At 44.7% G+C, this 72,089-nt stretch overlaps 1 pseudogene; it reads right to left on the bottom strand.

Moving 5' to 3' along the window:
* Positions 1-32,439: 32,439 nt before the first annotated feature.
* Positions 32,440-46,523, bottom strand: LOC139369523 (homeodomain-interacting protein kinase 1-like; annotated as a pseudogene).
* Between the last annotated feature and the right edge of the window lie 25,566 nt (positions 46,524-72,089).

The following is a 72,089-nucleotide window of genomic DNA, read 5'->3' on the forward strand; positions in this document are numbered from 1 at the left end:
TGGTACTGACTCAGTGACGTAACATTAACACATCTGCTGGTACTGACTCAGTGACGTAACATTAACCCATCTGCCGGTACTGACTCAGTGACGTAACATTAACCCATCTGCTGGTACTGACTCAGTGACGTAACATTAACCCATCTGCCGGTACTGACTCAGTGACGTAACATTAACCCATCTGCTGGTACTGACTCAGTGACGTAACATTAACCCATCTGCTGGTACTGACTCAGTGACGTAACATTAACACATCTGCTGGTACTGACTCAGTGACGTAACATTAACCCATCTGCTGGTACTGACTCAGTGACGTAACATTAACACATCTGCTGGTACTGACTCAGTGACGTAACATTAACACATCTGCTGGTACTGACTCAGTGACGTAACATTAACCCATCTGCTGGTACTGACTCAGTGACGTAACATTAACACATCTGCTGGTACTGACTCAGTGACGTAACATTAACCCATCTGCCGGTACTGACTCAGTGACGTAACATTAACCCATCTGCTGGTACTGACTCAGTGACGTAACATTAACCCATCTGCTGGTACTGACTCAGTGACGTAACATTAACCCATCTGCTGGTACTGACTCAGTGACGTAACATTAACCCATCTGCCGGTACTGACTCAGTGACGTAACATTAACCCATCTGCTGGTACTGACTCAGTGACGTAACATTAACCCATCTGCTGGTACTGACTCAGTGACGTAACATTAACACATCTGCTGGTACTGACTCAGTGACGTAACATTAACCCATCTGCTGGTACTGACTCAGTGACGTAACATTAACACATCTGCCGGTACTGACTCAGTTACATTAACACATCTGCCGGTACTGACTCAGTTACATTAACCCATCTGCTGGTACTGACTCAGTGACGTAACATTAACCCATCTGCCGGTACTGACTCAGTTACATAACATTAACCCATCTGCCGGTACTGACTCAGTGACGTAACATTAACACATCTGCTGGTACTGACTCAGTGACGTAACATTAACACATCTGCTGGTACTGACTCAGTGACATAACATTAACCCATCTGCCGGTACTGACTCAGTTACATTAACCCATCTGCTGGTACTGACTCAGTGACGTAACATTAACCCATCTGCCGGTACTGACTCAGTGACGTAACATTAACCCATCTGCTGGTACTGACTCAGTGACGTAACATTAACCCATCTGCCGGTACTGACTCAGTGACGTAACATTAACCCATCTGCCGGTACTGACTCAGTGACGTAACATTAACCCATCTGCCGGTACTGACTCAGTGACGTAACATTAACCCATCTGCTGGTACTGACTCAGTGACATAACATTAACCCATCTGCTGGTACTGACTCAGTGACGTAACATTAACACATCTGCCGGTACTGACTCAGTGACGTAACATTAACCCATCTGCTGGTACTGACTCAGTGACGTAACATTAACCCATCTGCCGGTACTGACTCAGTGACGTAACATTAACCCATCTGCTGGTACTGACTCAGTGACGTAACATTAACACATCTGCTGGTACTGACTCAGTGACGTAACATTAACCCATCTGCCGGTACTGACTCAGTGACGTAACATTAACACATCTGCCGGTACTGACTCAGTGACGTAACATTAACCCATCTGCCGGTACTGACTCAGTGACGTAACATTAACCCATCTGCCGGTACTGACTCAGTGACGTAACATTAACCCATCTGCTGGTACTGACTCAGTGACGTAACATTAACCCATCTGCTGGTACTGACTCAGTGACGTAACATTAACCCATCTGCCGGTACTGACTCAGTGACGTAACATTAACCCATCTGCTGGTACTGACTCAGTGACGTAACATTAACCCATCTGCCGGTACTGACTCAGTGACATTAACACATCTGCCGGTACTGACTCAGTGACGTAACATTAACCCATCTGCTGGTACTGACTCAGTGACGTAACATTAACCCATCTGCCGGTACTGACTCAGTGACATTAACACATCTGCCGGTACTGACTCAGTGACGTAACATTAACCCATCTGCTGGTACTGACTCAGTGACGTAACATTAACCCATCTGCCGGTACTGACTCAGTGACGTAACATTAACACATCTGCCGGTACTGACTCAGTGACGTAACATTAACCCATCTGCTGGTACTGACTCAGTGACGTAACATTAACACATCTGCTGGTACTGACTCAGTGACGTAACATTAACCCATCTGCTGGTACTGACTCAGTGACGTAACATTAACCCATCTGCTGGTACTGACTCAGTGACGTAACATTAACCCATCTGCTGGTACTGACTCAGTGACGTAACATTAACCCATCTGCTGGTACTGACTCAGTGACGTAACATTAACCCATCTGCCGGTACTGACTCAGTGACGTAACATTAACCCATCTGCCGGTACTGACTCAGTGACGTAACATTAACCCATCTGCTGGTACTGACTCAGTGACGTAACATTAACCCATCTGCCGGTACTGACTCAGTGACGTAACATTAACACATCTGCTGGTACTGACTCAGTGACGTAACATTAACCCATCTGCCGGTACTGACTCAGTGACGTAACATTAACCCATCTGCCGGTACTGACTCAGTGACGTAACATTAACACATCTGCTGGTACTGACTCAGTGACGTAACATTAACCCATCTGCCGGTACTGACTCAGTGACGTAACATTAACCCATCTGCCGGTACTGACTCAGTGACGTAACATTAACACATCTGCCGGTACTGACTCAGTGACGTAACATTAACACATCTGCTGGTACTGACTCAGTTACATTAACCCATCTGCTGGTACTGACTCAGTGACGTAACATTAACACATCTGCTGGTACTGACTCAGTTACATTAACCCATCTGCCGGTACTGACTCAGTGACGTAACATTAACATTTTTCATCAAATAATGTTTTTATATTTTTTCGATACTTCAAGGGGTCGTATTCTAAATCAAATATCAAAAGGATCTTTGGTACGACCTTCTTAAAACAATTCCATATAGTTTAGTAGAAACCCCTCCCTACCCAAGCTTAGACAGGGATTAGACTCTTATGTGTTCATATTAACAGATCTGATGTGTGTCAATTTAAGTCAAGAGGGGTTTGTAATGCATTGCTACAGCCAAACCAACACCTACAACAACATGACAAGGAATGGGAGACCGAAGGCTTCATTCGTTCACACAAACAGCAGTAATCTCTGCTTGCTGTGCATTTTAAGATTTTCCATCCGTTGCGGTTGGATTCCAGGATGTGGGTTGTGGCTGCTACGCATTCGCAAATGAGATTTGTGGAGCTCTAACTAAGCACTTACATCATCAACGGGACAGGAAGGCTGAGGATCCACGACATTAGACTGGAACATAGATATGGAAAGATGACAACTCCAATCCTTACCATGGGGCTTTCTTTGAAAGAGCCATTAAACTATGTTAAAAGTAGTACATTTCTTATTTGTTGGTTCTTCTTCTGAGTATATTGGCAGTTTGTAAATAATCCCACCGAGCTGACGACTTCAAAATGGTGAAAGACTTCAAAAATGGCACTGCTCATTCTAAAACTGGCTTTGTTCCAGGTGCGCTCTCTATCCAACTCTATGTACTGCAGTAACATCCTGGTCCAGATTAGCAGCTATTTCTATCAGCCTACTAGAGAGAGCAGAGCAGGCCAGGCCAGGATGTCCACACCAGGCCGCGCCAAGGACCACAGTTGATCCGTAGAACAACCAATGACTTCCAGGAACAGAACGCGAGTCTCCAAATTAAAGTTGTACCATTCAGAAACTTGCCAGGTTTCTGGGATTTCTGGGATTTTACTCCAAACGCTTCAGTATTCTAACCATAGACACATGTAGACAGACATCATCTAATATATGCCATTTTCCGGACACTTTTATTCATAGCAATTTACAGTCATGAATGCATACATTTAACGTACAGGTATTTCTGAGAATCACACCCACTGTCCAAGTGTTGCAAGCACCATTCTACCAACCGAGCTACAAACGATCATAAAGGATATAGTGCAGCCTACGACACAGTGACTGATTCTGCCTCAAAAGTTCACAGCCTTTCCACGTGCTGCCCACTGGCCATTGGCCACCACGGCTGACATCTAGGCAGCTATAGGCTAAAATCACATTCTCCCTGAGAGAGATATTGACTAACAAGTCAATATGAGATGCAGTGTGCAAATAGGCATGGGTGGAAATGAATGGCAATCTCAAATATAGCTCAATGCTTTGAGTAGCTGTTAGATGTATCTAGATGGGAAAAGGCTACAGGCACATTCGTTGGTGATCAACAGATGGCTGCGTTGGGCGGAAAGCATTAACGTCTCTCTATGGCAGCGTGCTCCGACAGTTCAGAGTTGAAAGAGTTTAAAACCTACTTTGCCAAGCTGGCTAATAACTAGTGGTACCAAAGGTATTATATCAGGGAGTGTGTCATAAGCATACATCTAGCTTTAAGTAAAACAAAAATTGCCAGGATAAATGTTGAAAACGACCATCTCCTTGGATGCAGCGGGTGCAGAATGTCTCTACTTGACGTTCAAACGGCAAACTATTCCCTGGTGTCCAAAATAGTGCACTAAAGTACTGGGAAAAGTTACACACCCATTGCCAATTGACTCAACTGATCTTCTGTCAATCACCAAGACTCAAGTCACCCATACACAGTTGTCGAGGGCAAATCCACGGGGACTTAAAATGTATCCCAAACAACAACAAAAACACATTTATTTCTCGACGAACAAAGACTAAACAATTTACACTAAACATTTTACAAAAACACATGGAAGAACTTTGCAGATACAAAGTTTGGTAACAAAACATTATTTTGTGACATTTTTCCAAACACTCAGTTAAATATCTGCTCTAAATTAAGATTTTTTTATAAAAAAAAAAAAAAGGGATGTCAACTATGACATGACACCTTGAATAAAAAAAATCTCTCTCTCTCTCTTTTGATTATTTAACTACAGTAAATTAAGTGGATTAACACCCGGTAACAAATCAGAATGACATCATTGCTTCCGTGATCTGTACTACACAGAAATACATAATGATGGATATGAATGTCATTCTCTTCATGGTGATGTGTCCTAAATAGGTACAAGAAAGGTAGAAATATTTAATATGCTCCTATTGCATATTTGGGTATTATTCTACAGACTATTATTCTACCATACCTGAACCAATCATAGACGACGGGACCATACCTGAACCAATCACAGACGACGGGACCATACCTGAACCAATCACAGACGACGGGACCATACCTGAACCAATCACAGACGACGGGACCATACCTGAACCAATCATAGACGACGGGACCATACCTGAACCAATCATAGACGACGGGACCATACCTGAACCAATCACAGACGACGGGACCATACCTGAACCAATCATAGACGACGGGACCATACCTGAACCAATCATAGGCGTTATTCGGTTTCATTAGAGGAACAAATCGATGAGATTCGGTTCAATGCACAATTATATTTATTTTTTTCCCTTTTCCCTTCTAAATTCAAATCTGCTGCAGTTTAAAAAAATGAAAAACCCTTGAATGAGTAGGTGTGTCCAAACTTTTGACTGGCAAAACAAAGACACTGGACAGAGGAACTCTGCCTAGAAGGCCAGCATCCCGGAGTCACCTTTTCACTGTTGACGTTGAGACTGGTACTATTTAATTAAGCAGTTGAGGACTTGTGAGGCGTCTTGTTTCTCAAACTAGACACTAATGTACTTGTCCTCTTGCTCAGTTGTGCACCGGGGCCTCCCACTCCTCTTTCTATTCTGGTTAGAGCCTGTTTGCGCTGTTCTGTGAAGGGAGTAGTACACAGTGTTGTACCAGATCTTCAGTATCTTGGCAATTTCTCGCATGGAATAAATAGCCTTCATTTCTCAGAACAAGAATACGAGTTTCAGAAGAAAGTTCTTTATTTCTGTCCATTTTGAACCTGTAAATCAGCAAATGCTGATGCTCCAGATACTCAACAAGTCTAAAGAAGGCCAGTTTTATTGCTTCTTTAATCTTTAATCAGAAAAACAGTTTTCAGCTGTGCTAACATAATTGCAAAAGGGTTTTCTAATGATCAGTTGGCCTTTTAAAATTATAAACTTGGATTAGCTAACACAACGTGCCATTGGAACACAGGAGTGATGGTTTCTGATAATGGCCTCTGTACGCCTATGAACAGTGCCTTGCGAAAGTATTCGGCACCCTTGAACTTTGTGACCTTTTGCCACATTTCAGGCTTCAAACATAAAGATATAAAACTGTATTTTTTGTGAAGAATCAACAACAAGTGGGACACAATCATGAAGTGGAACGACATTTATTGGATATTTCAAACTTTTTTAACAAATCAAAAACTGAAAAATTGGGCGTGCAAAATTATTCAGCCCCCTTAAGTTAATACCTCAATACTTAAGTTAATACCTATGATATGTACATGTAGGTAGAGTTATTATGCATAGATGATAACAACAGAGAGTAGCAGGGGGGGGCGGGGCAATGCAAATAGTCTGAGTAGCCATTTGATTAGAAGTTCAGGAGTCTTATGGCTTGGAAGTAGAAGCTGTTTAAAAGATTCTGGACCTAGGAAATTTCAAGACATTCTAAAATAGTTTGACAAGCCTGTTTGTAAGCTTTTAAAGACATTCTCTGGAACTTTGGTGACTAGTATTTCTTTTTTACCTCACGCTTTGGGCTGGATTTGTCATTGGATAGTTTATACATGCATAATCTATGAGCAGAAATACAGTTTTACCTCAATTAGCCACGAAATCCCTAGTTTAAAAGCTACATTTTCCTCCCACTTGGGCCAACCCCTTATCAATCCAAGTTCCAGCCAATGCGCTTCATCCCCTCGCCCTGAGTGACAGCTAGCAAGAGGCAAACACAACAGAGTGCTGCACATACGGTCTCTGCACACATGACAGAGTACCCACTTTTCAGGGACCCCTTTTGGCTCGTGAGCGTTGCTTTCAGAACTACTGGCTAAAAAGTATACAAAAAGAACCGGAGAATCTCTTTAAATGATATCAAACTCAACCGTTTATATTTTCCAGTGATGAAGACATGGATGTCTCATGGTATGGTGGGGTATGCAAAATGGGTCAACTTTGAGCACCTCTTATCTCCTGAATATTTTGGCATTCAGGTCCAAAATGTCACTTTGACCACCTGGAAAGTTTTGTTCAAATCAAAAATGGGTGTGGTCAAAAAGGGATTGAAATGAAATGGAATGACCCCATATAGAAATAGCAGGTTACTGAAAGAACATCTGCCCAGAACACATTCACTTCATTGTTTCTTCATAGACTGGCAATGACTCTAATATCGCACAATAATAATGTCCATAATAACCATGTCGATCTGACACTGCTTTGCCCGACTATATTAGAATAAATAACTGCCTTCCACAACAGTCGGTGTCAGCGCAGTGGATATGAAATATACCCTAGCCTACAATTAAGAGTAGCCAAGTCAATCTACGACCTCAGAGTCCATCCCAAACATCCATCCCAAACATCCATCCCAAACATCCATCCCAAACATCACAAAGCTACAAAGTTATTTTTAGAGAAGCAAAAATTCACACCACTCCCGCTGTTCAATTAAGCATTAACACTATCTAGACCAGAAACGAAAAGACATGACTGAAGTAGCTACAGATGTAGGATCTTCATTTGATCAGCCTAGCTGTTAAGAGCATTGGCGCCAGTAACCGAAAGGTCACTGGTTTGAGAATCCCTGAGCCGACTATCGATGTGCCTTTGAGCAAGGTACTTACACCGAATTGCTCCTGTAAGATGATCTGGATAAAAGCGGCTGCTAAATGACTCAAATTAACATAAAACGTTTTGTTGACAATTTTCCCACGCCGCAGGAAATGCAAATGAGCTGTGTGATTTACATACATTCACTGAAAACACACTAACACACACAGGACTGCACTTTTCACAAAGTCCATTTTTAGCCAGCTAATAGCCTAACCATTGATCAAGCAACTTCATGGACTAAACATAAAAAAATGTTGCTTTGACAATATAGGTCCAATTAAGATCCTACATCTGTACATATCAAATAAAACAGTCTCGTAACCTGATCATTGTGGCATCCTCGTCTGACAAGTCCCCGCTCTTATGACCAGAGAAGCACAGTCACATCCAGCAGTTAAGAACACCCTTTGTTCACCACTCTTCTGTCAGTACAGAGCTAGCCGTGCCGTGCTGTGGTAGTCCATACTCTTAGCCCTATAGAACATTAAGTGGCACTCAGTTCAACAGACCATCCAATGCTCAGCGTTCAAAAAGGGGGAGGGATTAAAGCCTTGTATTTCTGTGACATAACAAACTGCATTCCTTCCTGTACAGCCAGTTTCAGTCTACCTCCAGTAAATTCCCCAATCCAACACTCCAACCCACATTAAAAAAAAGATATGTATAGTATACTATGGTATAAATACTTTAGTATTCACCCGTGTTTTTGCAGACTAAAGTGAGCAAAAACACCACAGTCAATACTGTAGAACTTACAGTTAACATACTGTAGTATTTACAGTTAACTAGAGTATAAATAATGCAGTATTCACCGTAGTATTTACAATGAACTATAGTATAAATAATGTAGTAAAATAAAACTACTGTACATACTACTACAGTAATTGATGGAGGGCTTTTGCAGATTGTAGTAATGTTTTTGTTTATTATCTTTGACATAGAAGAAGTCGAGTCTTTCTCTGAGAAACCCTGCTGGAGAAATAGTCAAATGAGCACATTCAATAACCTGTCAATAACCTGTAGTTAGGAAGGACTGGGGTCTGAACGTGTTCTTGCAGATATTATTGTCCTAATTACTATAGTATTCGAGAGAGATTTCAAGAGACGTGAACCCTCTAAGCCTCTTTAGTGTGGCGACAGTCCTGTTTGCAGCCAGGCCAGGGCCATGGACGGGGCCAGGGACAGACCCAGGGACAGACCCAGGGACAGACCCAGGGACAGACCCAGGGAGAGACCCAGGGAGAGACCCAGGGAGAGACCCAGGGACAGACCCAGGGACAGACCCAGACCCGTGGACAGACCCAGACCCGTGGACAGACCCGTGGACAGACCCGTGGACAGACCCAGGGACAGACACAGGGACAGACCCAGACCTGTGGACAGACCCAGGGACAGACCCAGACCCGTGGACAGACCCAGGGACAGACCCAGGGACAGACCCGTGGACAGACCCGTGGACAGACCCGTGGACAGGCCCAGGGACAGACGCAGGGGGAAATTAGACTTCTGTGTCAATACCATACTCCACAATTATCACCTGACTGATCTGCTGCCACGCCGACTGGACGCATTGAGCTAATCATAACTGACGGCCATCTAGGAATTAGGGGACAAAGTGTGAATCCAGGCTAACGCCATTCACACTGACTAGGGATGGGCACAATTGTTTGACGATTCAAACAGGCGGCTGGTAGCCTAGTGGTTAGAGCGTTGGGCCAGTAACCGAAAGGTTGCTAGATCAAATCCCCGAGCTGACGAGGTAAAAAAATTGTCGTGCTGCCCTTGAAAACTGAACACAACTTCACACTGGTCGCTGATATTCACACCATTACTGAATACAACTTCACACTGGTCACTGATATTCACACCATTACTGAACACAACTTCACACTGGTCACTGATATTCACACCATTACTGAACACAACTTCACACTGGTCGCTGATATTCACACCATTACTGAACACAACTTCACACTGGTCACTGATATTCACACCATTACTGAACACAACTTCACACTGGTCAACACATTTTGAATTAACTTCACACTGTATATTATAATAGTCCACAGAATGTCTGATTTGCTCATATTTGTGATTTAGATGGAGGAATGGGAGGACAGGAATGTACTGTACAAGCATGATGATCTGCAAGTCATTGTGGCAGTAAGGTGAAAACACGGTGTAAACCTTAGTAAACAGAGCCACACACTCTCCCTCCCTCAAAACACACACATCACTCTCTCCCACAAGCACACACTGCTCCCAACTTTAAAAAACGATAGGTACAAAACTGAATTGAAGGAGCACCAGAAATATATTTTTGAATAGTATATATATAAAATCTAATGCAACATTGTTTCTTGAGCTGAAATAAAACATCCCATAAATGTTCCTTACGCACAAACACTTCAAATGTGCAAATGCACAAATTTGTTAACATACCTGTTCGTCAGCCTTTCTCAGTTCTAAAGACACTCCATCCATCTGACGGGTGTGGCATATCAAGAAGCTGATTAAACAGCATGATCATTACACAGGTGCACCTTGTGCTGGGGGACAATAAAAAGGGCACTAAAATGTGCCGTTGTCACACAACAATGCAACAGATGTCTCAAGTTGAGAGAGTGTGCAAATGGCATGCTGACTGCAGTGATGTCCACCAGAGCTGTTGCCAGAGAATGTAATGTTCATTTCTCTACCATAAGCCGCCTCCAATGGTGTTTTAGAGAATTTGGCAATGTCCAACTGGCCTCACAACCACTGACCACATGTAACCATGCCAACCCAGGACCTCCACATCTGGCATCTTCACCTGCGGAATCGTCTGAGACCAACCACCCAGAGAGCTGATGAAACTGAGGAGAATTCTGACTGACTGGGCCCGGCTCCCCAGAGGGTGGGCCCACGCCCGCCTCCCCAGAGGGTGGGCCCACGCCCTCCAAGGCTCACCCATGTCTGAGCCCCTGCACAATCATGTGAAATCCATAGATTAGGGCCTAATTAATTTATTTAAATTGTCTGATTTTCTTTGTAACTTTGTAAAATCATTGAAATTGTTGCAAGCTGCATTTATATTTTTGTTCAGTATAATTTAGTCTTCCATTAAGGCCTATATGAATCACACCTATATGAATCACACCTATATGAATCCTACCATTGATATAGTTTAATCTTCCATTATGGCCTATATGAATCACACCCATATGAATCACACCTATATGAATCCTACCTTTGATATAGTTAAATCTTCCATTAAGGCCTAAATGAATCACACCTATATGAATCCTACCTTTGAAACACATCTAATGAGAAGCAGACTATTTTCCTTTCTTCCTGGGCCAATCAAATTAGCCTAGACCGATTGTCAAGTTAGCAGGTTGTCAGCTAGGTAACGTGACTGAACAACGTTGTTTCTCAAACCAATAATTAGCGACCCTGGATTAGTTTAAAACAGCCCGCAAGTTTGTGAAATGATATCAAATCTGTGCAAATGAATAAATAAATGAATAAATCACACAAGGAAAAAAAGTAGTGCTGGTAAAATTTGTATTTGCTGTAAATCTGCAAGCATGACAGTCACGAAGCTGTGCTGTATGTGTCGTCTCTGGCACTCAGAGGCTGCGTGACAGTAAACTTGTAAAAGCCTACCCAGACTGGTCCCCTGTTTCATGAAATTATACAAATGCACCAACTTTGCTCGCTCGGCATGCTGCTCCAATGTAACATCTAATCTAACAACAGAAGACATCAGGGACTGCATACCCACTCTCCCTCACAGCTAATTTAGATATTATTATTTTTTAATGATGAATCGACGTGCAAGAAGAGAGTATTGAGAGAAGCAGGCGAGTTATGGCTAGAAGGGGACGTGGCTGCCAACTACAGCTCCCACACGTGATGTGTGCATGATTTTTATTCATCATTTTTGCACAAAATGTCAAAGTGAAAGTAAGATTCTAAAATTATTTTTGTGTAAATCGTTGACAAAAAAAGACATTGTGGAAAAAGTCAAGGGATGTGATTAATTTCTGAAGGCACCGTACATCAAAATAGAATTACAATTACGGGAATTAAGTTAGTTACAATGAGAAGGAGACGGCTACAATGAGCAGCCATCTGGTAGGCTGTTGTTTAATGGAGTTGTTGTAGACATGGACAGGGAGTGTAGAAAAACAGCCTAAATTAGCGAGCTATCTTGGCTAGCTTCTTTACATGGATTTGCCGCAGTGAAGACAGGCAGAGTTCCCTAAGTGGCAATGCTTTTATACCCCGGTCCCTGCCCATCCCCTGCTGCAAGCAAGCTGAGCAGCACCTCTCCTAAATCACGCAGGCTGCATAGGAAGCCAGACCCCAAGTTGCAACAATGCATTTCGACTATACCCCCAATTCCTCAGTAAAAAGGCACATGACAACCCACTTGGAGTTTGCCAAAAGGCACCTAGGACTCTCAGACAATGAGAAACAAGATTCTCTGGTCTGAGGAAACCATGATTAAAATCTTTGGCCTGAATGCCAAGCGTCACGTCGGGAGGAAACCTGATTAGTCAGGATTAAGAGAAAGATGAACGGAGCAAAATACAGAGAGATCCTTGATGAATACCTGCTCCAGAGCGCTCAGGACCACAGACTGGGGCAAAGGTTGATCTTCCAAACAGGACAGCGCAGAAGTGGCTTCGGGACAAGTCTCTCAATGTCCATGAGCGGCCCAGCCAGAGTCCGGACTGGAACCTGATTGAATATTTATGGAGAGACGTGAAACTCTCTTTGCAGCAATGCACCCCATCCAACCTGACAGAGCTGACAAAGTACTGAGTAAAGGGTCTGAATGCTTATGTAAATGTGATGTGTTTTTTATTTTGAATAAATTAGCAAACATTTCTAAAAACCTGTTTTTAATTATGTTTTTAATTATGGGGTGTGTAGATTGGTGAGGAAAAAAATAAATAAAAATGTATCGATTTTAAAATAAGGCTGTAACATAACACAATTTGATAAAAATTCAAGGGGTCTGAAGAGGTCCAAATTCAAGGGGTCTGAAGGGGTCCGAATTCAAGGGGTCTGAAGAGGTCCGAATTCAAGGGGTCTGAAGGGGTCCGAAGGCACTGTATATAGTCAGTTTACTCACACAAAAAAGAGTTGTTCAATGCTTAAACTCCCATGAATGCATTCGGCAAAACCAGTCCCACCGTCACCGACTGAAGGTGCAGCTCCAGCACCCAATGTGCCATTTCCAAATAGCCTATATGTTCATATTGAATTACTTGTAAACGTCATCCTTTATTAGTTCCAATAAGCCTCCAGTGTTTTTGGATGGTTGTTTGGACAGTCGGTTGTATTTGTCTGTTACCATTTGGGCCCTCGAGTGGCGCAGCGGTCTAAGGTACTGCATCTCAGTGCTAGAGGCATTTACCACAGACACTGATTTGATTCCAGGCAGTATCACAACCAGCAGTGATTTAACAGATACAGCATGTATAGCTACTTAGTTAGCTAGATTTGCTAACGTTAGCGCCAAAGATACAGCATGTATAGCTACTTAGTTAGCTAGATTTGCTAACGTTAGCGCCAAAGATACAGTGTGAGAAACTAAGATTCAGTAATGATTTGTCTGTAGATTTCATAATAAATGTGTTCTTCTAACAGGCCTACATTTTGTTTGGACTAAGTCGCTAAGATTAAACTGCTATTATTGCTACAAACACTATTTGGGGCATAGCATGCTAACTAGATACAGTAACTCTGTATTAGTTAGAATAGCTAGTTAGCATCTACATTTGAATGACATATTAGTGTATCGCAGTTGATTCGTGACAATGACATGAACATAACAGTCCAAACAACATGTCATAAGTTGTTAAAGACAGTCCCTAAGATGAAACTCAGCTGTTATTGTTGCAAACACATTTTGGATGTAACGATAGCGGTCAGGCTAGTTAGCATGCTAATTAGATACAGTAACTTATGGTTAGCATTGTTTATATGGCAGATGATTGGTGACACCACCCCGTTCACAATAGTGGATCGCACCTACAGACAGCGAGTCACGTGGCCATGGCTTGCTATAGACAGGCATCGAGACATTCAGTTACTGTTCCAACGAGTGACCTAAGTGACTGAGCGTGGTATGATCGTCGGTTACCGTATCTCAGAAACGTCCGGCTTCCTGGGCTTTTTACAAACAACAGTGTCTAGGGTTTACCAAGAATGGTGCGACAAACAAAAAAAACATCTAGTCAGACTCTCAATCTCACAGACACAAACATGACTTGAGTTGCATTACCATTTATTTAACCTTTATTTAACTAGACAAGTCAGTTAAGAACAAAATTCTTATTTTCAATGACGGCCTAGGAACAGTGGGTTAACTGCCTGTTCAGGGGCAGAACGACAGATTTGTACCTTGTCAGCTCGGGAATTTGAACTTGCAACCTTTCGGTTAATAGTCTAACGCTCTAACCACTAGGCAACCCTGCCGCACCATGGTAACCTCCTGCCCTTCAAAATGGTCTTATCTGTGATATTTTTGTTAAAAAACTCAGGTCACAAAATAATTTCATTAAACAATACAGCACATTACTTCTTAATAGTTATACACCTAAAATACTACAAAGCATGCTCGTCCATTTTTTGTTGGTGTAATGTTAGCGGGGGGGGGGGGGGGGGGGGGAATGTTATTTTAGCTGGTAAAAAAAATCTGAGTGGCTGGTGTCCCATAAAGTTAATTTAGGCCCTGCGGCCAGCCCTGATAAACAGCCACAGAAACAGCCAACCAGAACTGATAAATCAGATAACTGACAGGCCCTGACCTTAACCACCATAGCAAACAGAGCTCTGTGTGTGCGTGCGTGTGTGAGATTGATTGAAAGGCACCAACAGCATCTCTTCAGCTATCAGGGTGGTTTTCCAGCCCATATAAAAACACCATGGCTTAGACACTGCTTCTGCTTAACCAGTCAGTCTGTCTTCACCCTGCTTCTGCTTGACCAGTCAGTCGGTCTTCAACGACTCCGTCCCAAATGGAGCTCTGGTCAAAAGAAGTGCACTACATAGGACATAGGGTGCCATTTGGGAAGTGTCCATGATGTTACTGTGCACTGACAAAACAACAGCACTCATGTGGGAAGACAAGAAGGAAGTTACAGTTATTAGAGGCACCCTCTTCCTTATGGGCCCTGGTCGAAAATAGTGCACTACATTGGGAATAGGGTGCAATATGGGACGCATGCATGATGGGCTTTGGGCCCTGGTCGAAAGTAGTGCACTATATAGGGAATAGGGTTCCATTAGGGAGGGATCCATGATGTGCCTACATCGGTCGTGTGTGTTGACTCGTGGTAAACCATTCCAGGATATGCAGAGTCGGGAGACCGGACGAAAGAAAGCAGCTTCTGATTTGTGCATCGAGTCCTAAGCAATTACCCACAATCCTGTAATCTTCCCCACAACCTGCTTGTGACTTTATATCCAAGCCTCTGTGTGTGTCTTCCCATCGACAGTTAGAGCAACTACAATAGAGTTTCATCACACACTTTCTGACTAATTCATATTTATGCCTAGCAGTTAGAGAGGAGAGACAGCAACTGAAGGGTTGACAGTTTGAATCCCGGGTCCGAAGGGAAAAAAATATTGTGGGAAATGAGCTGGAACCAGAGGGTTGCTGGTATCAAATCCTAGGCACTAAACCGCCCACAAGAACAGCAGCCCCCCCCCCCCCCCCAAACTCTCCACAACCTATGTGTGTATGTGTCTTTCAGAGGGGTTGGGTTAAAGGAGGAAGTCAAAATTCAGGTTGGGCCTTGTGTGCAAATGTCCAATAAAGTGGCTAATTAATCTTAATCTCACTAGTACAGCAGGCATGTGTTCACAACTACCACAGATATCCTAATAAATGAAGGGAATCATTGCATGTTTCAACTGATATGGTTTAAAATGGATACAGTATTGTTCCATCGTTTCTCTATCAGGCTGATACAGAGAGAGACTCATCCATGCTTTTATTACAAACAGGCTTTTATTACAAACAGGCTTGACTACTGTAATGCTCTCACGCCTGGTCTACCCAATAAAGCCATTGGTCAACTGCAAAACACACATGGGTACCTACAAAGACCAGACGGAGAGCACACATTAAACCCTGTTTAAAGGTTTCTACACTGGGTGCTTGTGTCATTTGGAATTCATTTTAGGATTATTCTATTGGTTTTTAAATCAATCCATGATTTTTCACCCCAATACATGTCAGACATGCTTTTAAGTTATGTACCCAGTAGGTCCCTCAGGCCTTTTAACTATCCCAAAGCCTAGGTCCAGAAGGCATGGAGAGACTAACTATCCCAAAGCCTAGGACCAAGAGGCATGGAGAGACAGCCTTTTAACTCTCCCAAAGCCCAGGACCAAGAGGCATGGAGAGGCAGCCTTTTAACTATCCCAAAGCCTAGGACCAAGAGGCATGGAGAGGCAGCCTAGGACCAAGAGACATGGAGAGACAGCCTTTTAAATATCCCAAAGCCCAGGACCAAGAGGCATGGAGAGGAAGCCTTTTAACTATCCCAAAGCCTAGGTCCAGAAGGCATGGAGAGACTAACTATCCCAAAGCCTAGGACCAAGAGGCATGGAGAGGCAGCCTTTTAACTATCCCAAAGCCCAGGACCAAGAGGCATGGAGAGGCAGCCTTTTAACTATCCCAAAGCCTAGGACCAAGAGGCATGGAGAGACAGCCTTTTAAATATCCCAAAGCCCAGGACCAAGAGGCATGGAGAGGCAGCCTTTTAACTATCCCAAAGCCCAGGACCAAGAGGCATGGAGAGGCAGCCTTTTAAATATCCCAAAGCCTAGGACCAAGAGGCATGGAGAGGCAGCCTTTTAACTCTCCCAAAGCCCAGGACCAAGAGGCATGGAGAGGCAGCCTTTTAACTATCCCAAAGCCCAGGACCAAGAGGCATGGAGAGGCAGCCTTTTAACTATCCCAAAGCCTAGGACCAAGAGACATGGAGAGAGACAGCCTTTTAACTATCCCAAAGCCCAGGACCAAGAGACATGGAGAGACAGCCTTTTAACTATCCCAAAGCCCAGGACCAAGAGGCATGGAGAGGCAGCCTTTTAACTATCCCAAAGCCTAGGACCAAACGGCATGGAGAGGCAGCCTTTTAACTACCCCAAAGCCTAGGACCAAGAGGCATGGAGAGGCAGCCTTTTAACTATCCCAAAGCCTAGGACCAAACGGCATGGAGAGGTAGCCTTTTAACTATCCCAAAGCCTAGTACCAAACGGCATGTTACTATTTACCTTATATTTCACTAGGCAAGTCAGTTAGGAACAAATTCTTACTTACAATGACGGCCTCCTGGGGAACAGTGAGTTAACTGCCTTGTTCAGGGGCAGAACGACAGATTTTTACCTTGTCAGCTCTGGGATTCGATCCAGCAACCTTTTGCTGTTACTGGCCCAACTAGGTTACCTGCCGCCCCTAACCACTAGGCTACACCACCATTTCTATACCACTGTCAGCTTCAGTACACAAGGGAGGTCACCCAGAAGGGGGGTACTGCTGCACAGTCGGAACTAGAAGCATTTCGCTACACTCGCAATAACATCTGACCAATACCATTTTTATTTTTTTGTATTTGGAAAGTGGTTCGGCATGGAAAAAGACACATTCGACAGGTGACACGAATGCTAATTGATGAGGCACGGCCCAGCGGGGAGGCAGGCAACAACCCTAGGTCTGTGGTGATGTTGAGAGAGGGCTGGGGGGGCTAGAGGATTGAAGCCTGGAGGTGTTGACATGGGCAGAGAGGGGATGGGAATTCTCTGGATGTCTGTCTGTCAGCCTGGCCTGCCAGTTTACAAGAGTTCCTAATGACACTGATGCTGCTATTGTCTTTCTCTCTCATTAAAAATATAAGAGGAGCAAGTAAGGTAACAACGGAACATATGAATCCATGTTCAGGCAGAGGTCCACCTGACTTGCCAGTCATTTCAAGGGCAGAGTATGACGGGCCACTGTATAACACTGATGATACTAGAAAACAGATACTGGACATGACAAGAGCAGCTATTTAACGTTACTGCCGTCTATAGTTAGCTAACGTTATATAACAATCACGGTCCATGTTTATAATTAAGCTAACATTAGCTAGCTATCACAGACATTGCAGTAACAACAACCCAGCATTGCAAAGATCTTTATATTGTAAAGTAGTTAGCTGATACCATTGTTCGTGGATCATCTGACGTTAGCTAGATAGATAAACAACGTTAGTCACATAGCTAGCTAGCCTTGTTACCAAAATATGTATGTTAATAAACCAATATATTTCAGATTATCTCAGCCAGATAGCTAGCAAACAAACGTTTGACAATGCAAGCTTCACAGCTAAGTTAGTTACACATTAAACCAACGTTAGCAAACGTTGTTTACTTACCAGGTTTTTTGAATCCTCAGTTTAACAGATGGAAGCAAATCGGTGAAATCCCAGATAGAAAGGCAAACAATGACAGACCCCCTGAATGAACTTGTCGTTCCCGAAAATATATATTTTTTAATGTACCTAGCAGCTAACGTGTAGCCTGTGTGACTGCAGTTTAACTAGACTAGCAAACTAACTATAACTAACGTTACCTAGATCTGGGTAACTCACGTTAATGTAGCTCAATAGAAATGTACTTGCAACCTGAGACCAAGTATCCAGCTAACTGTTAGCTAGCTAACATTAGTTATCTAACGGTACTCTGGTTAACCCTTAGCTAGCTAACAGTTAGCGAAGCTAAATATCGGAGTACATTAACTAGGTAATTTACTGTACGTTCGCTTGGCTAGCTAGTTGGTAGCCAATTCGCATCTGGCATTGTTACGTTAGCCCCTGGGTTAGCACAATAGCTACCTAATTTGGGTCCTTCAATTTAGACAACAATGTAAATATATATATGTGTGTGTGTCCCTCTCGTCTGAAACCACGACTCAACCCAATAATAATGTCAGGCCGTAACATCGACCATTCACCCTCATAACATTACTAAGCTACGACTAGCTATCTACACAATGTTTTATGTAGCTTGAATAAAAATTGGCAACCAGTAGCTAATTCTATAGAATTGTGAATCAGTTTGTAACCCAAGAAATTATGTTTAAAAATAATAAAATAAAATGTTTGGACACTGCGAGTCGTATAATTTCCTGATGTAGCGCTGTTGTCACCTAGCGACAGCGCTGGGTGGTGAAGTTCGCAACTTCCGGTTGCCTTTTTATGAATCATTAGTTTCTAAATAAACGTCTAAATAAATCCGCTCCATAAAAAAATAACTTTTACTTATTCAGTAAATTGTATTTTATTTTTTATTCTAAAGAATACACACACGCACACGATTTAAAATTAAATTAAAGTGACTGGTCAGGTTCATGTCAGGATGAGCCTACAGGAAGGGTACCACATGAGGGAGGAGGAGGTCTTCCCTGTAACACACAGCGTTGAGATTGCCTGCAATGACAATAAAATCAGTCCAATGATGCTGTTGTCTTGCTTTGCACACTTTGTAAAAAATAATAAAATGCAGTACTACAGGATATTTCTTAACGTGGCTCTTTATTAGCTAGCTTTAACTGTCATGTTCATTATCGCCAACCAGGATCAAACTGCCCATGACCTAACCATTTGGGTGGTCTTAACCAATCATAGCACAGTGTGATATGGCGGTAAAATGCATCCAATTACAATTCAGTATGTTTACACATATGAATAGTACATCCCCCTTCTTTTAAAACAAAATAAAAATGTTTACATATTCTAAGGGTTTATTTTGAATACATGCTCTGTAGTTTGAACTCATGGTAAGGAACCTTTTATATTGCATACTACACCAACTGAATCAACATAGACTCTGAAACAATAATCCAACATACTGTTACTTTTCAGACAAGGGATTCTCAGCAACTCAGCTTTCAATGTAGAAATAACATCTTAACATTTCAAACAAATACAATACCAAAGCATTTCAAGTGAACTTTCAATAACAAGTTTACAGTCAAACTCTTTTAGGGCAGCGACCCGCCTACACCCTTTGACATTTCACAGGTCTAGGGAACGCTCTGGGCTTGACCTCTCTTCCTGACCTTGTGCGATACGATGCTGAGCATGCTTCTGTGTCAGTCAACAGTTCTTGTGGTGTTGCAGGTAAGTATGGTGTATGTTGTGCTGTGTGTGTGTTTAGTCCATCGCGTTCTCTTTCAGGGGAACAGTTCATCTCATCAGTGTGTTATTTTGTGTTCAGTAGGTGACGGACGATTGCAGCGGTACACCGCTCCTTCTGCGGTGCCGACGTGATATGAACGTTCAGTGTCAGCTGGCTGGATGACGACTACTGGCTTCCAGAGACCATGCTCCTGGATTCTAACTGACTCTCTGTCGTTCAGTGTCAGCTGGCTTCCAGAGGCCATGCTCCTGGGTTCTAACTGACTCTCTGTCGATCAGTGGTGGCAGTGGTCTAGCTGACCTGTTGTAGTATCGCTTTTGTTGTTGTTGTGCATGTTTTCCATGCATTTCCTTGTAGCTGACAACCTCAGATTGCAGCTGCTGGTGAATGCTGGGAAGGATTCATCAACAGCTGGGCTGGTGATTTGAAGTTGTCAACTGGAGTGTTGCGGTATTCAAGGAGACTGAAGTGGGGGTCTCTCGTCTGCTTTTGTTTTGTCCATGAGTTTTTTTTGTTTTGTTTTTTTTACCTTCATTTAACCAGGCAAGTCAGTTAAGAACAAATTCTTATTTTCAATGACGGCCTAGGTTAACTGCCTGATCAGGGGCAGAACGACAGATGTGTACCTTGTCAGCTCGGCGATTTGAAATTGCGACCTTTCAGTTACTAGTCCAACACTCTAACCACTAGGCTACCCTGCCACCCCAGGGTAGCCTAGTGATTTAGCAATCTGCACAGATTTTTCAGCAAGGCCATTACTTTGAGGGTAATGTGGGTTTGTGGTGACATATGTAAACTCCCATGCATTTTGTGAAGGATTCAAACTCATTTGATTTGTAACAGGGCCCATTGTCAGATATTAAAGTCTCTACAATGCCATGCCTGGCAAAGGCTGCTTTCGGCTTGTGTATCACAACTGCAGATGTGGTGCTTTGGAGTTCGAAGTATCCACTGTTACGATGTAGTCCTCCGTTGTTCCAGGTGAACACATCCGTTGCCACGACCTGCCAAGGTCGGTCTGGGATACAGTGAGGTAACATTGGCTCTTTGGTGTTTGAGGGGCGTCGTTCAAGACATATGGCGCATTTACCAACAATGTCCTCTATTTGTTTGCACATTACGGGCCAAAACAAAATGTCCCGTGCTCTCTGTTTGCACTTTTCCATGCCCATGTGTCCAGCATGGATCTTTGTCAAAATCTCTTCTCTGAGACTGGAAAGAATAATGATTTTCTCTCCTTTTAAAATTATTCCGTTGATCTATGATAGTTCATCACGATGGTTCCAGAAGATGAGATGCTCTGAGGGGATTTTCGCCTCTCCTCAGGCCATCCATCCTGTATGACTTTCCTCAGCTGTGAGAGTTGTGGGTCCTTTTCTGTTTCTGCTTGGATCTCCTTCAGTTTTGTGTCACTAACTGGTAAGTTGCTGTACACAGTGTGCACTTGCATGTCCATGCCTTCACAGAGGCTGCTGTCCTTATAGGTAAGAAACTTCCTGGAGAGTGTGTCTGCGACAGGGATGTCTTTGCCTGGACGGTGAGTGATTGTGAAGTCGTATTTTTGTAGTTGAAGGATCATTCTCTGTAGCCTTGGCGGGGCTTGTGGTCGGATTCCACAATGACTTGTCGTCCATATATGTACTTATGTACTGATGGAAACGTTTACATCCGAACAGAATGGCGTAGAGCTCATTTTCGATTTGAGCGTAGTTGATTTCACAGTCTGTGAGAAATTTGGAAGCGTAGCCGATGGGCTTTCCTTCATGCAGTAGCACTGCACCTAGTCCATACTTGGACGGGTCCACTTGGAGTCTGAGCTCTTTATCGGGGTCGTAGTAGGCAAGGATTGGTCCTGGTTCTCTCGTGATCTAGTCTTTCACATTCTGGAAAGCAATGTTGTGTTGCTTGTCCCAGAGAAACTCACTGGACTGTTTTAGCAGTTGACGCAGGGGTGCATCAGCATTGGAGAGGCTGGGTGCGAACTTGGCTAAGTAGTTGACCATGCCAAGCACTGTTTCTAGCTCTGCACAGTTCTTTGGTGGCTCCATTTCTTTTATGGTTAAGATCTTCTGTGGATCTGGCTTGATTCCAGTCGCTGTGAGAAGATGTCCGAAGTAGCTGACCTCTGTAGCGCCGACTGTGCTCTTCTCGGGGTTGAGCCGGACTCCTCTCTCGCGGGACCTTTGCAGCATCGTGCGGAGGTTTAGGTCGTGCTCTTCTTTGGTTCGACCATAGACAAGGATGTCATCCACAATTGCCACAACTCCGTCGAGGCTTTCGTACACTTCGTCGATCTTTCGCTGAAACTCGTCTTGGGCTGAGATAATCCCAAAAGGCAGGCGACGGAACCTGTAGCGTCCAAACGGTGTGTTGAATGTTGTGAGCTTAGATTATTCTTCTGTGAGCTTGATAGCCCAGTAGCCTGATCTAGCGTCCATGACACTGAAGTAGTGTGCTCCCCCTAGCTTGTGTGTGATGCCATCTAGTGTCGGTAAAGGATCATGGGGGCGTTTGATAGACTTGTTCAAGTCTCTTGGGTCGAGACATACTCGGAGCTTGCCTATGCGAGGTTTATCCACCACCACTAACGCGTTCACCCAGTCAGTCGGTTCTGTAGCCTTGGTGACTATGTGACATTGCTCCATGCTCTCCAACTCTTTCTTCAGGCGGGCACGGAGAGCAAGGGGAATCTTTCTCGGTGGGTAGACCACAGGGGTTGCGTCTGGGTCAAGGTGAATGGTCCATTCTCCTGGGAATAATCCTATTCCTGTAAAAACATCAGCAAACTCCTCCAGTAAATTGTCTCTCTACTGGTGCTGTCACTGATAAAACTAGCTTGATGAGGTCCATGTCTAAGCATGCTTTAAGACCTAGCACTGCAGGTGCTCTAGTGTCAACAACGTGAAAGTCCAACATCATGTCACTTTCCTTGTATTTGCATTTGAAAGTGCATGTGCCTTTTACTGGGAGCTGTTCACCATCATAACCAGTCAGTCTGCGCGTGGTGGGCTGTAGCTCGTACTCAGATGTCAAGCTGCGCTACTCATTCAGAGGAATAATGTTTACTTGTGCACCAGTGTCTAGTTTGAACTTTAGCTTTGTGCCTTGTGTTCCTATCTCAATGTCAGCAAAGGCTTGCTCTGTCTCTGATATTTGACTTTTCTGTGTCACTGAATCAATAAACAGTTCATCAGCGTTTGACTCTTTGATTGACATTTCATCTTCACTCACTGTGTGTACTGTTTTTCCACGGTAAGCTCTGCACATTTTTGCAAAGTGAATCCATTTTCCACATTTTAGTACACTGTTTGCCTTTAGCTGGGCAATTTCCTTGTTCGCCATGCACTTTGTATCCACAATATCCACATGTTTTGGGGCGTTTTGAGTCTGTGTCGCTCTGTTTTGGAGTTATGTCTCTCTCCGTTCTAAAACGCTCTCTCTGTACACCAGAGGTGTGCTTTGATGTCTGCCTGACTGCGTGCACTGCTTGTTCACGTGATGCCAACCAGGATCAAACTGCCCGTGACCTAACCATTTGGGTGGTCTTAACCAATCATAGCACAGTATGATATGGCGGTAAATTACAATGCATCCAATTACAATTCAGTATGTTTACACATATGAATATTACAGCTGTGACCCTCCACCTCTAAATGGATATTGGCGGGAACTTTTAGTTTTTTAGTTATACTGAGAAAACAAAGCATACCGAAAAGCTGCTGTGTTGTAAACAGGTCAAAAATCCAGACCTATGGATCGCAACGCTCCCAGGTAGGGAAATAGAGCGTGGGAGAAGAGCTCTGTGGCTTCAGGTTATTCAGCATGGGAGAAGAGCTCTGTGGCTTCAGGCTATTCAGTGTGGGAGAAGAGCTCTGTGGCTTCAGGCTATTCAGCGTGGGAGAAGAGCTCTGTGGCTTCAGGCTATTCAGCGTTGTAGAAGAGCCCCGTGGCTTCAGGCTATTCAGCGTGGGAGAAGAGCTCTGTGGCTTCAGGCTATTCAGCGTGGGAAAAGAGCTCTGTGGCTTCAGGCTATTCAGTGTGGGAGAAGAGCTCTGTGGCTTCAGGCTATTCAGCGTGGGAGAATAGCTCTGTGGCTTCAGGCTATTCAGCGTGGGAGAATAGCTCTGTGGCTTCAGGCTATTCAGCGTGGGAGAAGAGCTCTGTGGCTTCAGGCTATTCAGCGTGGGAGAGGAGCTCTGTGGCTTCAGGCTATTCAGCGTGGGAGAGGAGCTCTGTGGCTTCAGGCTATTCAGCGTGGGAGAAGAGCTCTGTGGCTTCAGGCTATTCAGCATGGGAGAAGAGCTCTGTGGCTTCAGGCTATTCAGCGTGGGAGAAGAGCTCTGTGGCTTCAGGCTATTCAGCATGGGAGAAGAGCTCTGTGGCTTCAGGCTATTCAGCGTGGGAGAAGAGCTCTGTGGCTTCAGGCTATTCAGCGTGGGAGAAGAGCTCTGTGGCTTCAGGCTATTCAGCGTGGGAGAAGAGCTCTGTGGCTTCAGGCTATTCAGCCTGGGAGAAGAGCCCTGTGGCTTCAGGCAATTCAGCGTGGGAGAAGAGCTCTGTGGCTTCAGGCTATTCCGCGTGGGAGAAGAGCTCTGTGGCTTCAGGCTATTCAGCGTGGGAGAAGAGCTCTGTGGCTTCAGGCTATTCAGCGTGGGAGAAGAGCTCTGTGGCTTCAGGCTATTCAGTGTGGGAGAAGAGCTCTGTGGCTTCAGGCTATTCAGCGTGGGAGAAGAGCTCTGTGGCTTCAGGCTATTCAGCATGGGAGAAGAGCTCTGTGGCTTACAGGCTATTCAGCGTGGGAGAAGAGCTCTGTGGCTTCAGGCTATTCAGCGTGGGAAAAGAGCTCTGTGGCTTCAGGCTATTCAGCGTGGGAGAAGAGCTCTGTGGCTTCAGGCTATTCAGCGTGGGAGAAGAGCTCCGTGGCTTCAGGCTATTCAGCGTGGGAGAAGAGCTCTGTGGCTTCAGGCTACTCAGCGTGGAAGAAGAGCCCCGTGGCTTCAGGCTATTCAGCGTGGGAGAAGAGCTATGTGGCTTCAGGCTATTCAGCGTGGGAGAAGAGCTCTGTGGCTTCAGGCTATTCAGCGTGGGAGAAGAGCTCTGTGGCTTCAGGCTATTCAGCGTGGGAGAAGAGCTCTGTGGCTTCAGGCTATTCAGTATGGGACAGTGGGGAATGTAGGGACCCGGTGTGTAAGTAGCTACGTGTGGGGAAAACATTTATTCCCAGGTTAGACATTTAAGTTGTTTAGTATAGTCAGTTTGTAACTCCACTCACTACTTGTAGCTGTATTGTCCATTTGTTGGTGTTGTTGGCTCATAATGTGGTTGTTAACACTGTCATGAAAAGAAGCACGAGGGAAGTCCTACAATATTACGTTTTTCTAAGTAGTGAGAGTGCTCTGGAGCCATCTTTAGACATGTACTTTTCTTAAATGTAGTTCTGTAATTTACTAAAACAAGCGGACAACGAGAAAATTGCATTTTAAAAACTGTTAAGTTTTTTGTTGTTGTTGCTGTGAACCAATAGAGTAACCACAGGTTATCTAATACCGTCCGAGAACGTTTTGCAACTGAACGTGGCCTTACTCATTACTCCACGTGCTTAACCTATGTCACTTTTGGTTTTGACGAGCCAACTTCGCCATCGGCCAGAGCAGGTAACCTGGTTCACACCCAGGAGGCAGACCTGTTCCAAAACTAATGCATTCACTTTTCACCCGACGTAAACTCCTCCCACTTGGGAGACCCGGGCCAGATAATCGAATCCCTTCAGTGAAATTAGAACAAATAACAAACAGAAAAAAACATTTTACAAATCTTTGATCAGCTTTTAAAGGCTACCAGAACCTACTGGTCTCAAAAAGGCATGTGGTGTTGATCGTATCCTAAATGAAACGATTAAAATATACAGACCACAAATTTAAATTGGCTATACTTAAACTCTTTAACATTCTCCTCAGCTTTGGCATTTTCACAAACATTTGGAACCAAGGACTGATCACAACCAATCTACAAAAGTGAAGACAAATTTGATTGACCCTAATAACTACCGTGGGATATGCGAAAACAGCAACCTTGGGGAAATCCTCTGCATTATCGTTAACAGAAGACTTGTACGTTTCCTCAGTGAAAACAATGTACTGAGCAAATGTCAAATTGGCTTTTTACCAAATTACCGTACAACAGACCACGTATTCACCCTGCACACCCTAATTGACAAACAAACAAACCAAAACAAAGGCAAAGTCTTCTTCTGCTTTGTTGATTTCAAAAAAGCTTTTGCCTCTAATCAGCTTGAGGGTCTGCTATACAAATTGATGGAAAGCGGTGTTGGGGGAAAAACATACAACATTATACAATCCATGTAAACAAACAACAAGTGTGCGGTTAAAATTGGCAAAAAAACACATTTCTTTCCACAGGGCCGTGGAGTGAGACAGGGATCCAGATTGATCCGCCACCCTCTTCAACATATACAGTGCATTTGGAAAGTATTCAGACCCCTTGACTTTTTCCACATTTTGTTATGTTACAACCTTAATCTAAAATTGATTAAAATATTTTATTTCCTCATCAATATACACACAATACCCCATAATGACGAAGCAACAAGTTTTTTTTTAATTGTGCAAATTTATGTAAAAAATTTTAAAAAATGAAATATCAGATTTACATAAGTATTCAGACCCTTTACTCAGTACTTTGCTGAAGCACCTTTTGGCAGCGATCACAGCCTCGAGTCTTCATAGGTAAGAAGCTACAAGCATGGACATATTTCCCTCAGATTACACAGATCCACAAAGAATTCGAAAACAAATCCAATTTTGATAAACTCCCATATCTACTGGGTGAAATATCACAGTGTGCCATCACAGCAGCAAGATTTGTGACCTGTTGCTACAAGAAAAGGTCAACCAGTGAAGAACAAACACCATTATAAATACAACCCATATTTATGTTAATTAATTTTCTCTTTTGTACTTTTAACTATTTGCACATTGTTAAAACACTGCATATAGTCATACTATGACATTGAAACTGTCTCCATTCCTTTGGAACTTGTGAGTGTAATGCTTCCCGTTTTGTTTTTTGATTGTTTCCCTTTTGTTTATTATCTATTTCACTTGCTTTGGCGACGTTAACATATGTTTCCCCGTGACAATAAAGCCATTTGAATTGAATTGAGAGAGAGACCAGACTTCACTTATCCATTGATCCACAGAGCCCTGCAGTGGAAGTATCATAGTACCCATAAAACCTAGTGGTCAAACAGGGAAATTATTCAAATCGTTTTTCCACCATTTAAACACTTCAAAATAAGGGTTGTGTATTTCGTGTCAGCTCACCCCGGCATTGACGTTTTGATAACCTTGTAAATCTCTCTCAGACAGGTTTTTAATGGGTATTATGACTCATACTGTTGTTCTCTATTGCTGGACATAATAAATTGTGCAGAACATTCACAACTCTGCAGAATGTGTTGAAGGGGTCGTCCCCAGGCGGTGAAGGTAGGCAACAACACATCCGCCACTCTGACCCTCAATACGGGGCCATCTCAGGGGTGTGTGCTTATTCGGCTTAGATGGCTCTGTGTCCAATGGGATGGCTCTGTGTCCAGTGGGATGGCTCTGTGTCCAGTGGGATGGCTCTGTGTCCAATGGGATGGCTCTGTGTCCAATGGGATGGCTCTGTGCCCAATGGGATGGCTCTGTGTCCAGTGGGATGGCTCTGTGCCCAGTGGGATGGCTCTGTGCCCAGTGGGATGGCTCTGTGTCCAGTGGGATGGCTCTGTGCCCAGTGGGATGGCTCTGTGCCCAGTGGGATGGCTCTGTGCCCAGTGGGATGGCTCTGTGCCCAGTGGGATGGCTCTGTGCCCAATGGGATGGCTCTGTGTCCAGTGGGATGGCTCTGTGCCCAGTGGGATGGCTCTGTGCCCAGTGGGATGGCTCTGTGCCCAGTGGGATGGCTCTGTGCCCAGTGGGATGGCTCTGTGCCCAATGGGATGGCTCTGTGTCCAGTGGGATGGCTCTGTGCTCAATTTGCAACACTGTTTTTTGTTTCATTGCCTTTCATCAGATTCTAGATAGTGGGAAGCTAGCTACTGGTAGCCAGACTCCACAGCCCAACGGTCAAACTCCACAGCCCAACAGTCAGACTCCACAGCCCAACAGTCAGACTCCACAGCCCAACAGTCAGACTCCACAGCCCAACGGCCAGACTCCACAGCCCAACGGCCAGACTCCACAGCCCAACGACCAGACTCCACAGCCCAACAGGCCAGACTCCACAGCCCAACAGGCCAGACTCCACAGCCCAACAGGCCAGACTCCACAGCCCAACAGGCCAGACTCCACAGCCCAACAGGCCAGACTCCACAGCCCAACAGGCCAGACTCCACAGCCCAACGGCCAGGCTCCACAGCCCAACTCCACAGACCAACGGCCAGACTCCACAGCCCAACGGCCAGACTCCACAGCCCAACGGCCAGACTCCACAGCCCAACAGGCCAGACTCCACAGCCCAACGGCCAGGCTCCACAGCCCAACTCCACAGACCAACGGCCAGACTCCACAGACCAACGGCCAGACTCCACAGCCCAACAGGCCAGACTCCACAGCCCAACAGGCCAGACTCCACAGCCCAACAGGCCAGACTCCACAGCCCAACAGGCCAGACTCCACAGCCCAACGGCCAGGCTCCACAGCCCAACTCCACAGACCAACGGCCAGACTCCACAGCCCAACGGCCAGACTCCACAGCCCAACAGGCCAGACTCCACAGCCCAACGGCCAGGCTCCACAGCCCAACTCCACAGACCAACGGCCAGACTCCACAGACCAACGGCCAGACTCCACAGCCCAACAGTCAGACTCCACAGCCCAACGGCCAGACTCCACAGCCCAACGGCCAGACTCCACAGCCCAACGGTCAGACTCCACAGCCCAACGGCCAGACTCCACAGCCCAACGGCCAGACTCCACAGCCCAACGGCCAGACTCCACAGCCCAACGGCCAGACTCCACAGCCCAACGGCCAGGCTCCACAGCCCAACTCCACAGCCCAACGGCCAGACTCCACAGCCCAACAGGTCAGACTCCACAGCCCAACGGCCAGACTCCACAGCCCAACGGCCAGACTCCACAGCCCAACGGCCAGACTCCACAGCCCAACGGCCAGACTCCACAGCCCAACGGCCAGGCTCCACAGCCCAACTCCACAGCCCAACGGCCAGACTCCACAGCCCAACAGCCAGGCTCCACAGCCCAACTCCACAGCCCAACTCCACAGCCCAACAGGCCAGACTCCACAGCCCAACGGCCAGACTCCACAGCCCAACGGCCAGACTCCACAGCCCAACGGCCAGACTCCACAGCCCAACGGCCAGGCTCCACAGCCCAACTCCACAGACCAACGGCCAGACTCCACAGCCCAACGGCCAGACTCCACAGCCCAACAGTCAGACTCCACAGCCCAACGGCCAGACTCCACAGCCCAACGGCCAGACTCCACAGCCCAACGGCCAGACTCCACAGCCCAACGGTCAGACTCCACAGCCCAACGGCCAGACTCCACAGCCCAACGGCCAGACTCCACAGCCCAACGGCCAGACTCCACAGCCCAACGGCCAGACTCCACAGCCCAACGGCCAGACTCCACAGCCCAACGGCCAGACTCCACAGCCCAACGGCCAGGCTCCACAGCCCAACTCCACATTCCAACGGCCAGACTCCACAGCCCAACAGGTCAGACTCCACAGCCCAACGGCCAGACTCCACAGCCCAACGGCCAGACTCCACAGCCCAACGGCCAGACTCCACAGCCCAACGGCCAGACTCCACAGCCCAACGGCCAGGCTCCACAGCCCAACTCCACAGCCCAACGGCCAGACTCCACAGCCCAACGGCCAGGCTCCACAGCCCAACTCCACAGCCCAACTCCACAGCCCAACAGGCCAGACTCCACAGCCCAACGGCCAGACTCCACAGCCCAACGGCCAGACTCCACAGCCCAACGGCCAGACTCCACAGCCCAACGGCCAGACTCCACAGCCCAACGGCCAGACTCCACAGCCCAACGGCCAGGCTCCACAGCCCAACTCCACAGCCCAACGGCCAGACTCCACAGCCCAACAGGTCAGACTCCACAGCCCAACGGCCAGACTCCACAGCCCAACGGCCAGACTCCACAGCCCAACGGCCAGACTCCACAGCCCAACGGCCAGGCTCCACAGCCCAACGGCCAGGCTCCACAGCCCAACTCCACAGCCCAACGGCCAGACTCCACAGCCCAACGGCCAGGCTCCACAGCCCAACTCCACAGCCCAACTCCACAGCCCAACAGGCCAGACTCCACAGCCCAACAGGCCAGACTCCACAGCCCAACGGCCAGACTCCACAGCCCAACGGCCAGACTCCACAGCCCAACAGGCCAGACTCCACAGCCCAACGGCCAGACTCCACAGCCCAACAGGCCAGACTCCACAGCCCAACAGGCCAGACTCCACAGCCCAACAGGCTCTACATTGAATTTGATATCATCAAGTGGCGGGTGGACATTTGTTGTTTTTTGAATTACAGACTTTATAGAGTTTTAAGATGAATACGGGTAAAAGTAGCAGTGGGTTGAAAACAGCGGACATTCAACATTATCTGTGATCGGTTCTAATTCTTTAGAATAAAGAGTCAAGACATGAGGACGTATGGTTCATTTATTTGAAAACAGCGGTTGGGGTTGTTGTGGATTGATTTGGGTTGACATTTTCCCCACCAATAACTTCATTAGTAAATGCATTGGGCACTTTAAAACAGAGGAGAACCAAATTAACCAAATCGTTTCCCATAAAAGTCTTGTTTTCAAGTTGTTGTCACTTCAATTAATTGAGTTTCTAAAGTCGTTTCTGCCTGACTTATCTTTCAGCCTCATAAATACATTCTGTAATCACAGTCAGAAAAATATTTAAAAACTCTCAGAGTGAGCTATGCTTAAATACCATTTGAAATCATTTAAAATAGAACAAGTCATACAAGTGCAAACCCTTTAAAAGTATTTGAAAGATTTCAAATAGTGTTTGAACCCAGCTCGGGTGGTGTGAAGATTATAGTGTCTTTACCAGGCTGTGACAGAATAGACTACATACATGTACAGCAGACTCGTGAGTTAAGTTGAACAACAATCTCTCTCTCCCCCCCCAACAGCTCACATTAACAACAAAACATATTCTAAACAAACTCACAATGAAGAAAACAGGTAAGTAAAGGTACTATCTTAACTCAACAGTAAGTTGAGACCCCCAACTGAGTTCCTTTTTGTTTGTTGGTGAAACTGGTCCTCAGGCCTACCAAAAGGGACCGCCAGTTGTCCATACTTGGGTTAGCGAATAGCTAACATCTTGAGCAAGTCTGCCATGCTAAAAGATACTAGGATCACCTTTAGAACTTGTTTAGGTTAGCTAGCATCTCTCTAGCGTGCCGTGCTACAGACAATGACCACCTTTAGGTTAGCTAATAGCTAGCATCTCTCTAGCGTGCCGTGCTACAGACAATGACCACCTTTAGGTTAGCTAATAGCTAGCATCTCTCTAGCGTGCCGTGCTACAAACAATGACCACCTTTAGGTTAGCTAATAGCTAGCATCTCTCTAGCGTGCCGTGCTACAGACAATGACCACCTTTAGGTTAGCTAATAGCTAGCATCTCTCTAGCGTGCCGTGCTACAAACAATGACCACCTTTAGGTCTTCTTTAGGTTTGCTAGCATCTCTCTAGCCAGGGCCTTTCTAGGATCTCCTAATGTAAGGAAACAACAGTGAGGGCCTATTCAGGAGACTAACGTTACACAATGCACACACACCAGCATATCTGTTATACACCATACATTTCTGCCACGTGGAATACAGAGGCATGCCAGAGCCATACACGTTATACGTTTCTGTATAGAAACCAATGTTTCCATCTGCATTATTCTGTATGTTTCAGCTGACTGACGACACCACTAGAGAACGAGACTAGTACCCTTTTAAAACATGAATTAAAAGCCTTTTGTTCATTAACACAATACATAATAATATATCTGGTCTATCACCACAATAACTCATTCTGTATCCAATTAAAACAGGGATAAAATAAAACAATTACACTTTTTTTTTTGCTGCTGAAAAAAAAAAAAAAACAGTACAATATTAAATAATAAATAAATAAATATCCAGTGTTTTAAAAAACAAAATGTACTAAAACAGGTGGGAAAGTTAAACCAGTTTGATAGGAACCACTGCTTAACAGTAAACCAAATGCAGTAGCGCAAATGTTAATTTGTTACCCCTTCCCGTCTCCATCCCTACCTCACCCAGATCCATCATCATGGTGAAGCCGTGGGACTCATTGCCCCTTCAGTGTGTGTGCAAATACGTCGGTATGAGGGGGCCATAGCCCTACTCGTCATCGCTCCCACCCCTTGCCCACCCCCCCTCTACATCCAGTATCATCTCTCATCATAAGTAGGGGTCCCAGCCGTCGAGGGCTGAGCTGGTATGGGCTGTAGGTCTCAGAACATCTTGACACTAAGGGTTCCAGTAGTAAACTGGTGCTGATAAGCTGCGGGAAGCCCTATCACCACCCCCACAGAAGACTCCTTCCTGGTTCCTGCATCCCTCCGGACCAATCCCGAGGTACTGCAAGGGACGGTGGGTGGGGCATAGGTGGAGGGGTGGCCACGCACCAGGAGCTGGGAGGCAGAGGCTAGAGCAGCGGATGCAGGGAAAGTGTATAGACTTGGGGCAGAGCTTAGAGAGGGCACTTCCTGGAAGGTGTAGTGGGAGGTGAAGGTCGGGGGGGGGGGTAGGTTGCCTGGCGACGCAGGTTGCCGTGGGAACGGTTCTGGGACGAAGAGGACGAGACTACAGGCTGTACAAACAACAACATAATAAAAAATGTTATTGTCCATTACAATATTTCATACATCAAGCAACAAGACACAAATAGACAATAATATGGTACTAAACATTTCTATCTATACTTCTCTGAAGGTTGCACCCTCTAGAACATCCCTCATGCCACATCCACACTTTTGAGGTCTGGGGATAATAGATGTGTCGATTTTGGGGTGTAGTTACCCTATAATTCCACTGTGCACCAGTCAGAGACCTTGGTTAGTAGTATTTCTGTAGCACTCATGTGTTTGCAGAGTTTGCAGGTAAGCATAACCTACTTTGCTTTTCCATCTCTACCAGAAGAAGGTGGTCATTAGCATCACCGCTAACTGCTACAAAGTGTAGACATACTCTCACAGGACAGTTTATTAGGTACACCACCCCGTTTACGAAAATGGATCGCTCCTACAGACAGACAGAGACACACAGAGACTGAGACAGAGAGACACACAGAGACTGAGACAGAGAGACATAGAGAGACACACAGAGACTGAGACAGAGAGACATACAGAGACACACAGAGACTGAGAGTCAGATGGACAGTCCTGTGTCTTTTTTCAAAAAGTTGCAGGAAAATATGAATCGTGTATGATGATTAACTTTCTAATGAGTTCAATACATTTCTATTAATACTGATGTTTTCTGTTTTAATAATGTCTGGATTCCGTGGTTCTAGTTTTAAACCCAACTATGCAGTAATCAATAACAATGGTCATATTAACAAAAACATGAGAAATTAAAATAAAAACGAGAAAGTTAGTAAGCATACTAATATTATATATATATACACACACACACACACACACACACAGGTTCAGTACCATATTAACATGTACAGGGATACTGGAGTGATGGAGGTAGATATGTATAGGGGGAAGGAGACCGGGATACTGGAGTGATGGAGGTAGATATGTATAGGGGGAAGGAGACAGGGATACTGGAGTGATGGAGGTAGATATGTATAGGGGGAAGGAGACAGGGATACTGGAGTGATGGAGGTAGATATGTATAGGGGGAAGGAGACAGGGATACTGGAGTGATGGAGGTAGATATGTATAGGGGGAAGGAGACAGGGATACTGGAGTGATGGAGGTAGATATGTATAGGGGGAAGGAGACAGGGATACTGGAGTGATGGAGGTAGATATGTATAGGGGGAAGGAGACAGGGATACTGGAGTGATGGAGGTAGATATGTATAGGGGGAAGGAGACAGGGATACTGGAGTGATGGAGGTAGATATGTATAGGGGGAAGGAGACAGGGATACTGGAGTGATGGAGGTAGATACAGTATTACCTCAATTACCTTGACAGCGGTGTCCCCGCACATTGACTCTGTACCGGTTCCCCCTGTATATAGCCTCCACATTGACTCTGTACCGGTACCCCCTGTATATAGCCTCCACATTGACTCTGTACCGGTTCCCCCTGTATATAGCCTCCACATTGACTCTGTACCGGTTCCCCCTGTATATAGCCTCCACATTGACTCTGTACCGGTTCCCCCTGTATATAGCCTCCACATTGACTCTGTACCGGTTCCCCCTGTATATAGCCTCCACATTGACTCTGTACCGGTACCCCCTGTATATAGCCTCCACATTGACTCTGTACCGGTTCCCCCTGTATATAGCCTCCACATTGACTCTGTACCGGTACACCCTGTATATAGCCTCCACATTGACTCTGTACCGGTTCCCCCTGTATATAGCCTCCACATTGACTCTGTACCGGTTCCCCCTGTATATAGCTTCCACATTGACTCTGTACCGGTTCACCCTGTATATAGCCTCCACATTGACTCTGTACCGGTACCCCCTGTATATAGCCTCCACATTGACTCTGTACCGTAATACCCTGTATATAGCCTCCACATTGACTCTGTACCGTTACCCCCTGTATATAGCCTCCACATTGACTCTGTACAGGTACCCCCTGTATATAGCCTCCACATTGACTCTGTACCGGTACCCCCTGTATATAGCCTCCACATTGACTCTGTACCGGTTCCCCCTGTATATAGCCTCCACATTGACTCTGTACCGGTTCCCCCTGTATATAGCCTCCACATTGACTCTGTACCGGTTCCCCCTGTATATAGCCTCCACATTGACTCTGTACCGGTTCCCCCTGTATATAGCCTCCACATTGACTCTGTACCGTAACACCCTGTATATAGTCTCCACATTGACTCTGTACCGGTTCCCCCTGTATATAGCCTCCACATTGACTCTGTACCGGTACCCCCTGTATATAGCCTCCACATTGACTCTGTACCGTAATACCCTGTATATAGCCTCCACATTGACTCTGTACCGTTACCCCCTGTATATAGCCTCCACATTGACTCTGTACAGGTACCCCCTGTATATAGCCTCCACATTGACTCTGTACCGGTACCCCCTGTATATAGCCTCCACATTGACTCTGTACCGGTTCCCCCTGTATATAGCCTCCACATTGACTCTGTACCGGTTCCCCCTGTATATAGCCTCCACATTGACTCTGTACCGGTTCCCCCTGTATATAGCCTCCACATTGACTCTGTACCGGTTCCCCCTGTATATAGCCTCCACATTGACTCTGTACCGTAACACCCTGTATATAGTCTCCACATTGACTCTGTACCGGTACCCCCTGTATATAGCCTCTACATTGACTCTGTACCGGTTCCCCCTGTATATAGCCTCCACATTGACTCTGTACCGGTTCCCCCTGTATATAGCCTCCACATTGACTCTGTACCGGTTCCCCCTGTATATAGCCTCCACATTGACTCTGTACCGGTTCCCCCTGTATATAGCCTCCACATTGACTCTGTACCGGTTCCCCCTGTATATAGCCTCCACATTGACTCTGTACCGGTTCCCCCTGTATATAGCCTCCACATTGACTCTGTACCGGTTCCCCCTGTATATAGCCTCCACATTGACTCTGTACCGGTACCCCCTGTATATAGTCTCCACATTGACTCTGTACCGGTTCCCCCTGTATATAGTCTCCACATTGACTCTGTACCGGTACCCCCTGTATATAGCCTCCACATTGACTCTGTACCGTAATACCCTGTATATAGCCTCCACATTGACTCTGTACCGTTACCCCCTGTATATAGCCTCCACATTGACTCTGTACAGGTACCCCCTGTATATAGCCTCCACATTGACTCTGTACCGGTACCCCCTGTATATAGCCTCCACATTGACTCTGTACCGGTTCCCCCTGTATATAGCCTCCACATTGACTCTGTACCGGTTCCCCCTGTATATAGCCTCCACATTGACTCTGTACCGGTTCCCCCTGTATATAGCCTCCACATTGACTCTGTACCGGTTCCCCCTGTATATAGCCTCCACATTGACTCTGTACCGTAACACCCTGTATATAGTCTCCACATTGACTCTGTACCGGTTCCCCCTGTATATAGCCTCCACATTGACTCTGTACCGGTACCCCCTGTATATAGCCTCCACATTGACTCTGTACCGTAATACCCTGTATATAGCCTCCACATTGACTCTGTACCGTTACCCCCTGTATATAGCCTCCACATTGACTCTGTACAGGTACCCCCTGTATATAGCCTCCACATTGACTCTGTACCGGTACCCCCTGTATATAGCCTCCACATTGACTCTGTACCGGTTCCCCCTGTATATAGCCTCCACATTGACTCTGTACCGGTTCCCCCTGTATATAGCCTCCACATTGACTCTGTACCGGTTCCCCCTGTATATAGCCTCCACATTGACTCTGTACCGGTTCCCCCTGTATATAGCCTCCACATTGACTCTGTACCGTAACACCCTGTATATAGTCTCCACATTGACTCTGTACCGGTACCCCCTGTATATAGCCTCTACATTGACTCTGTACCGGTTCCCCCTGTATATAGCCTCCACATTGACTCTGTACCGGTTTCCCCTGTATATAGCCTCCACATTGACTCTGTACCGGTTCCCCCTGTATATAGCCTCCACATTGACTCTGTACCGGTTCCCCCTGTATATAGTCTCCACATTGACTCTGTACCGGTTCCCCCTGTATATAGCCTCCACATTGACTCTGTACCGGTTCCCCCTGTATATAGCCTCCACATTGACTCTGTACCGGTTCCCCCTGTATATAGCCTCCACATTGACTCTGTACCGGTTCCCCCTGTATATAGCCTCCACATTGACTCTGTACCGGTACCCCCTGTATATAGTCTCCACATTGACTCTGTACCGGTTCCCCCTGTATATAGTCTCCACATTGACTCTGTACCGGTACCCCCTGTATATAGCCTCCACATTGACTCTGTACCGGTTCCCCCTGTATATAGCCTCCACATTGACTCTGTACCGGTTCCCCCTGTATATAGCCTCCACATTGACTCTGTACCGTAACACCCTGTATATAGCCTCCACATTGACTCTGTACCGTAACACCCTGTATATAGCCTCCACATTGACTCTGTACCGGTACCCCCTGTATATAGCCTCCACATTGACTCTGTACCGGTTCCCCCTGTATATAGCCTCCACATTGACTCTGTACCGGTTCCCCCTGTATATAGTCTCCACATTGACTCTGTACCGGTACCCCCTGTATATAGCCTCCACATTGACTCTGTACCGGTACCCCCTGTATATAGCCTCCACATTGACTCTGTACCGGTACCCCCTGTATATAGCCTCCACATTGACTCTGTACCGGTTCCCCCTGTATATAGTCTCCACATTGACTCTGTACCGGTTCCCCCTGTATATAGCCTCCACATTGACTCTGTACCGGTTCCCCCTGTATATAGTCTCCACATTGACTCTGTACCGGTACCCCCTGTATATAGCCTCCACATTGACTCTGTACCGGTTCCCCCTGTATATAGTCTCCACATTGACTCTGTACCGGTTCCCCCTGTATATAGCCTCCACATTGACTCTGTACCGGTTCCCCCTGTATATAGTCTCCACATTGACTCTGTACCGGTACCCCCTGTATATAGTCTCCACATTGACTCTGTACCGGTTCCCCCTGTATATAGTCTCCACATTGACTCTGTACCGGTTCCCCCTGTATATAGCCTCCACATTGACTCTGTACCGGTTCCCCCTGTATATAGCCTCCACATTGACTCTGTACCGGTTCCCCCTGTATATAGTCTCCACATTGACTATGTACCGGTTCCCCCTGTATATAGCCTCCACATTGACTCTGTACCGGTTCCCCCTGTATATAGCCTCCACATTGACTCTGTACCGGTTCCCCCTGTATATAGTCTCCACATTGACTCTGTACCGTAACACCCTGTATATAGCCTCCACATTGACTCTGTACCGGTTCCCCCTGTATATAGCCTCCACATTGACTCTGTACCATAATACCCTGTATATAGACTCCACATTGACTCTGTACCGGTTCCCCCTGTATATAGCCTCGCTATTGTTATTTACTACTGCTCTTTGTTTATTCTTATCTCTTAGGTTTTTTTTGTAATTTTTTTTGTAGGTATTTTCTTAAAACTGCATTGTTGATTAAGGGCTTGTAAGTAAGCTTTTCACTGTAAGGTCTACCTACACCTATTGTATTCGCACATTTGGCAAATAAAAATGTAATTTGATTTGATTTGAGTGGGGAAAGGAGGTAGTTAAAATGCAGTCAGATTAGTCAGTCAGCCACATCATTACGTCTCCATGCCCTTAGTACAGCAGACCTACAGAGAGAGAAAATGAATGATAGAGTATGTATTTAAGTGTTTTACCAGCACAGAGGCAGTGTGCTCCAGCAGCCCCACAGCCCAGCCCCACAGCCCAGCCCCAGGGCAAATGAGTACTGGGGGTTACCCCCTACCGTGTGGGGGAGGTGGGGGGTGTAGGGAGGAGGGAATGGGGCAGGAAAGGCTGGAGAAGGACGACAGTTAACTCAGAAGGTCTCGACTCACTTCATGGCTAGATATCCTCTCTCAGTGGCAAATAATAATTACTTTAGACCTGAGTGTGGACTGATTGAGGACACTAAAGTTAGTCTATAGATTGATCAGGGTTGTGGGTTGTGACTGTGGACTGATTGAGGTTAGATTGATAGATATGGGTTGTCAATGTGAAGATGATAAGAAACAGGCTGATCCATGGCTGAGAGGTCTGACAGAGGTCTGGGAGAGGAGAAACTATCAGAGGTCTGGGAGAGGAGAAACTGGCTGAGGTCTGGGAGAGGAGAAACTGGCTGAGGTCTAGGAGAGGAGAAACTGTCTGAGGTCTGGGAGAGGAGAAACTATCAGAGGTCTGGGAGAGGAGAAACTGGCTGAGGTCTGGGAGAGGAGAAACTGGCTGAGGTCTAGGAGAGGAGAAACTGTCTGAGGTCTGGGAGAGGATAAACTATCTGAGGTCTGGGAGAGGAGAAACTGGCTGAGGTCTGGGAGAGGAGAAACTGGCTGAGGTCTGGGAGAGGAGAAACTGGCTGAGGTCTGGGAGAGGAGAAACTGGCTGAGGTCTGGGAGAGGAGAAACTGGCTGAGGTCTGGGAGAGGAGAAACTGGCTGAGGTCTGACAGAGGTCTGGGAGAGGAGAAACTGGCTGAGGTCTGGGAGAGGAGAAACTGGCTGAGGTTTGGGAGAGGAGAAACTGGCTGAGGTCTGACAGAGGTCTGGGAGAGGAGAAACTGTCAGAGGTCTGACAGAGGTCAAGGGAGAGGAGAAACTGTCTGAGGTCTGACAGAGGTCTAGGAGACGAGAAACTGTCTGAGAGGTCTGACAGAGGTCTGGGAGAGGAGAAACTGCAGCATGATGAGCCTAAAGGGCCCCCTAGGCTTGAAGCGGCGGCAGCGGGCGGAATTCTATTCAAGCGGAGCAATCGGCGTGGCTCATGTACGCCGCCGAAAAAATCCGCTCAGACAAAATATGAATATGCTCTATTTTGGCTTACTCTGTTCCGCTCCTCGGGGGTGGGCTGCTTCCTGTCTGGAAAGCCCTTAACTCTCAAAGGGTATTCTGTTCTGAGCCACTGAGGCTAGAGTTTGAGACCCAGCTAGAAGCCAGACCAGGCAGGAAAGAGAACACACACACACACACACGTACCTGTGTGAGCATGGCAGGCTGCAGCTGCAGTGGTTGTGTTGATTGGTTCTGGTTCACTATGGGGACTGAACTATCCATCCTCACTGGGAAACTAGAGCTCTTATTGGACGACTGGAGCCCTGCAGACAGAGGAACAGCCAATCAGTAACCACCAACACAGAGGCTGACACGGGAACAGGACTCCTGTGGGTCTTGCGGGATTCTGGCAGGAATGGGACTGAAGTTCTAGAATCAAGCTAGGGACCGGACAGAATGGGGCTCAAGTTCTAGAATCAAGCTAGGGACTGGACAGAATGGGCCTGAAGTTCTAGAATCAAGCTAGGGACTGGACAGAATGGGATTGCAGTCCACAGGAACGGGCAGTACAGGAATAGTTATAAACTGGGGTGGGGGAGGGGGATACACTATATATATATATATATACAGCAGCATGTGGACACCCCTTCAAATGAGTGGATTCGGCTATTTCAGCCACACTTGTTGCTGACAGGTGTATAAAATCAAGCACACCGCCATGCAATCTCCATAGACAAATATTGTACTGAAGAGCTCAGTGACTTTCAACGTGGCATCGTCATAGGATGCCACCTTTCCAACTATAACAAGAAACTGTCTGTAGATCTCTGAGAAAGAATTAGAGACCTAGCCGGTATTTGGGGATAAAACAATTATCTAGAGTGCTAAAAGTTTCCAAGAGCCCAGTGGTCTCCATTATTGTGAAATGGAAAAAATATGGAACTACCCAGACTGTCTAGTCATCTGACCAAACTGAGCATCCAGGCATGAAGGACCTTGGTCAGGGAGGTGACCAAGAAACCAATGAACACATTGACAGAACTACAGAGTTCCTTGGCTGAGATGGGAGAACCTGGCAGAAGGACATCAGTCTTTACAGCACTTCACCTATCTGGGCTTTATGGGAGTGGCCAGACAGAAGACACTCCTGAGAAAAATGCACCTGAAATACAGAGCATAAGGCAAAAGATTCTGTGGTCTGATGAGATACAAATTTAACTCTCTGGCTTGAATGCGGAGCACTATGTCTGGCGAAAACCAGGCACAGCTCATTAAATACAGGCAACTCCTTGATGAAAACCTGCTTCAGAGTGCAAACGAACTTAGACTGGGGGGGGCGAAGATTTACGTTTCGACAGGGACAATGACCCCAAGCATACAGCCAAAGCAACGCTGGACAGGCTTCAGAACAAAGATGTGAAAATCCTTGAATGGCCCTGCCAAAGCTTGAGAAAATCTCCAAGGAAGTGTGGGAGAAAATCCCCAAATCCAGATGTGCACAAGCTGATACAGACAAGCCCAAGATGACTCAACGTTTTAATCGCTGCCTAAGGAGCTTCTACAAACTATTGACTCAGGGTGTGATTGGCACAATTTTCTAAAAACAGGTTTTCGCTTTGTCATTATGGGGCATTGTGGGGCATTGATGGGTGAGAGAGAAAAAACATCTATTGAATTCGTTTTGAATTCAGGCTGTAACACAATGTGGAATAAGTCAAGTGGTGTGAAACTTACCGGTATGTATTTATTTTGTTTTTAGATTATTGCCCGTCTGTGATTGGCTACCCACACACAGACTGACGAGCAGCTAACGGAGGAAGTTATTATCAGATGTAGGCATGTAATAATGAGCACGGGACGGGACAGGACGGGGCGGGGCGGGGCGGGACGGATGGGGCAGGGCGGGACGGGGCGGGGCGGGGCGGGACGGGACGAGGCGGGACGGATGGGGCGGGGCGGGACGGGACGAGGCGGGACGGATGGGGCGGGTCGGATGGGGCGGGGCGGAACGAGGCGGGACGGATGGGGCGGGGCGGGACGGGGCGGGACGAATGGGGTGGGGCGGGACGGGGCGGATGGGGCGGGGCGGGACGGGACGAGGCGGGACGGAAGGGGGTGGGGCGGGGCGGGGCGGGACGGATGGGGCGAGGCGGGACGGGGCGGGACGGATGGGGCGGGACGAGGCGGGACGGATGGGGCGGGACGGGACAAGGCGGGACGGACGGCGCGGGACGAGGCGGGACGGATGGGGCGGGGCGGGACGGATGGGGCGGGGCGGGACGAGGCGGGACGGACGGGGCGGGACGGACGGGGCGGGGCGGGACGAGGCGGGACGAGGCGGGACGGATGGGGCGGGACGGGGCGGGACGGGACAAGGCGGGACGGACGGCGCGGGGCGGGACGAGGCGGGACGGATGGGGCGGGGCGGGACGAGGCGGGACGGACGGCGCGGGGCGGGACGAGGCGGGACGGATGGGGCGGGGCGGGACGAGGCGGGACGGATGGGGCGGGGCGGGACGAGGCGAGACGGATGGGGCGGGGCGGGACGGCAGTCATTTTTTTTTTTTATCGGGACAGGAAAGTTCTGGGGTTATAAGAACTGTTGCAGGATTTGGACAGAGAAAAAAAAAAGACAGGGCAGGAATGGATTTTCACTCCTGTGTCAACCTCGACAATAATGCTACTCCCTCCCCTCAAAAATATATATAAGTCATTCATTGGTAATTACTGTGTTGTTACATTGAACCATGCAATTTCTTAGCAACTAACATTTCCTGGTGAAATTCCCTAATAAACCTGACTCGGGTTAACAGCGCTGGTCTAAAAAGGGACAATCTCCATTGAACATGCGTTTCTGTACAGTTACTCTGTGGTGGCAGCGTCAGCCTAGTGGTTAGAAAGGTTGCAAGTTCAAATCCCCGAGCTGGCAAGGTACAAATCTGTCGTTCTGCCCCTCAACAGGCAGTTAACCCCACTGTTCCTAGGCCTTCATTGAAAATAAGAATTTGTTCTTAACTGACTTGCCTAATTAAATAAAGATAAAAAAATTTAATTAAAAAAATCTGTGTCTTGGAAACCGTTCCTAAAGTGTTTTTTACCCTGTATGGTGTTTGGTGGGCAGACGATGAGAGTCTGCTGGAAGGGCTCAGTCTGGCAGGCCAGGCCGTTGGGTCGTGTCTGCAAGGGAACACGCTGCTGGGCCAGACCAGGGATGTCGATGGTGGCCTGCTGGTAGAGGGCTGGCTGGTAGTTCAGGATAGGAACAGCTCCCCCTGCTGACGGCACCTGGTTGTACAGTCCAGCAGTTAGAATAGAGGTTCACAGTGATGAATACAAATCTGTTTCTGATTAAAGGGAAATTCCACCAACATTTAAATGTATTCAGTGATTCCAACATATTGTTTTGTATCATTTTATGATGTCATGTTGTCTATTGACAGTTTAGTGGTGAGCAAAATGGGAAACTCCTACTCCCATTACGTACATGAGCAGGAATCCTGAACATGACTCATCAAAAAATATGGACAGTCATTTTCAGCAACCTATATAACAAGTTTGTAGTTCTCTGATCTCATTGGTTGGAACAGCGTCTGGAACTGGAACTGCCAAAGAAATTTTCATACTCAATTAAACTTCCACTGTATGACGTCGCTGAAAGTATACAGTGGTCTTAACTTGTGTGTGTGTGTGTGTGTGTGTGTGTGTGTGTGTGTGTGTGTGTGTACCTGGCTGAGCTGGTTGCTGAAGGTGACTGTGAGGTTGCCGGTGGCAGCACTAGGAAGAGTGTTGGTGGAGAAGAGAGTTTTGTTGTTGTTGTTGTCGAACGATGAGCTCCTACGTTTACAGAGCTCCATGTTCTGAAAGCAAGACTTAACACTGCAGAGGTGAATCAAATCATTTAACCAATCAACCAATCAAATCATTTAACCAATCAACCAATCAAATCACTTAACCAATCAACCAATCAAATAATTTAACCAATCAACCAATCAAATCATTTAACCAATCAAATCATTTAACCAATCAACCAATCAAATGATTTAACCAATCAAATTTCAAAGTCAAATGTAATAACACCCCACCCTGAGATGCCCACAAGTACCTCCTTCCACACACAGTGACGTGTGCGTACTGGGAGCTGTGAGGGAAGTCCAGCTGGGGTGACCCAGCGTCTTAGTGGGCGTGATCCTCTTGTCAGCGTCCAATCGGAGCATCCGCTTCAGCAGGTCGATGAACTCCCTCCTATCAGCTTTCTCCGCCAGCATGTCCGTCCCCTCCAGGTGAGACGAGAGGTTGACCTGCACCAGGAAGTGGAAGGAACAAGTGATGCAACAGGATGGAAGTGGTGATGTTGAATGAAGGGTGAAGCTCCTGCTAAAGACACTGAGCTCAGGTCCGTTCTGGCTGCCACCTCGGGCCGGGTCTGCCACCTCGGGCCGGGCCTGCTACCTCGGGCCGGGCCTGCCACCTCGGGCCGGGCCTGCCACCCCGGGCACATACATAGCAGCACCATGTAGCCTACCTAGCAGCACCATGTAGCCTACCTAGCAGCACCATGTAGCCTACCTAGCAGCACCATGTAGCCTACCTAGCAGCACCATGTAGCCTACCTAGCAGCACCATGTAGCCTACCTAGCTGCACCATGTAGTCTACCTAGCAGCACCATGTAGTCTACCTAGCTGGAACATGTAGCCTACCTAGCAGCAACATGTAGTCTACCTAGCAGCACCATGTAGCCTACCTTGCTGCACCATGTAGCCTACCTAGCTGCACCATGTAGCCTACCTAGCAGCACCATGTAGTCTACCTAGATGCACCATGTAGTCTACCTAGCAGCACCATGTAGTCTACCTAGCTGGAACATGTAGCCTACCTAGCAGCACCATGTAGTCTACCTAGCAGCACCATGTAGCCTACCTAGCAGCATCATGTAGCCTACCTAGCAGCATCATGTAGCCTACCTAGCAGCACCATGTAGTCTACCTAGCAGCACCATGTAGCCTACCTAGCAGCATCATGTAGCCTACCTAGCAGCATCATGTAGCCTACCTAGCAGCACCATGTAGTCTACCTAGCAGCACCATGTAGCCTACCTAGCAGCAACATGTAGCCTACCTAGCAGCACCATGTAGCCTACCTAGCTGGAACATGTAGCCTACCTAGCAGCACCATGTAGCCTACCTAGCAGCACCATGTAGCCTACCTAGCTGGAACATGTAGCCTACCTAGCTGGAACATGTAGCCTACCTAGCAGCACCATGTCATCCAGACAGTTGAAGATGTATTTCCTGGCCTCCTTAGACTTGATGCCCATCTCAGCCTCGTGCTCTGAAGGAGTCTATTAAACACAGAAAATATTTATGTTACACTCCTCATAATCACAAGGCTCAATTTGTACCTTTATTAAACTTTATTTAACCTTTACTAAACTTTGCAAGTCAGTTAAGAACAAATTCTTATTTACAATGACGGCCTACCAGGGAACAGTGGGTTAACTGCCTTTTTCAGGGGCAGAACGACACATTTTTACCTTGTAACCACTAGGCTACCTGCCGCCTATCCCCTCTAACCACTTGGCTACCTGCCGCCTATCCCCTCCAACCACTAGGCTACCTGCCGCCTCTCCCCTCCAACCACTAGGCTACCTGCCGCCTCTCCCCTCTAACCACTAGGCTACCTGCCGCCTCTCCCCTCCAACCACTAGGCTACCTGCCGCCTCTCCCCTCCAACCACTAGGCTACCTGCCGCCTCTCCCCTCCAACCACTAGGCTACCTGCCGCCTCTCCCCTCCAACCACTAGGCTACCTGCCGCCTCTCCCCTCCAACCACTAGGCTACCTGCCGCCTCTCCCCTCTAACCACTAGGCTACCTGCCGCCTCTCCCCTCTAACCACTTGGCTACCTGCCGCCTCTCCCCTATAACCACTAGGCTACCTGCCGCCTATCCCCTCTAACCACTTGGCCAGCTGCCGCCTCTCCCCTCTAACCACTAGGCTACCTTCCTAAGAAAAATAAAGCTAGTTTATGCCTAAACAATTACTAGATTGTTGCAGCAGAGTAGTGAGGATGGTGTGTAATACCTTGATTCTCCAGAGGGGGTAGCTGGAGTCAGGTCCTCTCTTAAAGAAGCGGCTAGTCTAGGTGCCAGCACTCAGCAGGTACTGCAGGCAGGCCCTGGGTCTGGGAGATGTACCGGATCTAGTGGAGGAGGCAAGGAAGGAAGGAAGGAAGCAAGGAAGCAAGCAAGGAAGGAAGGAAGGAAGGAAGGAAGGAAGGAAGGAAGGAAGGAAGGAAGGAAGGAAGGAAGGAAGGAAGGAAGGAAGGAAGGAAGGAAGGAAGGAAGGAAGGAAGGAAGGAAGGAAGGAAGGAATGAATAGACTATCAACAGTTTGATATGGCTTGGTATATTACCATCATAACAGTTGTGTTTGTTTGTGTGTCTGTAGCAGTACTAACCTGGTCGTACTCTGATGCACCGGGATAGAGGGGCCAGCCCAGGAACAGCTCAGCTATAACACAGCCCAGAGACCACATGTCTATAGCCTCACAGAACGGCAAGCCCAGGATAATCTCTGGAGCCCTGAGGAAGAAAACATAGAACTCATTATACCAAGACTGTTGTGGAATAACCACCTGGACTCATTATACCAAGACTGTTGTGGAATAACCACCTGGACTCACTATACCAAGGCTGTATTGGAATAACCACATGGACTCACCATAATGTCAGATATACCTGTACCATAATGTAGATATACCTGTACCATAATGTTAGATATACCTGTACCATAATGTAGATATACCTGTACCATAATGTAGATATTGTCAGATATACCTGTACCATAATGTCAGATATAACTGTACCATAATGTCAGATATACCTGTACCATAATGTCAGATATACACCTGTACCATAATGTCAGATATACCTGTACCATAATGTCAGATATACCTGTACCATAATGTCACATATACCTGTAATACCTGTACCATAATGTCAGATATACCTGTACCATAATGTCAGATATACCTGTACCATAATTTTAGATATATACCTGTACCATAATGTTAGAAATATATACCTGTACCATAATGTCAGATATACCTGTACCATAAGATCAGATATATCTGTACCATAATGTCACATATACCTGTAATACCTGTACCATAATGTCAGATATACCTGTACCATAATGTCACATATACCTGTACCATAATGTCAGATATACCTGTACCATAATGTCAGATATACCTGTACCATAATGTCAGATATACCTGTACCATAATGTTAGATATACCTGTAATACCTGTACCATAATGTCAGATATACTTGTACCACAATGTCAGATATACCTGTACCATAATGTCAGATATACCTGTGCCATAATGTTAGATATATACCTGTACCATAATGTCAGATATATAGTGCATTCAGACACCTTGACTTTTCCACATTTTGTTACGTTACAGACTTATTCTAAAATGTATTAAATATAATATGCTCACCCATCTACACACAATACTCCATAACGACAAAGCAAAAAACAAGTTTGGATTTTTTTTTGCAAATGTATTAAAAATAAACAGATGTAGTATCACATTTACATAAGTAAAAAAATTAATTACATTTTCACTCATTAATTAAAATTAATGTAATATCACATTTACATAAGTATACAGACTCTTTGGGTTTGACCCCATCAATCTAGACACAATACCTCATCTAGACAAAGAGTCTTGTTGGGTTTGACCCCATCAATCTACACACAATGCCTCATCTGGACAAAGAGTCTTGTTGGGTTTGACCCCATCAATCTAGACACAATGCCTCATCTGGACAAAGAGTCTTGTTGGGTTTGACCCCATCAATCTACACACAATGCCTCATCTAGACAAAGAGTCTTGTTGGGTTTGACCCCATCAATCTACACACAATGCCTCATCTGGACAAAGAGTCTTGTTGGGTTTGACCCCATCAATCTAGACACAATGCCTCATCTGGACAAAGAGTCTTGTTGGGTTTGACCCCATCAATCTAGACACAATGCCTCATCTAGACAATGAGTCTTGTTGGGTTTGACCCCATCAATCTAGACACAATGCCTCATCTGGACAAAGAGTCTTGTTGGGTTTGACCCCATCAATCTACACACAATGCCTCATCTGGACAAAGAGTCTTGTTGGGTTTGACCCCATCAATCTAGACACAATGCCTCATCTGGACGAAGCAAAAACAGGTTTTTAGAAATGTTTGCATATTTATAAAAAAAAATGTAAATAGAAAATATATACCTTATTTACATAAGTATTCAGACCCTTTGCTATGTGACTCGAAATTGAACTCAGGTACAGGATTGTGTTGAAACACAGATCTGGGGAAGGGTATATTTCTGTAGCACTGAAGGTCCAAGAACACAGTGACCACCATCTGTCTTAAACGGGATTAGAACCACCAAGACTCTTCCTAGAGCTGAATGAACAGAGCAAAGTACAGAGAGATCCTTGATGAAAACCAGCTCCAGAGCGCTCAGGACCTCAGACTGGGGCGAAGGTTCACCTTTCATCAGGACAACACAGGAGTGGCTTCAGGGCAAGTCTCTGAAAGTCCTTGAGTGGCCCAGCAAGAGCCCGAACTTGAAGGTGAACATCTCTGGAGAGACCTTTCAACAGGACAACACAGGAGTGGCTTCAGGGCAAGTCTCTGAAAGTCCTTGAGTGGCCCAGCAAGAGCCCGAACTTGAAGGTGAACATCTCTGGAGAGACCTTTCAACAGGACAACACAGGAGTGGCTTCAGGGCAAGTCTCTGAAAGTCCTTGAGTGGCCCAGCAAGAGCCCGAACTTGAAGGTGAACATCTCTGGAGAGACCTTTCAACAGGACAACACAGGAGTGGCTTCAGGGCAAGTCTCTGAAAGTCCTTGAGTGGCCCAGCAAGAGCCCGAACTTGAAGGTGAACATCTCTGGAGAGACCTTTCAACAGGACAACACAGGAGTGGCTTCAGGGCAAGTCTCTGAAAGTCCTTGAGTGGCCCAGCAAGAGCCGAACTTGAAGGTGAACATCTCTGGAGAGACCTTTCAACAGGACAACACAGGAGTGGCTTCAGGGCAAGTCTCTGAAAGTCCTTGAGTGGCCCAGCAAGAGCCCGAACTTGAAGGTGAACATCTCTGGAGAGACTTGAAAAAAGCTGTGCAGCATTGCTCCCCATCCAACCTGACAGAGCTTGAGAAGATCTACGGAGAAGAATGGGAGAAACTCACCAAATACAAGCTTGTAGCGTCATACCCAAGAAGACTTGAGGCTGTAATCACTGTCAAAGGTGCTTCAACAAAGTACTGAGTAGAAGGGTCTGAAGACTAATGTAAATGTGATATATACAGTACCAGTCAAAAGTTTGGACACACAGTAGTTATATCAGATGGTGTGTATAGACCATATGCACAAGGAACAGTGTGTGAAGTGGAAGTGGAGTTAGAAGGCTAGTAGGAGGAACCCTGTCCTCAGGCCTAAAAAACATATCCCAATTCCCTAGGGCAATGATTGGGGACATATGCCAGCAGCATACCACCCTGCATACCATTGCTGGCTTAGCCTCTGAAGCCAAGCAGGGTTGGTCCTGGTCAGTTCCTGGATGGGAGACCAGATGCTGCTGGAAGTGGTGTTGGAGGGCCAGTAAGAGGCACTCTTTCCTCTGGTCTAAAAAAAACAAAAAATATCCCAATGCCCCAGGGCAGTGATTGGGGACACTGCCCTGTGTAGGGTTTTGTCTTTCGGATGGGACGTTAAATGGGTGTCCTGACTCTCTGAGGTCATTAAAGATCCCATGGCATTTATCGTAAGAGTAGGGGTGTTAACCCCGGTGTCCTGGCTAAATTCCCAATCTGGCCCTCAAACCATCACGGTCACCTAATAATCCCCAGTTTACAATTGGCTCACTCATCTCCCTCCTCTCCCCTGTAACTATTCCCCAGGTTGTTGCTGCAAATGAGAACGTGTTCTCAGTCAGTTTACCTGGTAAAATAACAGATAAAAAAACTATTTTGTTAAAATTGTTTTTCCACTTTGACAGAGTATTGTGTAGATTGTTAACATCAACAACAAACAAACAAATTAAATCAGACTTTATAACAACAAAATGTAGAAAAAGTCCAGGCGTGTTTACACTTTCTGAAGGCACTGTAGACAGCTAGCTGAATCTGGTGTTAGGGCTGAATCTGGTGTTAGGGCTGTATCTGGTGTTAGGGCTAAATCCGGTGTTAGGGCTAAATCCGGTGTTAGGGCTGAATCCGGTGTTAGGGCTGAATCCGGTGTTAGGGCTGAATCCGGTGTTAGGGCTGAATCCGGTGTTAGGGCTGAATCCGGTGTTAGGGCTGAATCCGGTGTTAGGGATGAATCCGGTGTTAGGGATGAATCCGGTGTTAGGGATGAATCCGGCACCTATCAACATAGTAAACATGCTGCATATACCGTTAGGATAGCCATCTATGATAGCCATATATGTGTAACGGATGTAAAACGGCTAGCTTAGTTAGCGGTGGTGCGCGCTAAATAGCGTTTCAATCGGTGACGTCACTCGCTCTGAGACCTTGAAGTAGTGGTTCCCCTTGCTCTGCGGCTTTTGTGGAGCGATGGGTAACGATGCTTCGTGGGTGTCAGTTGTTGATGTGTGCAGAGAGTTCCTGGTTCGCGCCCGGGTATGGGTGAGGGGACGGTCTACAGTTATACAACAAACAATAAGGATATTCTCCAATCAAAACAGTTGCTCATCCAGCTAGACCACCATTGCAATGTTTAGGCCAAGACAGTGGAACTTTCCAGAGGCAAATGTCTTTTAAGGGGGACATGATTTTGCGTTTTATATTTTAGTAAATTTAGCAGACACTCGCCTCCTATCCTGAGCGACTTATAGTTAAATCAACATTTCACATTCATATAATAATGACGTGATCTATTTGAATAGTAGTTAGCTTTTATTTCCATTCCTGCCTTACAATATAACTATAATAGTTGAAATGGAGATCAGAGACGAGCCGGTCATTTATATCGACATAGACATCTTGCTAACAGGTTTAGCTAAATGAACTACTTATCCCATTACAAACCTACTGTAACTTAGTTAGCTTGCTTGCTAGCTAGAAACGTAAACCCTAGGAAAAACATTGTGTGTTAAAACAATCAACATACCTGATTTTTATTTCACAGTGTAATGTCCAATATCAATACAGTAATGGGTTGAAATCCCACAGAGGAGAGTTGATGATCCAGATGTAACGTTCATAAGTAGCTAGGCTTTCATTGTTGTCCAACAAAACAGACGTAAGCAAACACACACACACACACACACACACACGTAGGGAGCGGTTCCGGTCGGGAAACAGTCAACTCGGGTTGTAATAATAAAATTAAATCAAAAGTAGTTACATAATTTAAAAAAAATACAAATAAACGTATTTTTCTTTCAACAACAACTTCCTTCAAAAATAATTACATAATAAAAAAACTTATTTTTCTTTCAATAAGAAACACTACCTCCAAAAGCTACGGGAACAAACTGCATAGTTTATCAGCTGCTAACGTGATGTATCAGGCGTAGAAAGCGCTGTCATGGCTAGAAGGGATGAATATTTTGTGAGCATGTATTTTTCCTAGCGGGTTAGGATAATACCGAGGTAAAGAGTGTTTCAGGTTGGATATTCGACGGATATTCGCCTGTAGTTTTATTCAGGTCCACCAACAGGGACCGTCAACAAAGTGCCAAATCAAAAAATGTTCACTTTTCAATAGCTCTTTAACGATTACGCCTATTACTTTCAAAACTGGTTGTAGCTAACCCGATGGACACACATTGAATACACTTTTTTTTGTCGATTTACATCTCACACTATTTTAAATTATTGATTTACATTTTTGAATTTCAATAGCTCTTTGGTCATATGACCTACTGACTTCAAACAAGGTTCAGAATGTACACTCGGTGGGCCTACACATTGCACACCCTTTAGTTTGTCCATCTTCATCTCTCACACATTTTTACATTAATTTATCAAACATTCAAATTCCCATAGCTCCTTGGTCATGTGACCTACTGACTTCAAACAAGGTGCAGAATGTCGACAACCCTTATATAGTCAGTGGACTATAGTTATTCCATTGTACTGGATCTTTTATATATTAGCATTTTACATACATTCACAAGTGTAATCATTTTTTATGACATACTGTGAAAAACTCTTGGCGTTTGGCTCTGTCACTTTCAGACATACGCAGAGCAGACTGAAAGGGGAAGGGTAGCTCTTGGCTTGAACCACAGGGGTTCTCTGTAAAGAGAGAGTAATCCAAAAGGCACAGACACACCCCTTGACTTTCAATGGGCACCGTTGACATGTATGTATTCTCTCCTGATTGGTCTCCGTGGTGCTTAGTCAATGGGAACTCCGTCTCTACTGATTGGTCTCCGTGGTGCTTAGTCAATGGGAACTCCGTCTCTCCTGATTGGTCTCCGTGGAGCTTAGTCAATGGGAACTCCGTCTCTCCTGATTGGTCTCCGTGGTGCTTAGTCAATGGGAACTCCGTCTCTCCTGATTGGTCTCCGTGGTGCTTAGTCAATGGGAACTCCGTCTCTCCTGAGTGGTCTCCGTGGTGCTTAGTCAATGGGAACTCCGTCTCTCCTGATTGGTCTCCGTGGTGCTTAGTCAATGGGAACTCCGTCTCTCCAGATTGGTCTCCGTGGAGCTTAGTCAATGGGAACTCCGTCTCTCCTGATTGGTCTCCGTGGTGCTTAGTCAATGGGAACTCCGTCTCTCCTGATTGGTCTCCGTGGTGCTTAGTCAATGGGAACTCCGTCTCTCCTGAGTGGTCTCTGTGGTGCTTAGTCAATGGGAACTCCGTTGCCGTCCCCATCATAAAGTTGTTACAGTCTGGCAGCCTGACTAAAGTGCCAGAGGTATGATAAGAGACATCCTCCTTTATATTTATAGAGAACAAATATTTCCAAACACTATGAATCCTATTCTTGGACAGTTAGCAGACACAATGTGGCAGGGTAGTCTAGTGGTTAGAGAGTTGGACTAGTAATCGGAAGGTCACAAGGTCTAACCCCCGAGCTGACAAGGTACAAATCTGCCATTCTGCCCCTGAACAGGCAGTTAACCCACTGTTTCTAGGCTGTCATTGAAAATAAGAATTTGTTCTTAACTGACTTGCCTAGTTAAATAAAGGTTAAATAAAAATGCAGATTTTTTTTTTTTTTTTTGTACTAATTACTGTCTGTGAGTAACCTCAACCTTGTGGGTCTGTGGGTGTTTGGGCCAATAAAGTGCCAACTCAATTCTACCACTGACTAGTTTCTCATGTCCCTATGAACGGGGGACACAAGGCAATAGTTTTTAATCTAAGCCAGCCTCTTTTTTTACTGGAGTACACTAACCCCTAATTGGGGCTCTTTTCTTAACACACAGTAGCAGTTTACCAGATAAGAAGTCAAGGAAGATCAAAAAGTAGATTGTTGTAAGGGTGTACTATGTCCTGTGCTGGCCCCATTGTCATATCCATTCTGGATTCTGAGTGGTAAAATCACAGCTGAAAAATGCCTCTATGTATGTGGGAATGTCCGTTCTACATGTAGTGTTGGTACATGGAATATTCCTCAACTGCATATATCATAAATTGCTATTGCAAATAGAAGTATAATGTTCAACAACTGACATTTTCAGATAATATTTTGACAAACACACTTTGGTGCTTACAATTCATTCTCTATTGTCATAGATTTGATGGGCACTGTGATAGACGAATTTGTATGTTTAAGATAATGACTAAAGTATTCCACCCTGAAACCATACACAGTGGGGAGAACAAGTATTTGATACACTGCCGATTTTGCAGGTTTTCCTACATACAAAGCATGTAGAGGTCTGTAATTTGTATCACAGGTACACTTCAACTGTGAGAGACAGAATCTACAACAAAAATCCAGAAAATCACATTGTATGATTTTTAAGTAATTCATTTGCATTTTATTGCATGACATAAGTATTTGATACATCAGAAAAGCAGAACTTAATATTTGGTACAGAAACCTTTGTTTGCAATTACAGAGATCACACGTTTCCTGTAGTTCTTGACCAGGTTTGCACACACTGCAGCAGGGATTTTGGCCCACTCCTCCATACAGACCATCTCCAGATCCTTCAGGTTTCGGGGCTGTCGCTGGACAAGCGCTCTACATGTATTTACTCTGTGATAGGGATCCTATTTGCTACTCTTATTATTGTCCTGTAAATGGTTCAGTGCCTATAATTTAGGCTGTGTGTAGAACGGGGCATGAAGGAAATTACTTCTACTAGATTATAGTGATAAGAAAATCAGCATACAGTTTTGGCCTGTGTATTTATTTGCCTATAAACTAATCAGAATTCCTTTATGTTTACATAAAAAAAAAGAGAATACTTCAAAATGAGAAGATCCTGCCATGGAAAAGACGACTGGGTGGACATAAATTTAGCCCAAACAACTACCTCTTTCCCTACTGTATTTATTTATTTTGCTCCTTTGCACCTCATTATTTCTATCTCTACTTGCTATATTGTATTTACAGCCTTTTTTTGCCTTTACCTCCCTTATCTCACCTCACTTGCTCACATTGTATATAGACTTATTTTTCTACTGTATTATTGACTGTATGTTTGTTTTACTCCATGTATAACTCTGTGTTGTTGTATGTGTCAAACTGCTTTGCTTTATCTTGGCCAGGTCGCAGTTGTAAATGAGAACTTGTTCTTACCTTGCCTACCTGGTTAAATAAAGGTGTTCTTACCTTGCCTACCTGGTTAAATAAAGGTGTTCTTACCTTGCCTACCTGGTTAAATAAAGGTGTTCTTACCTTGCCTACCTGGTTAAATAAAGGTGTTCTTACCTTGCCTACCTGGTTAAATAAAGGTGTTCTTACCTTGCCTACCTGGTTAAATAAAGGTGTTCTTACCTTGTCTACCTGGTTAAATAAAGGTGTTCTTACCTTGCCTACCTGGTTAAATAAAGGTGTTCTTACCTTGCCTACCTGGTTAAATAAAGGTGTTCTTACCTTGCCTACCTGGTTAAATAAAGGTGTTCTTACCTTGCCTACCTGGTTAAATAAAGGTGTTCTTACCTTGCCTACCTGGTTAAATAAAGGTGTTCTTACCTTGCCGACCTGGTTAAATAAAGGTGTTCTTACCTTGCCTACCTGGTTAAATAAAGGTGTTCTTACCTTGCCTACCTGGTTAAATAAAGGTGTTCTTACCTTGCCTACCTGGTTAAATAAAGGTGTTCTTACCTTGCCTACCTGGTTAAATAAAGGTGTTCTTACCTTGCCTACCTGGTTAAATAAAGGTGTTCTTACCTTGCCTACCTGGTTAAATAAAGGTGTTCTTACCTTGCCTACCTGGTTAAATAAAGGTGTTCTTACCTTGCCTACCTGGTTAAATAAAGGTGTTCTTACCTTGCCTACCTGGTTAAATAAAGGTGTTCTTACCTTGCCTACCTGGTTAAATAAAGGTGTTCTTACCTTGCCGACCTGGTTAAATAAAGGTGTTCTTACCTTGCCTACCTGGTTAAATAAAGGTGTTCTTACCTTGCCGACCTGGTTAAATAAAGGTGTTCTTACCTTGCCTACCTGGTTAAATAAAGGTGTTCTTACCTTGCCTACCTGGTTAAATAAAGGTGTTCTTACCTTGCCTACCTGGTTAAATAAAGGTGTTCTTACCTTGCCTACCTGGTTAAATAAAGGTGTTCTTACCTTGCCTACCTGGTTAAATAAAGGTGTTCTTACCTTGCCTACCTGGTTAAATAAAGGTGTTCTTACCTTGCCTACCTGGTTAAATAAAGGTGTTCTTACCTTGCCTACCTGGTTAAATAAAGGTGTTCTTACCTTGCCTACCTGGTTAAATAAAGGTGTTCTTACCTTGCCTACCTGGTTAAATAAAGGTGTTCTTACCTTGCCTACCTGGTTAAATAAAGGTGTTCTTACCTTGCCTACCTGGTTAAATAAAGGTGTTCTTACCTTGCCTACCTGGTTAAATAAAGGTGTTCTTACCTTGCCTACCTGGTTAAATAAAGGTGTTCTTACCTTGCCTACCTGGTTAAATAAAGGTGTTCTTACCTTGCCGACCTGGTTAAATAAAGGTGTTCTTACCTTGCCTACCTGGTTAAATAAAGGTGTTCTTACCTTGCCGACCTGGTTAAATAAAGGTGTTCTTACCTTGCCTACCTGGTTAAATAAAGGTGTTCTTACCTTGCCTACCTGGTTAAATAAAGGTGTTCTTACCTTGCCTACCTGGTTAAATAAAGGTGTTCTTACCTTGCCTACCTGGTTAAATAAAGGTGTTCTTACCTTGCCTACCTGGTTAAATAAAGGTGTTCTTACCTTGCCTACCTGGTTAAATAAAGGTGTTCTTACCTTGCCTACCTGGTTAAATAAAGGTGTTCTTACCTTGCCTACCTGGTTAAATAAAGGTGTTCTTACCTTGCCTACCTGGTTAAATAAAGGTGTTCTTACCTTGCCTACCTGGTTAAATAAAGGTGTTCTTACCTTGTCTACCTGGTTAAATAAAGGTGTTCTTACCTTGCCTACCTGGTTAAATAAAGGTGTTCTTACCTTGCCTACCTGGTTAAATAAAGGTGTTCTTACCTTGCCGACCTGGTTAAATAAAGGGGAAATAACGAAAGAAAGAAAGTGGAAAAGGAGGGGAAATAACTCCCACCATGCAGTAGGACACCTTCAGCTGTGGGGTCTTTGTAACGCAGTTTTGATAGTTATATTTTCAAAAATGAATGGTTACCTGTTATGGGACAATTAGATCAAAAACTATATTTTATTTTTTGGTGTAAATGGCCAAGGAAGATGCACAAAACGTCCCCAACATCCCCTCCCAAATTGATATGGAACCTTCAAAAACACATGGAGCAACTGCGAAAAGAAATGGCTGAGGATATACTAAAAAATATCTGGTATGTAATGACATTTAATTCAAAGTAAATGTAAATTATTTATTTTCATGTAGTTGTGTGGGATGTTCAGTTCATACCTTTCAGAGTTCAGCAAAGCCAACAACTGCTTCATGTGTGCCACTGATAAAGAACACGGATGTGACCCAAAGACTGACTGGGTTAGTAACTTTATTTAACATGTTTATAATCTTTTGACAACAGTGACGGCATGTCAGACAATTTATTATATAACACAATGGATGGCTAATTCGTCATACATCCTACTGCGTTGATATTTGATATTATTTGAACGTTTAAAAAATTTATGTAAAATCGAGTGAGATGAAAATGGACAAACTCAAGGGTGTGCAATGTGTATGCCCACTGAGAGAACATTCTGAACCTTGATTGAAGTCAGGTCACATGACCAAGGAGCTATTGAAATTAGAATGTTTGAACAATTCTTGTAAAAAAAACGTGTGAGATGAATATGAACAAAATAGAAGGGTAGTCTGTGGACATTCGGAACCTTGTTAGAGTCAAGTAGGTCACATGACCAAGAAACTATTGAAATTCAAATGTAAAAAAGTTTGTGCTTTGTTTACGCTCCCTAACTAATTAAACTAGGAATACAAAATTCTGCTCACATTTCTCCACATGTTTATTAGCTTTAAAAGCAAATTAATGTCCAAATCATGAAAATAAGACCTGTGCAATGTTGTGCGCAAATTTTCCAACATCATGACACTTATTTGGAGTTCTGTGGCTCAATTGTTTTGAAAACTATTGAGGTTTGAATGGGCGAATATCCATCGAATATCCAACTTGAATCTTAAAAAAAAAAAAAAAATGTTTACCCTCAGATAGGATAATTAGGTTACGGTTAGGAAAATGGTTAATGACTTGGCTAGGGTTAGCTAAAGTGCCCACACGAAAAGAGTGTGAGCGGAGGTCCTACTTCCGTTTTTCAGAGGTAACGGACGTTAGGTTGAAAACACAGACAGAACAATGAGATGTAGTTACAAGTCTTGGTTGTATCCCTGAAAACCGATGTTTTCTGGTGACGCCGCATAGGCAAATAATACCTATTATATTGACAAGAACCGCTCTAATAAGGAACCAGTCGGACCATTCTGGCCAATGAGAGGGCAGATAGTGTGTGAACAAGAGGCACAACTAAAATCGTTTTACTCAAAGTTGCCGGAATGCCACGTGCATGCACTTTCATCAACACATTTGTAACTGCCTAAACATTATGAAACAGCTATTCGATCAAATAAGCCTCAAATTATTCGACACTCTCTCATACACCTCCGTACAAAAAAAAAGGTTTTGGGTTGAGTAAATCTTCTCCCTTCGCCTCTTCCTCTCTGGCAAAATCAGCTGCTAAACTCAGAATTTTACTGTAAGGTAAATATAGGAAGAGCTCGTGCACCAATGGGTGGATTGGATTATGCTAAACCGCGGGTCACTGGTCTATGGCCCGTGACGTGAAATGGTTTAACACGGTGAGGGAAGAGCACACTTATCAACAGTAATCTGCAATGCCAAGTCATGTTGTAATTTGTCAACAACAGTAGTTGATAAGTACTTGAACTGTGCCACTGTCTCTTATCTAGAAGAGATAATGCTTCCATTGAACTGATTCTGTACATAAACACTACAATAACCAGGCACGTACACAGAGAGGGTTCTACAAGTCCACAGAGAGGGTTCTACAAGTACACAGAGAGGGTTCTACAAGTCCACAGAGAGGGTTCTACAAGTCCACAGAGAGGGTTCTACAAGTCCACAGAGAGGGTTCTACAAGTCCACAGAGAGTGTTCTATTGACACAAACCGGTGGCACCTACTACCATATCCCGTTCAAAGGCACTTAAATCTTTGGTCTTCTGAATGGCACACGAAAACAATCCACATCTCAATTGTCTCAAGGCTTAAAAATCCTTCTTTAACCCGTCTCCTCCCCTTCATCTACACTGATTAAAGTGATTTAACAAGTGACATCAATAAGGGATCATAGCTTTCACCTGGATTCACCTGGTCAGTCTATGTCAAGGAAAGAGCATGTGTTCTTAATGTTTTGTACACTCAGTGTACGTGCCCTTTGTAGACATAAACACCTGCCCTGAAAATGTCAATACGCAACCCTGGCAATTCTCCTGAAGTATCCTATTATGCTATAGAAGTGACCTAGAAGTGTTTAACTCGTTCCATGGAACTTTCCTGCCTCACCTGAGAGTAGAGGAGGTGAGAGACCCTTTGTAGGAAAATAACACAATTTCTTCTCCTCCCCCAAAGCTTTAAATAGGAGCACACACACTCTTCTCTCTCACACACAAAGTTTTGTCGTAGGATAGTTGGTTGCTGTGCTGAAAATCTTCCAGAACCTGTAAGTAAAATATTGTCTATCATTGATAATGATTAAAGGGAAAAGGTTTGTCTATATCTGATAACTATGGAAGTTATAAATGTGTGTGATATTTTTCAAGATATTTTTTAATAATCAGAAAAACCTGACAGCCTGTTGATTTAAGATACGTTATCACATTAGATATGTTTACATAGTGCCAGTGATGAAATCACTGAGTCTAATTTAATTTAACATCTTAATGTCTTTTGCAGGTTCCTGACCTACGCCCCTAAGCACAGGTCAAGGATCAGCTCATCCTCATCAAGTCCAAACCAGGACATTAACAAACCACAAGGGGAAACCTGACCTCAGACCAGCGTTAAAACCCCACATCTTCCTGCCCAGACACTGACACTCCGTCCAGAATTCCTCTGCGCTCCAGCCGTCCATCCATCCATCCATCCATCCATCCATCCATCCATCCACACCCCAGCCAGCCAGCTATGGGTCTGATGAGCGAGGACATGGAGTGCTGTGTCTGCCTCCAGCCCTACTCTCGCAGGGAGAAGATCCCTCGGATGCTCCACTGTAAGCACACATTCTGTGGGCTGTGCTTGCAGGCGATGTCCAGGCTCCAAAGCGGCCTACTGACAGTCTGCTGCCCCCTGTGCCGTTGGATCACCTGCATCGAGCCCAGCCTCACCCTGCCGGGGTCGCTGTGGGTTAACACTGAGATATGGGACCAGATACTAGACAGACAACAGGAAGAGGAGGAGGAGGAAGAGGAGGAAGAGTGGAAGGGAGCTAACAGACAGACACAGACCACTACACAATACACATGGTGAGTACCCCAGGCAAAGGTGGAGAAACCTGGAGAAACCTTCCTCTGTTCTCTGATCTTCCTCTCATTTTGTTCTGTCTCTTTTCCGCTCTCTCTGCTATCACTCTCTGCTATCACTCTCTGCTATCACTCTCTGCTATCACTCTCTGCTATCACTCTCTGCTATCACTCTCTACTATCACTCTCTGCTATCACTCTCTACTATCACTCTCTGCTATCACTCTCTACTATCACTCTCTGCTATCACTCTCTGCTATCACTCTCTGCTATCACTCTCTGCTATCACTCTCTACTATCACTCTCTCTTTTGCTTCTCTCTCTCTCTCTTTCTCTCTCTGTCTCTCTCTCTGTCTGTCTGTGTCTCTCTCTCTGTCTCTCTGTCAATTCAATTCAATTCAAGGGCTTTATTGGCATGGGAAACATGTGTTAACATTGCCAAAGCAAGTGAGGTAGATAATATATAAAGTGAATATATAAAGTGAAATGAACAATAAAAATGAACAGTAAACATTACACATTACACATACAGAAGTTTCAAAACAATAAAGACATTACAAATGTCATATTATGTATATATATGTACAGTGTTTTAACAATGTACAAATGGTAAAGGACACAAGATAAAATAAATAAGCATAAATATGGGTTGTATTTACAATAGTGTGTGTTCTTCACTGGTTGCCCTTTTCTCGTGGCAACAGGTCACAAATCTTGCTGCTGTGATGGCACACTGTGGAATTTCACCCAGTAGATAAGGGAGTTTATCAAAATTGGATTTGTTTTGGAATTCTTTGTGGATCTGTGTAATCTGAGGGAAAGTGCAGCTCAGTTTCCACCTCATTTTGTGGGCAGTGTTGGGGAATAATCAGAACTAGGTGGTAACATAGATGTTTTATATTCATCATATGTTTGTAAGTTACTTCTCATCAAGAATGTTATTTTTGTATAATACTGTGGCGGGGTTGCAGTATCTGTTCTCTGTCAGGACTAAGTTGTTTGGGCCGGAGAGAGGGGAGAGGTCAAGCGTGTATCTCTTGGCTCCACAATGTCTGTGTGCCAGTCAGGGTGTCTCTGTGATCTTGTCAAGATAGGATGGATTTGATATGTGGCTGTTGATATGGAGGATGTGTTTATGGTTCTGAGTTTGAGAAAATAACATAGTTTAGGAGACAAAGCTGAACAATTAATTATGCCTATGCTGTCTGGCTATGTGTGTCTTTGCTATTGAAGGATCTCAGTTGCAATGTGTGAGAGACTCTCAGAGAATTCATTGATAGACACTGAATTGATCTGAGAGTCACAAGGTTGTGATAGAGCTCATATAATTAAAGATGGACTTTGATAACTAACTCTGACTTGTGTGTGGTTTGCTCTCATCGTTTGGTAAATACAGGAAATTTCCACGACGGCAGTGAGCACATAACTCTCTCTCTCTCTCTCTCTCACCCTCTCTCTCTCTCTCTCGTTTATTTCCCCTTCTCTCCTGTCCTCTAGGTCTCCATCAAGGCATTGTGGCCTGAGGCTCAAACTACAGAATTTCCTGAGGAGGATGAAGCACAATGTACTGTAAACCGAAAAGACGAAGAGCAGAGAAAAAGATTTTCCCATTTCAGAGTAGGAGATACTCATTGAGTAATGAAGCTAATTCACAAAACAGGACCGACCGGTGACTTTCCATAATGAAGCAAGATTGAACCAATTATTCATATCCTTTGTGTTTGATTGACTTTGGGAATGTGTAATGTTCTCAGTCAACTTACCTGGTAAAATAAGGGTTAAATTATAATATTAATAATAAAGGATGGATAGGTGGAGGAAATAAAAAATAAGATATTAAATGGATTGAGGAAGAAAGAAAGATAAAGGAAGTTATGAATAGATGGACAGACATAGATAGATAGATAGATAGATAGATAGATAGATAGATAGATAGATAGATAGATAGATAGATAGATATATAGATAGATAGATAGATACATAGATAGATAGATAGATAGATAGATAGATAGATAGATAGATGGCCTCTGTCTAATCATGTCTCAGAGAACCCTGTATGCATTCTTGCACATGAGATTCCCTAAAAACACATCACTTTGTTAAATCTATAACCGGAATTTAATTTTTCGTAGCAGGTTAGGCAAATTTATGCAGCATGTTAGGGGAATTAACGTTGCAGGTAAGGAGAATGAGGTTAAGGTTAGGAAAAGGCTTAGGGTCACTTCTGGTCGTAGCTGTACCGAAGTGGTGTGTTTAGGAAGTCCTTCTCTGATTGGTGGAACTCATGTCTGTTTTGGTTGTGTACGTTTCATTTCCTGCTGTGAGTTATTGTTTAATTTATTTTTTATTTAACAAGGCAAGTCAGTTAAGTACAAACTCTTATTTTCAATGACGGCCTAGGAACAGTGGGTTAACTGCCTGTTTAGGGGCAGAACAACAGATTTGTACCTTGTCAGCTCGGGGATTTGATTTTGCAACCTTTTGGTTACTAGTCCAAAGCTCAAACCACTACGCTACTCTGCCACCCCATTGTATTGGTCACTCAGGTGTCTTGAAACCATGAAAAGCTCTTCAAACAGACAAATAGACAGTGTCAGAAATGGCACCTATTTCTTATGTAGTATACTACTTTGACAAGGGCCCGGCTAGTACAGTATATAGTATACTACTTTGATCAGGGCCGTGCTCCATCCACCCTGTTATCTAATCTAACCCCCATACATACCATTCCTTATATAGTATACTACTTTTAGTCAGGGCCGTGCTCCATCCACCCTGTTATCTAATCTGACCCCCATACATACCATTCCTTATATAGTATACTACTTTTAGTCAGGGCCGTGCTCCATCCACCCTGTTATCTAATCTGACCCCCATACATACCATTCCTTATATAGTATACTACTTTTAGTCAGGGCCGTGCTCCATCCACCCTGTTATCTAGCCTAACCCCCATACATACAGTACATCAGAATGTTGTAGTTTCTCTTTCTCTTTCTACATATCTCCCGTTAATGGCTAACTATTGTTTTTTTCCTCTCTTAGTTGGAAAAGAGGAGGGAGCTGTAGGTTAACAAATAAATTACGTTTTTATGTGACAGTTTGTATGATGACTCATTCAATTACAGGAAATGTTGCATACAAATGGTAGACCCAAAACACTGAGACACTAACCCTTAGGACATACTGTCTGTCTGTCTCTGTCTGCCTACCTGTCTCTCTGTTTGTCTGTCTCTCTGCCTGTATCTGTCTCTGTCTCTCTGCCTGTATCTGTCTCTGTCTGCCCGTATCTCTGTCTCTGTCTATCTGCCTGTATCTCTCTCTGTGTCTATCTGCCTGTATCTCTCTCTCTCTGTCTATCTGCCTGTATCTCTCTCTGTGTCTATCTGCCTGTATCTCTCTCTCTGTCTATCTGCCTGTATCTCTCTCTCTGTCTATCTGCCTGCCTCTCTCTCTCTGTCTCTCTGCCTGTATCTGTATCTGTCTGCCTACCTGTCTCTCTGTTTGTCTGTCTCTCTGCCTGTATCTGTCTCTGTCTCTCTGCCTGTATCTGTCTCTGTCTCTCTGCCTGTATCTCTCTCTCTGTCTCTCTGCCTGTATCTGTCTCTGTCACTCTGCCTGTATCTGTCTCTGTCTCTCTGCCTGTATCTGTCTCTGTCTCTCTGCCTGTATCTGTCTCTCTGTCTATCTGCCTGTATCTCTCTCTCTGTCTATCTGCCTGTATCTCGCTCTCTGTCTATCTGCCTGTATCTGTCTATGTCCCTCTGCCTGTATCTGTCTCTGTCTCTCTGCCTGTATCTGTCTCTGTCTCTCTGCCTGTATCTGTCTCTGTCTCTCTGCCTGTATCTGTCTCTGTCTGCCCGTATCTCTCTCTCTGTCTATCTGCCTGTATCTCTCTCTGTCTGCCCGTATCTGTCTCTCTGTCTATCTGCCTGTATCTCTCTCTGTCTATCTGCCTGTATCTCTCTCTCTCTGTCTATCTGCCTGTATCTCTCTCTCTGTCTATCTGCCTGTATCTCTCTCTCTGTCTCTCTGCCTGTATCTGTCTCTGTCTGCCCGTCTCTCTGTCTCTGTCTATCTGCCTGTATCTCTCTATCTGTCTATCTGCCTGTCTCTCTCTCTGTCTCTCTGCCTGTCTCTCTATCTCTGACTCTATCTGCCTGTATCTCTCTCTCTGTCTATCTGCCTGTATCTGTCTCTCTCTGCCTGTCTCTCTGTCTCTGTCTATCTGCCTGTCTCTCTGTCTCTGTCTATCTGTCTGTCTCTCTATCTCTGACTCTGTCTATCTGCCTGCATCTCTCTCTCTGTCTCTCTGCCTGTCTCTGTCTATCTGCCTGTCTCGCTGTCTCTGTCTATCTGCCTGTCTCTCTGTCTCTGTCTATCTGCCTGTCTCTCTATCTCTGACTCTGTCTCTTTGCCTGTCTCTCTATCTCTGACTCTGTCTATCTGCCTGTATTTCTGTCTCTGTCTGTCTGATTGTCTGTCTGTTTCACATGTCAGGACGCTGTTGAGACGAAGCAGGTACGGGGAGTAAAACATTTCATTATAACGGACAGAGACGAGACAGGAACAGCGTCAGAAACAAATTCAAAAGACTAAAAACAATACAATGCAGCAGTGGAGAACAGACAGATATAGGAGAGGAAAATTGAGTCCAGGTGAGTCCAATTACACTGATGCTGGTGACCAGGGAAGGCAGGTGTGAGTGATGCGGGGTAATCTGGAGCCCTCAAGAGTCAGGGGAAGGAAAGAGCGGGAGCAGACGTGACAGTTTCTCTGTCAGCCTGTTCTGTCTGCCTGTCTCTGCCTGCCTGTTCTGTCTGCCTGTCTCTGCCTGCCTGTTCTGTCTGCCTGTCTCTGCCTGCCTGTCTCTGCCTGCCTGTTCTGTCTGACTCTGTCTGTCTGACTCTGTCTGCTTGTTCTGTCTGACTCTGTTCTGTCTGACTCTGTCTGACTCTGTCTGTCTGTCATTACAACGCTACTGACCCACTCAAACATTATTTTTAAACAGAGAAATATGGGCCTAGTAGAAGGAGACACCGTGGGTAGGTTGGTGAATGAGGACCATTAAACAGAGAAATATGGACCTAGTAGACACCGTGGGTAGGTTGGTGAATGAGGACCATTAAACAGAGAAATATGGACCTAGTAGACACCGTGGGTAGGTTGGTGAATGAGGACCATTAAACAGAGAAATATGGGCCTAGTAGAAGGAGACACCGTGGGTAGGTTGGTGAATGAGGACTATTAAACAGAGAAATATGGACCTAGTAGACACCGTGGGTAGGTTGGTGAATGAGGACCATTAAACAGAGAAATATGGACCTAGTAGACACCGTGGGTAGGTTGGTGAATGAGGACCATTAAACAGAGAAATATGGACCTAGTAGACACCGTGGGTAGGTTGGTGAATGAGGACCATTAAACAGAGAAATATGGGCCTAGTAGAAGGAGACACCGTGGGTAGGTTGGTGAATGAGGACCATTAAACAGAGAAATATGGACCTAGTAGACACCGTGGGTAGGTTGGTGAATGAGGATAATTGTGTATATATACTAGTGGTATAATTAGGTTACCAATGTGATGGTGGTTAAGTGTACTATAAAACACTGAACTGGTTCACTGCTACATTCCCTGTCTCCAAATACCACGTCAAACTGCCTGTGTTTGGTGGATCTCAAATGTCTGTTTTGTTTGTGTACGTTTCATTACATGATGTGAGTTATTGAATTGGTCACTAGGCTGTCTTGAAACCATGAAGAAGCTCTTCAAATAGACAGACAGGTTGAGTCTGAAATGGCACCTTTTCCTTATATAGTATACTACTTTAGACCAGAGACCAGCTAGTGCAGTATATAGTATACTACTTAAGACCAGAGACCAGCTAGTGCAGTATATAGTATACTACTTTAGACCAGGGACCAGATAGTGCAGTATATAGTATACTACTTTAGACCAGAGACCAGCTAGTACAGTATATAGTATACTACTTTAGACCAGGGCCCGTCTAGTACAGTATATAGTATACTACTTTAGACCAGAGACCAGCTAGTACAGTATATAGTATACTACTTTAGACCAGAGACCAGCTAGTGCAGTATATAGTATACTACTTTAGACCAGGACCCGTCTAGTACAGTATATAGTATACTACTTTAGACCAGGGCCCGGCTAGTGCAGCATACTGTACAGGGATGACATTTCAGACAGACGGCGATATGAATTGACACGTCTTGGGTTGTGTTCGTTGCCAGTCAGTCAACCCATGAGCCAATCAGTTCAGTGAGTCTTCCTAACTGTGCTGAGGCAGGGATGTAGAGACCAATATGTTTAGATATCCAAAAGACTTAGCTGACTAGTATAGCAACAACGCAACAGTCTATACAGACCTTAATGAGGAGACAGCAGTCTATATAGACCATAATGAGGAGACAACAGTCTATATAGACCTTAATGAGGAGACAACAGTCTATATAGGCCCTAATGAGGAGACAACAGTCTATATAGACCTTAATGAGGAGACAACAGTCTATACAGACCTTAATGAGGAGACAGCAGTCTATATAGGCCCTAATGAGGAGACAACAGTCTATATAGACCTTAATGAGGAGACAACAGTCTATATAGACCCTATAGTGAGGAGACAACAGTCTATATAGGCCCTAATGAGGAGACAACAGTCTATATAGACCTTAATGAGGAGACAACAGTCTATATAGGCCCTAATGAGGAGACAACAGTCTATATAGACCTTAATGAGGAGACAACAGTCTATATAGGCCCTAATGAGGAGACAACAGTCTATATAGACCCTAATGAGGAGACAACAGTCTATATAGACCTTAATGAGGAGACAACAGTCTATACAGACCTTAATGAGGAGACAGCAGTCTATATAGGCCCTAATGAGGAGACAACAGTCTATATAGACCTTAATGAGGAGACAACAGTCTATATAGACCCTATAGTGAGGAGACAACAGTCTATATAGGCCCTAATGAGGAGACAGCAGTCTATATAGGCCCTAATGAGGAGACAACAGTCTATATAGACCTTAATGAGGAGACAGCAGTCTATATAGGCCCTAATGAGGAGACAACAGTCTATATAGACCTTAATGAGGAGACAACAGTCTATATAGGCCATAATGAGGAGACAACAGTCTATATAGACCCTATAGTGAGGAGACAACAGTCTATATAGGCCCTAATGTGGAGACAACAGTCTATATAGACCTTAATGAGGAGACAGCAGTCTATATAGGCCCTAATGAGGAGACAACAGTCTATATAGACCTTAATGAGGAGACAACAGTCTATATAGACCCTATAGTGAGGAGACAACAGTCTATATAGGCCCTAATGAGGAGACAGCAGTCTATATAGGCCCTAATGAGGAGACAACAGTCTATATAGACCTTAATGAGGAGACAGCAGTCTATATAGACCATAATGAGGAGAAAGCAGTCTATATAGACCCTAGTGAGGAGACAACAGTCTATATAGACCTTAATGAGGAGACAACAGTCTATATAGACCTTAATGAGGAGACAACAGTCTTTTCAGACCCTAAAGAGGAGACAACAGTCTATATAGACCCTAATGAGGAGAAAACAGTCTATACAGGCCCGAATGAGGAAACAACAGTCTTTATAGACCCTAAGGAGGAGAAAACAGTCTATATAGGCCCGAATGAGGAAACATCAGTCTTTATAGACCCTAATGAGGGGACAACAGTCTATATAGGCCCTAATGAAGAGACAACAGTCTATACAGGCCCTAGTGAGGAGACAACAGTCTATATAGACCCTAGTGAGGAGACAACAGTCTATATATACCCTAGTGAGGAGACAACAGTCTATATAGACCCTAGTGAGGAGACAACAGTCTATATATACCCTAGTGAGGAGACAACAGTCTATATATACCCTAGTGAGGAGACAACAGTCTATATAGACCCTAATGAGGAGACAACAGTCTATATATACCCTAGTGAGGAGACAACAGTCTATATAGACCCTAATGAGGAGACAACAGTCTATATATACCCTAGTGAGGAGACAACAGTCTATATAGACCCTATATATAATCTTTGTGTTTAATATGTCTATTTTATTTCGATCCCTATTCCATATGTAGTGCACTGCTTTTGACCAGAGCCTTTGCCTTTAAAGTAGTGCACTATGTAGGGAATAGTGTCCCATTAGGGACAAACGGGGCTGACGGTAGAGCTGGTTACCGTCCCTGGCTAACAGAATTACTCATCATTTACTGTCATTTAGCTCACGTTGTTTTAGTGTGCAGCTTAATCATGACTTCAGAAAGCAGAAAAATAACCATTAGAAACTAGCAGAAGACTTTGACAAAGCTCTTTCAGTCTCTTGTTCTGGGCCTTTAATGATAGGAATTCATTTGTGAGATACACCCACATTTCCTGCTTAATTATGTCACGTGAAATTGTATGTTTCGTTCATGGAATATATTAACCTGCTTCGCAGGTGATTTTAAAGAGCAAATGTTTGGTGGTTCTTTATACTTAGTGTTTGTTTGTGTGTGTCTGTTGTGCGTGCGTGGCACTTAGCTGACATGGTGAATAGACAATCTTGTTTCACCTGGAATTTCCAGTTGAACAAAAAGTAGAGCCGTCATAAATTGTCAATTCAAAAACAATCCGGTTTCAACAGGGAGACTGTTTTCTAATTGACTGGTTAGGGGGTTGTTTACAAGGTTTCCACTGAATTTGTGACTTGATTTTATTAGAAACACGTGACTTTAAAACTAAAACAACACAGCAGCCTGAAACTCTCCTGATATGTGTTTCATTCATCCATCAATTCATCAGATGTTTATGGTAAAAACAACTGGATAGCCCACTCACTCATTAACACCTGACATTTCCATGGAGTCCTGGGGTCCATATACACTATAATAAACCTCATTCACAATATACAGGTCAACAATGTGCTGTAAGATAAGTGAGTCATTAAAGGGTCAAAGGAGAAGTTCAACAAACTTCTTCCATTGAACTGTGTCTCTTATCTAGAAGAGGTTTGGCTTCCGTTGAACTGATTCTGTACATTAACACTACAATAACCAGGCACGTACACAGAGAGGGTTCTACAAGTCCACAGAGAGGGTTCTACAAGTACCACAGAGTAGGTTCTACAAGTCCACAGAGAGGGTAATACAAGTCCAAAGAGAGGGTTCTACAAGTCCACAGATAGGATCTACAAGTCCACAGAAAGGGTTGTATAAGTGCTTCCCCCTCTCTAGTGGAAATTCCCCTTCAAATATTGATCCGTCATAAACTGGACTTACACTGAGTGCACCAAACATTAGGACACTCAGTCTATGTCAAGGAAAGAGCATGTGTTCTTAATGTTTTGTGCACTCAGTGTACGTGCCCTTTGTAGACATAAACACTTGCCCTGAATATGTCAATACGCAACCCTGGCAATTCACCTGAAGTGTCCTACTATGCTATAGAAGTGACCTAGAAGTGTTTAACTCGTTCCATGGAACTTTCCTGCCTCACCTGAGAGTAGAGGAGGTGAGAGACCGCCCTTTCTGGGAAAATAACACAATTTTGTCTCCTCCCTCAAAGCTTTAAATAGGAGCACACACACTCTTCTCTCTCAAACACAAAGTTTTGTCGTAGGATAGTTGGTCACTGGGCTGAAAATCTTCCAGAACCTGTAAGTAAAATATTGTCTATCATTGATAATGATAAAAGGGAAAAGGTTTGTCTATATCTGATAACTATGGATGTTATAAATGTGTGTGATATTTTTCAAGATATTTTTTTCTTCATGTCTAATCAGAAAAACCTGACAGCCTGTTGATTTAAGATACGTTATCACATTAGATATGTTTACATAGTGCCAGTGATGAAGTCACTGAGTCTAATTTAATTTAACATCTTAATGTCTTTTGCAGGTTCCTGACCTACGCTCCGAAGCACAGATCTAGGATCAGCTCATCCTCATCAAATCCAAACCAGGACCGTATTAAACCACAAGGGGAACACTAACCTCAGACCAGCGTTAAAACCCCACGTCTTCCTGCCAAGACACTGACACTCCGTCCAGAATTCCTCTGCGCTCCAGCTGTCCATACATCCATCCGTCCATCCATCCATCCATCCACACCCCAGCCAGCCAGCCATGGGTCTGATGAGCGAGGACATGGAGTGCTGTGTCTGCCTCCAGCCCTACTCTCGCAGGGAGAAGATCCCTCGGATGCTCCACTGTAAGCACACATTCTGTGGGCTGTGCTTGCAGGCGATGTCCAGGCTCCAAAGCGGCCTACTGACAGTCTGCTGCCCCCTGTGCCGTTGGATCACCTGCACCGAGCCCAGCCTCACCCTGTCGGGGTCGCTGTGGGTTAACACTGAGATATGGGACCAGATACTAGACAGACAACAGGAAGAGGAGGAGGAGGAAGAGGAGGAAGAGTGGAAGGAAGCTAAAAGACAGACACGGACCACTACACAGTACACGTGGTGAGTACCCCAGGCATCTCTATCTCTCTCTCCCTCTCTCTGTCTCTCTCTCTCTGTCTCTCTGTCTCTCTCTCTCTCTCTCTCTCTCTCTCTCTCTCTCTCTGTCTCTGTCTCTGTCTCTCTCTCTCTCTCTCTCTCTCTCTCTCTTCAATTCAATTCAATTCAAGGGGCTTTATTGGCATGGGAAACACATGTTAACATAAAGCAAGTGATATGGGAGTTTATCAAAATTGGATTTGTTTTCGAATTCTTTGTGGATCTGTGTAATCTGAGGGAAATATGTCTCTCTAATATGGTCATACATTGGGCAGGAGGTTAGGAAGTGCAGCTCAGTTTCCACCTCATTTTGTGGGCAGTGAGCACATAGCCTGTCTTCTCTTGAGAGCCATGTCTGCCTACGGGCGGCCTTTCTCAATAGCAAGGCTATGTTCACTGAGTCTGTACATAGTCAAAGCTTTCCTTAATTTTGGGTCAGTCACAGTGGTCAGGTATTCTGCCGCTGTGTACTCTCTGTGTAGGGCCAAATAGCATTCTAGTTTGCTCGTTTTTTTTGTTAATTCTTTCCAATGTGTCAAGTAATTATCTTTTTGTTTTCTCTCTCTCTTTCTCTCTCTCTCTCCCTCTCTCGTATCTCTCTCTCTCTCTCTCTCTCTCTCTGTCTCTCTCTCTCTCTCTCTCTCTGTCTCTCTCTGTCTCTCTCTTCTGTTTATTTCCCATTCTCTCCTGTCCTCTAGGTCTCCATCAAGGCATTGTGGCCTGAGGCTCAAACTACAGGATTTCCTGAGGAGGATGAAGCACAATGTACTGTAAACCGAGAAGACGAAGAGCAGAGAAAGAAGCCTGGATTTTCCCATTTCAGAGCAGGAGATACTCATTGAGTAATGAAGCTAATTCACAAAACAGGACCGACCGGTGACTTTACATAATGAAGCAAGATTGAACCAATTATTCATATGCTTGTGTTTGATCGACTTTGGGTATGTGTAATGTTCTCAGTCAACTTACCTGGTAAAATAATGGTTAAATTATAATATTAATAATAAAGGATGGATAGGTGGAGGAAATAAAAAATAAGATATTAAATGGATTGAGGAAGAAAGAAAGATAAAGGAAGTTATGAATAGATGGACAGACATAGATTGATAGATAGATAGATAGATAGATAGATAGATAGATAGATAGATAGATAGATAGATAGACAGTTGGATAGATAGATAGATAGATTTGTACCATTTGTACATTGTTATAACACTGTACACTGTACACATATGTATAATATGACATTTGTAATGTCTTTATTGTTTTGAAACTTCTGTATGTGTAATGTTTACTGTTAATTTTTATTGTTTATTTCACTTTTGTATATTATCTACCTCACTTGCTTTGGCAATGTTAACACATGTTTCCCATGCCAATAAAACCCCTTGAATTGAATTGAATTGAATAGATAGATAGATAGATAGATAGATAGATAGATAGATAGATAGATAGATAGATTGATAGATAGATAGAGGGGTGAAGGTTAGATACTGTGTATTGTACAATGTGTTCTGTGTACAATACAATATACTGTGAACAATGTTTATAATAGATGTTTAATGATTTGATAAAAGGTGTATTACTGCGTGAAGGGAAGTGGAGGTTTAGTATTTATTATGACA

The sequence above is a fragment of the Oncorhynchus clarkii genome, chromosome 17 (genome assembly GCF_045791955.1).
Source record: "Oncorhynchus clarkii lewisi isolate Uvic-CL-2024 chromosome 17, UVic_Ocla_1.0, whole genome shotgun sequence".
Classification (NCBI taxonomy): domain Eukaryota; kingdom Metazoa; phylum Chordata; class Actinopteri; order Salmoniformes; family Salmonidae; genus Oncorhynchus; species Oncorhynchus clarkii.